Raw genomic sequence first — 62,636 nt, 5'->3', positions numbered from 1 at the left:
CATATGTGTTTGCTTGATCAACATATGCATGTGGTATGAAGTAGTTAATTAAATTAATTTGGATGACCAAGTCCTGGGTTTAATAAGAGTAACAAAAAAAATCCACACTGAGTTCTTGGGTTAATCAACATAGGGAACCAGGAGTATACACCCATGCCCTAGGCCTCATGCGTTTGTCGATTTCCACAGATTTATGCTTTCTTAAAGAACAACTTAGTATACACCCATGCTAAATCCTTTGAGAAAGAAAAGAATTAGAGTATACACCCAGGGGTGGAATAGAAGAAAATATGGTAATGTGGAGAAGATGATCAAGGAGAAGACAAAGATACTAACCAAACTTCAGAGAATGGAAGGGAGTGATAACTATGCAGCTATCAAACAATTGCAGTTAGACATCGACATCCTAATGGAGCATGAAGACATCAAATGGAAGCAAAGAGCGAAACAGAACTGGTATCAATATGGAGATAGAAATACACCATTCTTTCATGCTTGGGCGAACCACCGAAGGAAAATTAATCACATAAAACAGGTCAAAGATGAAGCATGGGTTAAATGGTCAACGATTGAAGATAGTAGTCAGGCCTTTATCCAGTTTTATCAGAAGCTGTTCACTACTGAAGGAACGATGGGGGTGGATGAGTGTCTGGACAGATTGGAAACCAAAGTCACAACTAAAATGAATGATCAGCTTTTAAGACCTTTTGTGGTAGAAGATGTTGAGATAGCATTATCCCAAATGCATCCCTTAAAGTGTCCCAGGCCAGATGGTTTTGCAGCTGGGTTCTACCAAAAAGCATGGGACACGGTTCGTAAGGAGGTAAGTAATGCACTCATTGATTTTCTTAATGGAGGTATTTTTTATGTTGATATAAATAATACCAATATTGTTCTCATTCTTAAGCTGAAAAATCCCTCTCGTATTACTGAATTCCAGCCTATTAGCTTATGCAATGTTACTTATAAGCTTATTGTAAAGGTGCTAGCCAATAGAATGAAGAAGGTGTTGGCGGATGTCATATCCCCCAACCAAAGTGCATTCATTCTGGGGAGACTGATCATGGACAATGTTCTTATTGCTTTTGAGGCTCTACATACAATGGATACCCGGATGAAAGGAAGGGAAGGGTATATGGCGTTAAAACTGGATATGAGCAAAGCTTATGACATGCTAGAATGGAATTTATTGGAGAGTGTCATGAAGAAGATTGGCTTTGCAAATCGATGGACTCAAATGTTGATGACTTGTGTGTGCATTGTAACCTACTCGGTTCTTATAAATGGAGCTCCTTATGGAAAGATTACTCCAACCCAAGGATTACAGCAAGGGCATCCATTATTGCCAGATTTTTTCATTCTATGTGCGGAAGGCCTAAGTACAGCTCTCAATAGGGCCGAAAGGGAAAGGGGGATAATCGGGTTGCCAATTACCCGGGGAGGCACGAAGCTTAACCACCTATTGTTTGCCGATGACAGCTTGCTGTTTTGTAAAGCCAACATTCTTGAATGGCTTTGTATCCAATGGATGTTAGAGGTGTATGAATAAGCTTCAGGACAAAAATTGAATAGAGACAAGACCAATATATTTTTTAGTCGTAACACAAAGAATGAGACAATGGAGTATCTTTTATCGGTGGCTAGGGTCAATCCCACACAAACCTATGAGAAATACATAGGTCTACCATCACTATTCACTAGTTGGCTGATCCAGAGCTACTTCTTTTGTAGGGATTAAGGGGAGGATTTGGGATAAAATGAATGGGTGGAAAGAAAAATTTCTCTCACAAGCCAGTAAAGAGGTGTTGCTAAAAGCAGTTGTCCAAGCAATACCAACCTATACTATGAGTGTGTTCCAACTCCCTAAAACCCTTTGCAAAGACATTAATTCCATGATGACACGATTTTGGTGGGGGCATATGGGGAATGATAATAAAGTGACATGGATGAGTTAAGATAAAATGGAGAGATCAAAGGAAGGTGGAGGATTGGGTTTCCGAGATTTGGAAAGCTTTAATATAGCTCTACTTGCGAAGCAAGGATAGCGCTTACTCAAGTATCCAAATTCTTTAGTAGCTCAAATTTTCAAGGAGAAATACTATCCTAATGGAACGTTTCTTGAGACCCCTATGGGAAAGAGGCCGTCGTATGCTTGGCAAAGTATTTGGAATGCAAAGTATATTATGCAAGAAGGCATTGTATGGAGAGTGGGAAATGGGTAAAATATAAAGATATGGGGAGATAAATGGCTGCCTTCACCCATAACTTATGCTATTCAATCCCCGGTTCAGGTGCTTGACCAAGAGGCAAAGGTGTGTGATCTTATTGATAGTGACTCCCAATGGTGGAATATTCTCTTAATTCAGGAAATTTTTCACAGGGAGGAGGCGGAGATGATTTGTGGTATGGCTATATGTCCTCGCACCAAATAATACCACATAGTTTGGATAGGCAACACAAATGGATTATTTTCTGTGCGATCATTTGGCGAAGGAAATTAGTCAAAGGGTTGGTGGGACCTCAACTTCACATTCTATGGCTCATATGTGGAAGAGGATTTGGCGAATTCAAGGTCCGAGGGTGGTGAAGCTGTTTCTTTGGTAGGCATGTAGCAATATTTTGCCCACTAAGGAGAACCTTCACAAGAGGAAAATTACGCAAGACCCCTTATGCCTGATATGTTGTGTGGAGGCGGAGACTGTTGAACATGTCCTATAGAGTTGCCCTGCAGCCAAGGCTATATGGTTGGTATGTAACTCAAAAATTCAGAAAGCTACTAGTGATGAGGATGCTTTTTGCAACATTTTGGAAAAACTAATGGGACGTATGGATGATTCGGAGATTGACTTGGTGGCATGTGTGGCTAGACACCTATGGTTAAGGAGAAATAAGGTTGTCTTTGGCGAGGAACTAATACTCCCTATGACAGTCTACCAGCTTGTGGTAGATCAACTAGAAGCTTACACGAAGGCTACACAGGACTCCTCTAGTGAGTCAAGGCAGGTGCGATCCAATGTATTGGAAGTTTGGCAAGCGCTAGCTTTAAGAATGGTACAGATTAATTGGGATGCGGCCATTAACAAGCAAGAAAAGAAAATGGGAGTGGGGGTTGTTATAAGAGATCATGTTGGGGATGTTATAGTTGTCAAAGGAATGATGCACCCATTCATTTCCGATCCAACGGTGGCATAAGCGACGGCGGTGTGGGCTGTAGCGGACCTTGCTCGTCAACTGGGGCTTAGCAATGTGAAGCTTGAGGGTGACTCTCTTCACAACTGCCATTCTTGGGAGATTTCACATGTTAGATGCTCAGCCAATGAAGTTGCTCATCGTGTGGCAAAAATGGCAGTTTCTTTAGATGATAGTCACTGTTGGTTCGATACCATTACCCTCTGTATTAGAGAGCTTGTAATTGCTGAGAAGTTTTCTCATGATTAATGAAATTCAATCAGTTACCCTTCAAAAAAAAAAAAAAAAAAAATTGATGAATCCAATGTTAATTACTTAATTTGATAGTATGATCTCATTAAATTATATCATATGATTAATTATATAAATTATTATCATTTTAACTTTTTTTTTTTTTTTTAATTGAACTTATTATCTAATTGTAATGCTCAAACTCCTAAGTCCTAAATTTTTAATGATCTAATGGTCATACACTCATGCTTAAATTATATGATCATATTATCTCACAAATCACAATTCATATTAATATAATAATATTATTTTAGATTTAAGATCATGTGATATGCATTTTCTAAGTATAAATTTTCTAATAATGCTTTGATTAAATGACTGATGGCACAATAAATTATACAGTTATATCATATGATTATATCATATGATATAACGATTAATGATTATATCAAACATTTATTATTAGTTACTATATATATTTTATATTTCTTATATGTGTTTATATAATATGTACATACATATACACATATATAAATAACAAAATAAAAATAAGTTATATAGTATATTAGTATATTTGTTATTATTGAGTAATATTGACTATATATTGTTATTTGTTACTTAATAAAAAATATATGAGTTGAGTCTAATAAGCGAGTCGAACCTTATTTGAGCTTCCTCACAAGCCTAGCCAAGCAGAGCCGAGCCGTGCTTACTTCATTTAATATTCGAGCTAAGATTTGTGTTCACGAAGTGCCTTATTTAATAATCGAGTTAAGCACGAACCGAGCTTATACGAGCCAATCCTGAGCTCGTGAGCGAGCGGCTTGCTCACTTAACACCCCTATTTGGAGGTGTTGATATTTAATCACCCTAAATCAAAGGAATTTGATTAGGATTATAGTCCATCTATAAGCTCAATAAATAAAGCCTTTTGTATTACAAGTTCAACAATAAATAAGATCAAAATTTTAACCAGTGGACATAGATCATATGCCGAATAATGTAAAATTTCGTGTGTTTATTTTTTTATACGGTTTTTGTATTTTATTTTTATTTTATTATTAATTTCTTCATAGTATGAGAGCTGTCGGCTAACACTACTGTGTGTGATGGTCATCGATTATGTTTCTTTTTTTTTTTTTTTTGGCTCTCATTTGATCATAGAAAAGTTTTATTAAAAAAAATATATATATTTTGACTCAATTTGTTAATGTGTTTTTGAGTGTTTTTTTTGTTAGTTTGAAAAAGTGTTATGATGTGACAATAGGTTTTCTTTTTTAGGAGTGTTTTGTGTTTAGATTGTTTTTTAATTTTTAGTTTTGAGAATAAAAACAAAAGGCATAAAATAAAAATTTTAACAAATGAAGCCAAGATAAATAAAAACCAGAACAATTTGATTGCAGATGGAAGATCCTTATATTAAGTAGAGACACTAAAAAAAAAAAAAAAAAAAAAAAAAAAAGTAGAGACACTAAAATAAACGATTAGTGTAATTTTGATGAACTCAATTTCACTAGTTAGAGCTTTTTGGATTAGATGTATTATACAATTTTAAACCAAATCATATAAAATATGTATAGTTTGAGAGTGCGTTTTTAAAAAAATTGCGATATAAAAACATATAAAAATATGCGCTTCAAATAGTATGCAAGATGATGCGTTTTTAAAAACGCACAATTTTAAAGGCCAAATTGCAATTTTATCAAATGCTTAATTACGTTTTCAAATAACTTATTTTAAAATCACTATTTTTAAATTACACATTTTAAAATCTTAAACCAAAAATCATAAGAAGAAGATCCCATCCACATCTCGATTGTTTTAAGTCAAAATTAGGTTGGGGAATGCTAGGTGCTCTTTTAGTATTCTTCTGATGTCCTCCTAGTTCTAGGTCGATATTATTTTAAAAATAAAATAAAAAAGAAAGTTGTCCTTATTTCTTACTTAGAAAATAATATCGACCTAAAATTAGGAAAACATTAGGAGAGAACACTAGGAAAGCACCTATTATTTTTCGAATTGGGTCTCCTCCCCCTTCAAAACACCAAGAGAACACTAGAAAAACACTTATCATTTTTCAAATTGGGTCTCCTCCCCCCTCCTCATGTTGTTGCTAAAAAAAGAAAAACAGAAAGAAAGAAAAAAAAAAAAAAAAAAAGAGAATCAAAATTGTGTCTAGCAAAATAACAAAGGCCTACGAGTCACCTAGCTGGAATTGGGGCCATGAAGGCCCAAATTATTAGGCCTCGTAATTTGACGCTAGCCCTACCCCATGGGCTACTCAGAAGGCCGATAGAATATTCCACAAAAGAAAAACCCTAACCCTAACCCTAGATACCCCGACCACTTACCCTCACGTGACAAGCAGCTGACTAAGAAAGCAGAATAGAGCGCCGCAATGACCCTATCAACATAAAAGTACAAATTCTCTAACGAGGACCGTCCGATCCGCCACCACGTCACCGATCCGCGTGAATTCACATTTCAACGGCTCCGATCGCGGTTGCAGAGCTACTGGTAGAACGAGAACGAAGAACCTAGCTCCTCTCTCTCTGTTCTCTTTCCCTTCCCTGTTTTTCAAATTTCTAATTTTGATTATTCTTTTCCTAGAAAATAAAAGATTTTTTTTCGAGAAAGTGTTTTCTGAGTCGACGAGGATGAAGGTGATGGAGGACCAGGTAGAATTCGAAGAGGAAGAGGAGGTTTTGGTTTTGCACGAAGAAGGCGGTGACGACGAGGCCGTCGATGGCGCGGAAGAAGGTGAAGAGGAGGAGGACGGTGATGATGACGATGAGGACGAAGATGATGATGATGATGATGAGGATGAAGATGATGACGGTGATGTACAGGAGGTTGTACCTTCCTCCGGTGGTCCTCCGGTGCAGTCTGTAGATGATGACGAGGATGACGATGAGGACGACGACGACGATGATGAGGATGGCGATGACGATGATGATGATGGTGAAGGCGATGATGACGATGACGACGACGACGAAGATGAAGATGAGGAAGCTCAAGGGGAGGTAATACAGGTTTTTTTTTTTAGAAAAAAAAAAATTATTTTCAAAATTTTCTGTTTAATATTTTAGATTTTTTGTGGGTAAGATTTTTTCAGATCTGGTATTTTATATTTATTTCTATGTTATTTGTAGTAAAAAAGAATGTTTATATCTGCCACTTAGTTTGATTTCTCGATTAATTTTTTTTTTTCCTGAGCGATTTCTCAATTGTTTATTTGAAGAGCAAGCTTGTTTTTGGCGTATTTCTGTTCTACTCTTTTTCTTGTTATTTTTTTGGTGCATATTTGTGGATTTCCAATATTTTCTCTTTAGATCTGTTTATCTCTCAGTTTTGGTAGATAGTCCTTTATCTTTCGTAATGAATATATTCGTATATTTAATTTAATGATAAAAGAAACTGTATATAGATATATTAGAGGTTATTGTATTCTCTATTTGTATGCTCTAATTTTACAGTGATTAAGTATTATTGTCATCTCTGTTCTTGTCTGGTCAGATCTGTAAGATCTGAAGCGTTTACTATCTATATTTCTCTGTTTATATTAGGTTTTCAGATTTCTTATGTTATGAGGGAACATATATAGAATTCATTAACTGCTTACTTGTTTGATTTGATTTTTATTCTCTCCAAAGTTGTATTGAGAAGCTGGGAATCTTAATTTCCTTTTCGTTTGTTGATTGGCAATTTTTTCTCTTCAGATTTTCTCTTCATGTTATAGTAGATCATGCTAAATTTAAAATATTTTGTGCTATGGAGCTTGATTTTGTTGATCTTTGTTACCACCATCTAGTTAAGAAGTTTTGTTTTCTCATATATCTCTTAGGCCTTATCACAGGCAGAGATACACAGGCTGCTTATGGTGGGGCAGATCCACATCTAGCATACTGATACTTTCATGTTCATGAAATTTTCCCCTAACCGAACCCAAAAAACCTAAATCTCATAGAAAGACTCTTTACCCCATAAATCTCTTATCCATGAAGGAACCCAAAAAACCTAATCTTTAAAAAGAGAAGTGCTGCTTGGCTGCAAGGGCACTGGTTAGCTTGCTAAAGAGATTCAGAGCCTTTTAGTTTTTGTTTTCCTCTATTGTTTGCTTGTTGGTTGTATGAATTCTCTCTTCTGGGCATCCCATTTCTTTAGTTAGTTAATGTTTCTTCTGTTCTGACTTGTTCCTGTCTAAACTTTCTATGGCATCTATGAAATAATCTATAGGAGGATCTGGGAACTGACTACCTTGTCAGGCCAGTAGGCCGTGCCGAGGATGAGGAAGATGCCAGTGATTTTGAACCGGAGGAGAACGGTGAGGAGGAAGATGTTGAGGAAGAGGATGAAGATGACGATGATGGTGATGCCGGTGGGAAGGTTGATGCTCCAGCAAAGAGGAAGAGGTCGGGTAAAGATGATTCGGACGATGATGACGGTGGAGAGGATGACGAGAGACCATCCAAGCGATAGGGTTCGGCCTACCTTGGTTTGAGGTCTGACCATTGAAACATAGGTCAATCTCTCTCTTTCTCTCTTTCTTAAATCCATCTCCTCTTTGTAGAAAGAAGGATACAATGGTTCATGGTTTCCGTTCTTAGTTGGTGTATTATCAAGGTAGCAGTTTTAGGGTCATGAGTCTCATCTGGTAATGCCTAGTTGTTATGTGGGGGTTGAACAACTCTGGTTTAGGATTTTTCTGTAAGTTATGGATTTAGATGAGGTTGTAGACTTTGGAAGACTTTATCATCATCTATTAGGTTGACTGCAGATTTTCTAGGTTGGGTCCTTGTGCTTTATTTTTCTGGATTGTTGAACGGTTGGTGGATCTTATATGGTTTTTATGTGATGTTGTTTTTAAAATTTTGATTTCATCGTCTTTTTTGTTGTTATTATTATTATTTACTCTTCTACATACTCATGAAAATTGATGAGTTCTCGAGTAGTGTGGCGAATGAGTGGGGAAGAAAGCAATTCACGGCTACCCAACCCCTCCTTTAATCTTATGTTAGTTGGAATAGTGCAATGCTTTTTGATGGTGTTGCCTAGAAAATAGATTTAGTGTGCTCCTATGGTGGGTGGGGACGTGGTTGGAAGAAGAGGATAAGATAAGCATGGAGATGGTGCTGATGTGATTCTGATTTTCGTGTTTTTTATTTTATTTTTTTTCATGTTAACTTATTCTTATCTAGGAGGATGTGGGTAATTCAAAAAGCCTTTTTTTTTTTTTTTTGACCTTTCACATGCCAAAGCTGAAACCACTTTCTAATCAATTATTCCACGGCGTTATCTATTTATCGTAAAAGACACAAATAGACAACTGAAAATGATTTTTACCCATTGGAGGAGAGAGGGGGAAAGAGAGAACAATTTTTGGTACCATTGGAAAGTTTCAGGCATTATTTATTACTATTTGCTGGCTCAATACGAAAAAGGTTGGTAAAAAAAAAAAAAGGGGGTGGAAAATACTTTATATGGGTAGTGGGTCCTCCGAATGCACATGCAATTGGACATTTAAGACTTGGTTTTACTGTCTTGTCCTTGCCATACTGGTGCCAAGTTGCTAAAATAGCCATCAAACCACCAAATTAGGGGGTGATTCCGTCATTCTGCACACTCTTCAATTAAAGCATCTTTTTCCATGATTTACTGACCTGAATTTGAAATTGTGAACAGATGGATGGCGATGGCATTGATTGCTGGAACCCAGAGGGAGAGCAATGAAAGCGACGGAGAAAGAAGAGCCGTTGATGTGGGAACGTAGCCCCCACCTTGCCAGCTTGCCAGCTTGCCTGATTGCTTTCCAATCTGGGAATCTACCAAACGAACATGATGATGACATGACAAACATCTGCTGGGCGAAGCTGGGCCCAACATTCCAAGAGTTTATATTCAGCCCACTTTTGAGTTAAGCCCTAAAGTTGAGATTAGAGGAACTTGGACTGGCATGGGCATTGTTTTATGGACTTGGGCCCTATGACCAAACCAAGCAACCCTGCGGAAAAAAAAAAAATAATAATGGGCTCAATTGGAAATGCTTTTTTGGGTAAAAAAAAGCATTAAGAAACAATTCAAATACACTACAACTATAAAGTATAAAACATCTAAAAAGTTTTGTCAAAGGAACCTAATATCCATTACGACTCTACAGTCCATTCAGAACTTTAGATTAAATGATAAAAGACCAAAAGAGTTTTCACTTTTCATATTGCCCATAATTTATTTATTTTTATTTTTTATAAAAAAATTTTAAAAAAAATTCGGGGTGGCTTTGGCCATTTGACCATTTTTGTAACTCCCAATTTTATTTTTTTTTATATAAAAAATAAAAAAGTAAAAAAATTAGGGGCAATATGGAAATTTTTGTATGAAATTGGTCGAATTGAAAAAAATTTGCAAGTTTGAGGGGGTGCATTGCAAAAATTGAAACATTGGTGGTCGAATTGAAAATCTCTCCAAACTTTGGGGGGGGGGGGGAAAGTGTAATTTTTCCTAAAAAAAAATAATAAATTTTTATTTTATTTTATTATTTTAATATATGTTCGACAATTTTGGCAGCCGCATAGCAAGACTCTTCACTAACCGCCTATGCAGTTAACGGTTCATAACCTTAATAACTCTTAACTGCTTTTTTTTTAAAAAAATTTAAAAAAATTCAATTTTTTTTTTTTTTTTTTTAATTTTTTTTTTTTAAATAAAAACCAAAATAAAGTCGTTTATATGGTAATATGATAATACCTTACTATATACGACATCATTTCTAAATTTTTATATATATTTAAACACAACACGACATTGTTTCATGTATATATATATATATATATATATATATATATATATAAATGCAAAATTGGTCTATGTGGTTAACCTAAATTACAAATAATTTCCTGTGGTATAAAAAATAATTTATAGATCCCTGTAGTTGGCTTAAATTACAAATCACTCAATGTGGTATAAAAAATAATTGATAAGTCTTTAGGGTAGGCCAAAATAACAGTTTACTTCTTAAAATCAATTTCCGCTATGTAACTTAACAAAATCTATTACTTTGTCACGTCATACTACTACAGTAAATTAACCTAATTTCTTTTATCCTTGAAATTTTACTCAATGTGTAACCCTCACTTATTTTCATCTTCCTTGTCAAGATTTAGGAGCATGTTGCAAGAATTTGACCGTTGCATTTTGTGAAGTGGCTGAGGAAGATGAAGATGAGGGAGGATTATGCATGGTGTAAAATTTTGGGGACATAAGAGATTATGTTAATTTACTATACTAATATTAGGTTAATTTACTGTAGTAGTATGACGTGCAGTAAGAGCTGATTTATTATCTTAGTTGTCGTAAAATGATGTGAAAAATCATAATTGTTATTTTTGAAAGTCTGAAATTAATAATAACACGTGTTGCGTTTTTATTGGGTATGACATGGCAAAGTGATAGATTTTGTTAATTACTTAATGGAAATTGATTTCACGAAGTAAACTATTATTTTGGCATACCTTGAGTACCTATAAATTCTTTTTTTATACCATAGGGAATGATTTGTAATTTAGGCCAACTACAAGGACTAATTTTATATTTATCCCATGTAAATATAATATATATTATATAATATACATAAAGGCGGTTAACGGTTAGCGGTTTTTCCTAACTGCCTTCAAAAGCGGTTAGTAGTTAGTGGGCGGTTAATAACCACTCGCCTTTTTACCTCTAGTTTTAGGTAGCTTAAAGTTTGGGGTCTTGCAACTTATCTATTTTATGCTGGTTGAATTTTAGGCTCCGTTTGTTTCAACGGAAAATAATAGTCAATGAAAAATATTTTCGGTTTAATCGAAAAAACCTCTTTAATTTCCATAAAATGGTGTTCATTTTTGAAAACCGTAAACTATTTTTCGACTTTGAGCATCTCATTCTCAAATCAATATATCCAGTAGGACGTTGTAGAGACCTCGAACGATTTCATTGGGACCCAGCCGAGAATCCACTGGAACCTGGTTAGGACTTTATCAGGACCCGGTTGGGACCCCACCGAGAACCTAGTTGGGACTCACCACGACTCGATCAAGACCACATCGGGACTCAACCGAGAACTTGGTCGGGACTTGCTAGACCACTATCTAGACTTTGTTGGGACCTGGGTGGGACATCACCAAGACCAGCCTGGGACTCATCAAGCATCGTTGGGACTTTGCATGGACTCAGTCTAGACACTGTCAAGACCTCGGCGAGACACCGCTCGGACATCACTGGGACTTGGTCATGATACTACCAAGACCTATACGGGACTCGCCGAGACTTGGTCGAGACACTGTTGGAACATGGCCAGGACTCACCGGGCCACTACCCGGACATCTCCAGAACCTGGTCAAGATACCGCCAGGACTTGGCTGAGACACCGAGACAACTTGGTTGAGACTGGGCCTTGGCCAAGTCATCGTCGGAACTCGGTTAAGACATTATCGTAATTTAAAGTTCATTATGACATCACAAACTTTATCCGTAATACAATGAGTCACATGCGTCATAAATACAACTAAACTAACCATACTAACTTATGGCAAGATAGCTCTTCAAAGTAGTAGAAGCCTCCTGCAAACCTCAAGGGTAAAAGTCTCATGAAGATCTCTATTATCAATCACCTCAAGTAAGCCTGCAATAATTGTGTTTGGTGGATTACCCCAATTGAATCCACGATTACACTAGCGAACAAGTGAGTCTACAGTCTTAGTAAGTTCAAGCAAATTGACCATTTGTAATTAGAACCCTTCTTTATTTGAAAATCTATTTTAAAACCATTGTTTACTAAACAATCATGTATGCAGGGTTTTCACAAATGAGTTTTAATAAACGAATGTCTAAATGGTAAATTAGGTGATAGACTATTTGATACATAGTAATAAATCGTAATAATATTTCCTTGCATTTTCTTACTAGATAATTAATTTCACATTTCGTAATATGAAGCGGTAAAACAGTTCATAACATAATGAGTAAAACATCAGTTAAAAATCATCATAATTTAAGAACATAGCTTTGCGTAACATAACATATTATAACATGAAATGCATCTTATAACATACATAACATCATAAGTGGAATTATACTCCCACTTATCCCCTGGAGTTTGCTAAGTGTTACCCCACTTAGCGGCAAGTTTGCTAATAATTTCTCCCTCTCATAGCTTTGAGGTGTTAAGCATATTTCCCCACTTAACTGCTGGGCTTTAACCCATTCCTAACATTTGGGTGTTAGGCATATAATCCCCACCTAACTGCTGGGCTCTGACATGCATCATACATAACATCATATCTTTCATATTAGCATCCTTTTCGCAAATATTTTTTCTTTCTAAAACTCAACTTCTTTTCATAAATCATTTCGTTTGGAAATACATTTTCATTTAACACATATGTAAAACATTTCATAATATATTCATACGTGTAATGAAAATAACTGGGCTCAACAAAATATACGTAACATACTTTTGTAAAATAATGCAAGGTCAGTAAGTTTGAACTTACCATTTGAGCTTAGTCTCCTTTGTCGGTACAATTTCTGCAGGAAATAGATCCTCCCCATTTCATTTGAAATGGAGAGGAGCCATTTAAGCAAAATGGTGTAAATATAGAGAAAAAAATATCCTCATCTTTTAAGAGAATGACAATTATGTCCCAACATTTTGTCTAAATGGCTCATCTCCATTTCAAATGAAATGGAGAGGATCCATTTCCCTTTCTACATTAATATTGTAGTTTTCACATTAGTATGTATTCTTTCATTTCCTATTCATAATCCTTATTTCAAATCCTAGGATCCTTATTTCAAATACTACTGATGTACGTCCTATAATAACTTGCCAATTAAAGCTATGCTAATCACGAAACAACTATTGGATCTAAGGCCCATATATCACATCCACTCACACATTTGACCATAGAGTTAACATGTATAGTAAGCCCATGACTGTTATCCTACACGTACAAGTGTACCATGTCATACGATACAATTAATCTTATCCGTCTTTTACATGCATGTTCTTAAAATCTCATCATGTTCATTATATTGTTTAAGCAGCACATTTTCACAAAATGTAGAGTTCATAGCGTAGCAAAAATGTGTTTCATGAGAGTTGTAAAAATGCAAGTTTGGTACACAAAATAATTGTGCAATGTAGGAAAAATAATGGCTAGTATCATGTGAGTTTGTACTCACCCGGGTCGTAAAGCTCTTCCAAAGGTCCATCTGGTAGTTCCAAACTCTCCAAATCTGTGAAAAGCCTTGTATCAGTTTTATGTCTAAGCTAAAACAAGTCTTAATCCTAAAACTTTGTAAACAGGGGTTGCTGTTTAAACGTTTGTCTAAACTAGGCGAACGTTCGGGCTCGAGGCCGAATGTTTGGCCAAAACATTTTAGGCAAAAATCACATTTTGGTCCAACAGGCTTCTAAGCAGTTCTAAACTGGTTCTAAGGTTACAAAAAGGATCTCTAACACATCTTGGCCCAAAACAATATCACCATGCAACAAGAAATATGCTAAACGATGATGAAACACTAAATCATGCTAAACTCAAGGTTAAAACCTATAAAGACATTATAACCCTAAAAACTCCAACCAAACCATGGAATAAAATCTAAGCAGAGTAACAACTAAATAAAACACGAAGTTGGTCAAGAAGATTACCTCTCTTTGAGCAAAACTTCCAAGAAAAGCCCTCATCCTCTCTCAAATCTCACCAAATACTCAAGTTGAGTTTGTTTATGGCTCCAAAGGCATAATTGGGTTATAACGGGGGCGAGAGGGGGCAGGGGGGTGGGGGGTGTAGGCCAAGAAAAGCTGAGGCTTCTGCTGTGACAGTCTGTAGTGCAGCGAACATTCGGTCGTCCATGGCCGAGCGTTCGGTGTAGTGTGTGTACAGTGGTTCAAAGTTGCAGGCATACGTTCGGTCATTACCCACTGGGTCAAAATTGGTTCAACAAACGTTTTGTGTGGCCCCCTCGTGAACATTCGATGTACTGTTTATCCAGCAGTTTCTTGGTTTTGGTTGAGAACGTTCAACGGTCCTTCTGGCTAACGTTCTGCCAGTGAAGAAAAACCCTCAAAACTATCCTAAACAAGTCCTAATGATTCGAGAACCCTTGCTAACCCTTTAACTAAGCTAATTATAGCTTAGTAATTACCCAGGGCACTACAATGACTTAACACAGTTAGAGCCTTTTGTCTCTATCAAACCCTAGTAGAGCTTAAGGAAGTGCCACATAGCTGGGGAGGGGGAGTTCCCCCCCCCCCCCCCCCTTTTTTCATTGTTCTTTTCCCCTTCCTTCCCCGATCTGTTTTCCCCCTCTCTTTCCCTGATCTTTTCCTCCCTCCCTTCCCCCCTCTCTTCCCCAACCTGTGTTTCTTTTCTTTTCTTTTTGTGTTTGTTTTTGGATTTCGCTTTCTTTTCCCTATTGTTGTTCTTTGTCTGATTGTCTGTTTTTTCTTGCTAGGTGTTTGTTTGGGCACACTTAGTGGGTGCCACTCATAGAGGATTCACTTAAACTTTCCCCAAGTTCTTTGAGTGCGCCGCCGATCTCCTCCGTGCCAACTTTGCCGTCTACTGTCTTTTGCCGAGTCTTTTCACGCATCCCCACCACGATGTGCTTCCAACACCACCTACGCATCAGCTTCCGGCAAGCACGCGAACGACTTTTCTTCTGGCTGTTGTCATCCGCTTAGTGTGCTCCTGTTTTTTAATTTTGAATTGTATTGCTTTGATTTTCCCTGTATTTTGGTTGGGTTGTGTTGCTATCCTTATATTTTCCTTGTTTTTCTTGCTGCTTGTAATAAGGCCATGCCCTCTCTCTTGATCTGATCGCTTGTTATTTTGGTCCAGACCCCTAAGGTTGTGGATGTGGACGATATCCTGGCTTCGGGTCGAGGAGGATGGGTGTCGGCATGGGGTCCTTTTGATCACAGAGTCGAGGAATAAGAGCTACCTATGCATTAATTTGTGTCTACCTAGCACATGTTTGTTATTCCAATTGAAGATTAGTTATAGGTTAGCGGATGTTTGGCGTCTTTGAATTGTAATCTTTTAGCTACGGCTTTGATCTTTTATCTTCGATTAGGATCTTTCAGAACGTTATGTTCTGTGATTGTAAGAGTTTTAATGCTTTTGGCTTCTGTATTAATAAGATAAGAATGATTTTCCTTCCAAAAAAAAAAAAAGACAACATAATATTCCAAGAATATTCTAGAGCTTCTAATTTATTAACATAAAACAATATAACTAAAATGCTATTGATTATACAAAATACCCAAAACAATGCCGAACAATGCATTAATACAAATCTACCCGACTGTCTGAACTCGAGACAAAACTGTACCAGCTGGAGATCTTGTACATCTCAAGAATGAACTTCTAAGCATGACATAGAATTAATTACCTTGATTGTCCATTCCTGCAAGCACTACAAAAACTGTGAAGTAGTGAGTCAATTGATTTTCGATAATATAAATCATTGTTCAATCATTTAAAGTAAGTTTAAAGACAAGAGATTTTATCAAAGTGTTGTACAATTAGTTTGTGTTTTATGATCATCTTTCTTCAGACCTCTCGTCATGAGCTCCCAACCTGGTTATGTACTATTATATCCTCCCACTTTAGATATTTACCTTTTTGGTGCTGGCAACTACACTGCCCCAGCTTAGTTATATATTAGGCTTGTTGGACGCTTATACCCCCATCCACTGAGTTGCCGACACTTCCTTGCGACAAATGCCCCATCTTGTCCTTAAGATGGCTATCTTAGTAGCCCATTTTTATTGACAATGTGTACGCAATTGAAATCAAACTATAAATAAAACTACAAGAATATGTATTATTGAATATCAACATCATCCTCAATAAGTAAGAATACTTACCATAGACTGTAGGTATGATCATCACCGGTAATTACTGCAATATGGTCTTTCATCAGTCAATGGTCACTCTATTGAACCCATACTAAATATTTAATCATTTTTATACCCCAATAGACCAAACCCTATTTATTACCCTTAAATCGTTATTGACACATTTTATTACATTATTCTTAATCTGAGACAATTATTAAAACACTTGAAAGCTTGGATTCATATTTGGTTACGAGGCTAAGCTAATGGTCTGTACCACCAAATACAAACCAGAATTATTATATAAGACATAAATAGCTAAATAACAATATTGTAAATTAAATACAATAGAATATATATATAATGAGTCTTTAATACAAGTCCATATATTTAGTTCTTTTATTAAATATAAATAGCATATTTGTGTCTCTTTAAAAATAGCCAGTTGATATAATAAGTCATTTCTTTTATTCAATTAATCACCTTACTTAAAATATATCACACTCAAATAATAATAACTTAAAATTAAACCCAATTAAAACAAGAATAAAGGGAATAAATTTACCTTCAATGAACCTGTAGTTTTATCCGTAAAAACTAGATTTCTCTCTCTCTCTCTCTCTCTCTCTCTCTCTCTCTCTTTCTCTCAGATTTTGCTCATTTCTCTCTATCTTACGCTCTCTTTTATTCTTTCCCTCACTCTCACGTTCCCTTTATGTTCTGTATCTCTTGCTCTCTGTCTACCTCGTCTCAGTCTCCCTCTGAGTCCCTCCGTGATCTCTCTCGGCCATGGGTCTCTCTCTCTCTCATTCTACTCTATCTCTCTCTGCTTTATGTAACACTCTCAAAACTGGCCTTGACCAATCTGGCAGGGTTACTGAAAATTACCCCAATTTAACTAACTGGTGATTAAATGGGAAACTGCCCCTCTAAGCATTATCAGAGTTAATACATAGGAATATGAAATAAATCTGAGAAGTCTATTAATCATTTCAATTACAAGTATAATCCACAATACAAAGACACGGAGCAACTTGCAATAATATAGAGCAAACATGTTAATAACATGAAGATCTTTCTTAAGCAAGGTCTATAATGGTAACCGTACCACTCTTGAGTTCTAGAAACAGGCTCCCTATATGAGTAATAACCGCGTAAGTCTAATGAATTAGTAAACCTCATGATAGAGTATGACATGAGCCCATTATTATTAAGTAGAAATAAACATGCAGTTTTAGTAAACATTTGCAAGAGGTATTGTCTCTGTTAATACACCTTAAAAATATTGTTTGGTTAATAAAATGCGGTATACTTCTGGCAGCAACCGCCTAAGTATTTTAATGTAGAAAACTAATGCTTTATACGTCATAACTATCATATATGGTCTACCCAAGATATTACCCATTCTTAGCAGGGTTGGCGTTGTCCATAGGGACCTATAATACAATGTCGATGCCCCGACCATTGTACGCTACCGTCCATAACATTAGCAGCCCGACCGAGTTTGATCTCGGGTGGCCCACGCTACTAATAATGTACGTTTTGTAGTGACCCACCTGTTAGGCTGCGTCGGTCACGAAATTAGCATTGGATCCAAGACCCATATAACAGATCCATACCGTTTGACCATAGAATTAAGTCTATATAGTAAGCCCATGGCCATTATATCGTACATACCGGTATACCATTTCATACAATGCATTTTATTAACCAGTTATTAAAGCAGTTACTAAATTGTATAAAAATATAGGCATGCTCATATCATTCACGTGCTCAGTCAGCTGACATATCGCATGTTTTTAAGGAATGTGTTCGTAAGTGTTTACTTACCTCGTGTGCTCGCTCGAGTCCTCCGACATCACGAATCCCTGTTGTAATGAAACATGACTCATCGTTATAAGCAGTAATAGAGAACTCTACGAGGTTCCATCTAACAAAAAGGGCTACTAAAAACCTTCGTACCACATATTTGCTCTAAGGGGCGTGTGTCTTGCTATCTAGGCGAGCGCTCATTCCCTAAGGCAAGCATTCGGCCAGAGGGTTAAGACTCGGCTAGAAACTCCCAAAATGTGTTTTAGGCTTCTATCTAAAGCTATGGGTTGGTACATCTGTTTCTTGGCTCTAAATAGACTCATCCAAGTACAAAACATACTATCATGCAACTTTAAAGGAAACAAGGGTGGGTTGAAAGCTTTTCGAAATCATTCTTAGTTTTGTAAGAAAATGGGTGGAAGAATGTATCAAGGCATTTTTTAAAACTTGTAATACCAAGAAAGCAGTAAAAACAATAAAAAGGCATAAAGGAAGGGTCAAGAAATCACCTTAGAAGATAGCAAGGGCACCAAACTCTCTTCTTTCTTTCTCCAAGTCTCTCCTTACAAGGGTTAGGTTTTCTGAGGTTGAAGGTGGCTAAGTGCCGAATAGCACGGTTTATATGGTGGAGGTGTGCTTTGGGTCTAAAAAGTGGAGAATGGATTAAAATTGCTTTTCAAAAATGGTAGCGAGCGCTCGGGTTTTATTGTGTGAGTGCTCGGGTACTATTTACACAATGGGTAAAAAGGTTCAGGCGTAAGATTGGTCAGCGAGCGATCGTGTGGTCCCCGAGTGAGTGCTTGCACCTAGGCCAAAAGTGAGCGCTCGTGTGGTCTCCTAGTGAGTGCTCGACCAGTGAAGGTGGTTTTGGGGTTTTTGCTTTTAAAAGTCTCAAGGGGTTTGGGTTATTTGGAAAAAGGTTTTAGGTCTCTTGGTTTAAGGTTTTGTTTGAAGGAAACATTAAGCGGTTAAGTAAGAAATCTTTAACCTTTTAAAACGGGTGTTTTGTCAGGATATTGCACTCTATCTGTCTTAGTTTCTCCCTTATTTCTCTCTGTTCTATGAAAACAAATAGAAGGAAGAAAGAAAAGAAGAAGGAAAAGAAGGAGAGAAGAAGAAGAAGTGAAGAGGGGCGTTGATGAAGGGTGAAAGGGTGGGTTTTATAACAAAATGATAATGCTTTGGGTGCAAGTTTTTCCAGAAAACAGACCCCTTCCTTGCTTAAAATAACCCATCAAATAGCTCACTAAGTTTTCTCAGCTGACACACACGTTCAACAAAGCATTATTTTTCATACCCTTATTCACACTTTTCACAATCACTCTTTCTCTCTCCATCGACAAATGATTGGAGTGGGGAGAACAAGAAAAATATCTAGTGACTAACAGGCGGCTAGAAGGTTTTTATCCTGGAAGTGTGCTGTTGTGCCAAATATTACCTAAATTAATAGATAATATTTAGTATGTTTTACTCGCAAGTGCACAAGATCAAACGATAGTATAGTGCAACAAGTAGGAGATCGATCCCACGAGGATTATTGATTTTGTTTTAGAATTGATAAAAATATCAAATTGTCACTAAATTGATATTGTAAAAAAGAAATAAAAATATATAAAGATAAATGAAATGGTAAAGGTAGGGCTTTGATATCCACCACTAATCGTACTTAGATAATATAACAATATGTCAATGATCCAATCATATTATGAATACTTAATGTTTGCCAACCTAAGGGTATGAGTGTTTACTCCTTAAGCTATTGATTTTCCTAAACAAAGAATTAGGCATGGGTGTCTATTCTAATTCTTTTCTTTCTTAAAGGACTTAGCATGGGTGTCTACTAAGTTGTTCTTTAAGAAAGTATAAATTTATGGAAATCGACAAACATATGAGGCCTAGGGCATGGGTGTCTACTCCCGGTTCCCTATGTTGATTAACCCAAGAACCCGGTGTGAATTTCTATTGTTACTTTTATTAAACACAGGACTCAATCATTCAAATTGATTTAATTAACTAATCTATACCACATGCATTTAATGGCCAATCACATACATATGAGGAATTCAAGAAAACATGAATTAATCAAGTTAAGCAACACAATATGATTATCACAAAGGCGCCAATATTGAAATATTAAATAAACATAATTAGAGCTTCAATCTAGCCCTCCTTAAGAGTTAGTTACATATAATTAAAATAAAACTAAAAAGAAAAGGTAAAGAAATAACCGAAAACCGCTCCTAGAAGTAGCTTCCAATTCCTCTCCCCAAAGTTGTCTCCTTCCAATTGTGTATTGAATTGTGAGGCTTAGAGTTCTATTTATAAGGCTTAGGAGAGTCGTAGAAGTCCTAGCAATATTTTAGAGATTTAAGTCATAGTCCAATTAGGATAAAAAAAACCTAAGTACAAATCGGAATTGGATTCGTGTAGAATTGCGTTCCTATTTGCGGGGTAATTTTGGCATAGCGGCACTCCGAATTAGGAAAATGATATTTCACAATGATTTGTATAATTTTGAGTTATCTTTCCAATGTCGCTTGAATCACCTCAATTGGATATTTGAACTGAAAGTTATGGTCAAAATATCGAGACATATACATAATCCAATTTTGAATACAATCCGATTTTGACTCCAATTTGAGAAATTCTGATTTAATCATTTCATTTATTTGATTAAACTTAACCGTGATTGGTTAAGCTTGACTATATCTTCTAGGTCTTCCCAATTTTCCCTTTAAGCTTGGAACTTTTCTGGAAACGCTTTCTTTTCTTCCAGAAACCTATAAAACAAAGAAAATACAAAAAGAAAATAAAATAGCATAAACTAACAAAACTAAGGAATTAACAAATATAAGTTACGAGCTAAAATATAAATATTTTGGCACTTATCATGTGCACATCAATTAATACAATAAAAGTAATATCAATATCACCATTATCATCATCTTTTACTTATAATAATAATATCATGACTACCTTTGACTATAATGTGAAATTTCAACTAATCTTCCACCGAATGTCGATTAGCATCTTCTTGCTTATAACATGTATATACATATAGGGCGGTTATCTAATTGAGTAAATTTTGCTATTAGAAATGAATAAATTATTTTGCAAGTGAAAACCTACTATTTAATGTTTTATCACTTAAATTACCTAATAATATTATTAGGATATAATTTCATGTAAAATCAGGAACCAATATTTATTCCATCAATACTAGTAAATTCCGCAAGATTTAATATCACATCTAATATGAATATTAAAATAATCTTGTCATCAAATTCATATCTCATAAAATAAGGGTTTTAAAATCTGGGGCGCTACAGTTAGGGCTGGCAATTTAACCCGTGACTTATGAACCGGACATGAACACGACATGTAATATTAGGGTTAGGGTTGAGGTTAAACGGGTTCGGGTCGTAAACGGGTCACCCGTTTATGACACGTTTAATAAATGTGTCGGGTTGTGTCCAACCCACGAGTTCGTGGGTTGACCCGTATATAATTATTTATTTATTTATATATTTTTACACCTAAGCAGCTCACTAACCCTAAAGTCTTAAACCATCACTTTGCGCCGCTCACCAGCCTCAGTGTGTCTCATGGCATCACCCAGTCAGTCACCCTCATGCTGAGTTCACTCACCCTCACCCTCACCTCATGGCTCACACCCTCAGCCCCTCACTACTCTGATCTGTCGCTCTTTCTCTTGGTCTCTCAACTCTCTCCGTCAGTCTCTCCCTCTCTCTTGGTTCGAGGCGCTACCACTACGACAGTAACTCCTTCAGCTGTTGCTCCGTCGATCTCTCCATCTCTCTTGGTTCGCGGCACAACGACGCTACGGCTACCACTACCACCAGCCTCCAAGTATCGTCTTTCCTTTGATTTGTTTTAGTGATGAGGTTTCTTCATTTAAAGCAACACCAATCTACAGTTGGTCTTCCCACTATTGAAATTTCTGCAACAGAACATAATTTCAGCCTTGATTATGAGTTTACGTGATCTTATTTTTTGATTCATTATTAATGTTTATTTGTGGAATTCGGGAATTGTAGGTCCACATTGATAGCCTTAAAATCAGTAGATTTACTTCTAATTGCAAGAGTTTATATATTTTCCCCATTTTGAAAAATTTATAACACTTCTTACAGCTTTTCTGTGAACTTACTACTTGGACATAGCAAAAGTTGGACTTATCATACCTTTAGGTTTTCTTTTGTAACTCTGAAATACAGTGTCCATGGATTTGCGAAGTTTAACATCAATAGTTTTGGTGCTCTATTTTGGGTATTTCGGTTCTTGACCGAATGGGTTGGTGTTTTGTTTTTGGGTACTCTATTCCTTAGAGAGTACCCAAAAAGAAAGTTGATTTCTTGATCTTATGAGTATAATTGCAAGTTGATTTATTGTTTTAGGGTACTCTGTTCCAAAGGCTGTTTCCTTTGGATTTCTAAAACGTAGGGTTTCAAATCAAGAAAAGCTTCTGATGTTGAGCAGTGTTGTCCGTATTTAATTATTGGTTTGGCCCAAAAGTCAGTCACATTAGCATTAGGGTTTAGTGTTTTAGTCTTTTAGCACTAGGAGTTCTATTTCCCTTTAGTTTGTTTTCCTTTACAATTAGCACTAGGAGTTTTATTTCCTTTACAATCAGCACTAGTAGTTCTATTTCCATCGAATAAGTAGGTATTATATAAAGGGCCTTGTACTCTACAATTCAGGCAGATTCTGAGATTGTTTCTTTGAGTGAGATTCTCTAAATATTTGGTGTGATGCCAAATCCCTAGTGAGACACTAGGTTCTTTTCGTTCTTCTTTGCAATCATTCACAAATTGTTGTTTACCTTCTGCTGCCTACATCAATTTTGGTATCAGAGCCAAGTTTCGATTGTTTTCTCAAACAATTGACGATCCACCTGCACCAGTAGACAGTACACATCATACCCCAACAACGGCAAAATTAACGACAGCCCAACACCCAGTCAAGCAGCCTCCATCGACACCCAAACTCACATTGCAATCAACGGATTTGCTCCACCCACTCACCATAGTACAGCAGCCAACAGAAAAACAATGGCTTCAACTGACCAGCAAGAAGACCAACCATGCATTCAAGACAAAAGAAGAAGTAAAAAAAAAAAAAAAACCCACGTCTTCCCTGCCGCACCATATGAAGAGGTTTTTTTGTTTTTTGTTTTTTTGTTTTTTTTCTAGGCATGTGATTAAGTTTTCAAGGGTAGTTTTAGATAAAAGCCCTTTTGTCGTATCGTTAAAGGGGAAAAAAAATAGAATAGAAAAGAAAAGAGAGAAAAAAAAAAAAAAAAGTCTGTGTTTTGCTAATTTTTAATTTTGTGTCTTCAAATTGGCCCGATGAATAAGCATAATGGTCAAGTATAAGGAGCAAGCCACCGAACAACCCACAAGCAATGGTGAGAATCTGTTGTGGTCACAGTGGAAAATTGGAAGATTCAATTTGTCTATTGTGTTCGTGAGTTTTCTTTGGTTTGAAAGTCTGTCACCATCTCAGTTCAGCAGCTACTCATCATCAACCCAGAGCATAAAGAGAAGTAGATCCAAAACATGACAGCCTGCAATGGAGAAATTTTGTCGTAGTCACAATAGGAAAATCGAGAGATTCAATTTGACTATTGTGTTCGTGAGTTTTCTTTGGTTTGAAAGTCTGTCGGCATCTTAGTTCAACAACTTCTCATCATCAACCTGAGAGCATAAAGATAAGTAGATCCAAAGCATGATAACCTGCAATGGAGAGATTTTGTTGTGGTCACAGTAGAAAGAATGTGGGATTCAATTTATTTACTGTGTTCGTGAGTCTTCTTTGGTTTGAAAATCTTCCACTTGTGTTTTACTTTTTAAACTCGAGGACGAGTTTTTCCCAAGAAGCGGAGAATGATGCAGAATGAAGAAATAATATTAGTTTAGAGTTAGTATTATTTTGTAATAGTTTTTAATATTTAATTTATGTTTTTAGAGTCCGTATTTAATAATGGGTTTGGCCCAAAAGTCAGTCACATTAGAATTAGGGTTTTGTGTTTTAGTCTTTTAGCACTAAGAGTTCTATTTCCTTTTAGTTTGTTTTCCTTTACAATTAGCACTAGTAGTTTTATTTCCATCGAATAAGTAGGTATTATATAAAGGGCCTTGTACTCTATAATTCAGGCAGATTTTGAATAAAGATATATTTTTTTAGATTGTTTCTTTGAATGAGATTCTCTAAATTTCTGGTGTGACGCCAAATCCCTAGTGAGACGCTAGGTTCTTTTCATTCTTTCTTTGCAATCATTCACAAATTGTTGTTTACCTTCCGCCTGCTACATCACTATCTCTACAACCATTTGGTTGTCGAGGAAATTCATAGGAGCATGGCTTACAAAGGGCTTTATGTGTAGGAGTAGGCAGAGCAGTGGACTTTGGCTGATTTTAGTGGCATCATTTGGCAGAGGCAAGTGTTGGTGGATCCTGTAGTTTCCGAAATTGGTAACAATGTATCTACAAATGATGGGGATAGATGATCCGGTGTTCTCGTGTTTATTCTATTTGGTGCATGAAGTTGATTCGTCAAACTCTGATTGAATGCTATAAATAATCGATGGGTTTTGTTGGAGAGAAAATCGGCCTGCCAGAGGCGAGGAGAGGAGTCTCTAGTGGCAGGTCGCTCATCAAGCCCTCCTCGCCTAGTAGATTAGTCTTGAGGGCCGCGCTAAGAACGTCCCATTTATTGCACGATCCCGCCATTCAAGGTAACCACCGCACGTGGACCTGACTCAAGCACACTCCTCCCATGACAGAGATGGGCCCACAGCAAGGCAAGGCCATGCCAATCCAATCACAAGGACACTCGTACAAAAAAGGATGTCCAACCTGACAGATGCTTGTCCCTGCACCACCTGATAAAAGATATTGACCATCATTTGTAAGATATTGCACTGTGTACACGTATGCAAAACGTGCTGCAATCAGACATATGTGTGTATATATATATATATATATATGGTATGCACCATTAATGAAAGAAGGGGAATTATTCATGAAACCTAGCTCTCATATTGACTAAGGTCCCACTCCTCCTTCACCACCCTAGTTCATGCATTCACCTTAGTGTAAATTACACCTCAACGCACTACACCATCTCAATCCGACCTAAGTTTTCCAAGGTGACCGGAAACTGTGTTAACAGTTTGGCACCGTCTGTGGGAAGAGATATTCAAAGCGCTATAGCTCTTCTCCACTAAAACAAGTATGTCGGCTACCGAAGAACATGCGCACGGCAGTGGACTTTCTGTGCCGTCGTCACTTACGCAAAATTGGATTCTGAATACGTCTCGGTATTTTGGCCATAACTTTCAGCTCAGATATCCGATTGAGGTGATTCAAGCGGCATTGGAAAGATAACTCAAACTTATACAATTCATTGTGAAATAGAATTTTCCCAATTCGGAGCGACGCAAGGCCAAACTCACGCCACAAGATAGGACCGCAATTCTGGGCGAATCCTATTCCGATTTGGGCTTAGGTTTTCTTTAACCTAATTGGGCTTGGACTTAAATCTCCGAAATTCCTAGGATTACTAGGGCTTTTAGGACTCTCCTAAGCCCTATAAATAGACCTCTAAGCCTCACAATTGAGGGGGATCAGACGAAGACGCGCCGGGGGCGCTGTTCTTGGTCGCTTTCCGTGTTTTCTGGGTTTTTGTAGCTTGGAACTCGAATTCTTTTGTAAGTTTTTAATTTTAATGAAGTAATTTAGTTTCTTTATGATTTCTTTTGTCATGAGAGGCTAATTCTTCAACTAAGGTTGGAGATGAAGCCTCACCATTGATTAGTTTTATATTTTTATGTTTCATTCGTACAAATCCGTCGTTTAATGTAATGTATGTTCGTTTCAGTTCAATTGTGTGACAAAATTGTGATTGATTGTTGTTTATAAATCGTGAAAATGTTGGATATTCGTTGTGTTTCATCCAACGGATACATCGAATGATTTGATTGAGACTTATATCCATTGTGATTTACGGATACAATGGATGATTTGATCTCAATTGGATATTCGTTGTGATTTGTAATAGAGATGGATTCATCGAATGATTCAATTGGTTTATAAAAAAACAATAGAACATATATATAGGGTTTAATTGTTTGTCGGATGCATGAATGAAAACATAAGAATGTATGCTTTGATTTGGTGAGGTGAATTCTAAAACCTTAGTCGTTTATCTTTTGATTATTTTTATTTTATTTAGTTTATGTTAGTTTATTTTCAAAATCAAAATCATTCGGAACTAGGTTAAGATATAATTGATTTAGATAGAAATTAAATTTCACAAACACAATTCCCTGTGGATCGACCTCGCACTTGCATACACACTATATTGCACACGACTCGTGCGCTTGCGAGTACAATTAAATTTGCACATCAAATTTTGGCGCCGTTGCCGGGGATTTGTTTGTTTGTGAAAATTGATTTTTGTTTAAATTGATTTTATTTTTCTACTAGTTATTTTCTTTTTACAGTTTGTTGCCTTTTATTTTTATTTTTTTTATTTGTTTCTGTTTATAGTTACTAATAAAAATAAAAAATAAAAAATAAATAAAAAAGAGAAAAAGTTGTTTGTTTTTGTTGTTTCTGTTGCAGCTCTGCCGAAGGAACTAGTCCCTGCCAAAGCGCTCGATCGCACATCACTTGCGCTCGAGTGCACCTTCACAGACTACACCAAAACGGGCCAGCACCTTGAATTTTGCCAAACTTATGTTTGGTCCGTTTTGTGAGTTTTTGTTTTGATTTTTTGTTTTTAATTTTTGGTATTTTTGTTTATTTTATTTTTTTTTTTTAAAAAAAAAAAATCCAAAAAAAAAAAAAATCCAAAATTTTTTTTGGTTAATGTTTCATGTGGAAGTGTGCTTTGTTTAAAGAGTGAGGATAAACATGAATTTTCCTTTAGGTAATTTTAATGCTACCCTTAGTTATAGGACACCCGCTTTTTCCAACCATCCTCATCATTTTCACCCACATGGACCATGTTCATACTGCTCTAACCCTTATCATAGTTCAGGTAATTGTCCATCTTGGGGACCATTTTCCAATTTTTCACATGAGCAGATGAACACCAATTTCTCCAGTTTGGGGTCTGAATCAAATTTCAATTGCTACACCCTCGATTGGAGCAACCATTCTAATTTCTCGTGGCAAGCTAATGCTACGGGAAATTATACTCCCCAATTTGATGAACTGCACCATCCTGAATATCCGCAGTTCGACAACCAATCCTCTACCCCTTCACCCTGCAATTATCCTCCACAAAATTTATCATTGGAAAACACCCTCAAAGAGTTCATACAGTCTAATGGCCAAACCTTGCAAGAGCTTAAAAATGCCACCATGGTTAACTCCCAAGCCATAAATGAAGTGAAGAATGCAGCCATGGCCAACACTCAAGCAATTGAAAAGTTGGAAGGACAGCTTGGTTATTTAGTTGCTGAACTCACTAGAATAGAGGAAGAAGAGCTTCAAAGTCAGTTGATGGCTGAAAGGCACTACATGATTGATGAGGATGATTCTAGCAATCCTTATCATGAGCATGTCAAAGCCACCACCCCAATTAGGAGAGAGAAAATTGTTGAGGAGACTGTTGATGAGACAAGTCTAGAGGACCCATTGGGAAAGTGCTTTGCTCAATTTGGATGTGACCTAGACCTTGACAAGTTACTTGAGCAAGCTGATGCCTTATTGGACTCCACTCCTAAGATGCGAATTGAAAATGGGGAAACCACTGAGATATCATTCCCTAACTCACCCTCATTAGCAGCTGAGCCTTTCATTGTGGGTAACCATGAGGAGAAAGAAAAAGAGGAGCAGGTTGATCACATTGAGCCCCCATCAACTCCAAATCTGTCCAGTGACAAGGGAGTGAGTACTGAAGCTCACTCCTTCATCAAAATCCCTCTTGAGACAATTCATGAACCCCAACCTTCAGTTTTTCAATGTCTCAAAGAGCCGTCTCATGCTAAAATTCTCAAGGATCTATGCACACAAGGTCACAAATCTAGGAACCATGTTCCTAAGAAGATCTTTCGAAGCAAGCAACTAGGCTACCTGAGACGGCAAAACATCCTTCTAGAGGGATATCAAATTCTTAAGAAGAAAGGATGGAAGGGATTGGTTGGACACCCAAACGATCGAGGAAAGTGTGGTATTCTTTCTTTCTTTTTATTTTCAGCACTTTATTTTGATTTCTTTTCCTTTTTGTCATTTCATTTTGTGTCATTTTCTTTTTATTTCTATCAGCAATTAATCTTTTGATATTTGTTTCTATGAGAAAATATTGCTGCTAGATTTTGACAGGTGTTTTGGTGTTCAAGTTTGGGGACGCCCTGGCCTTTGCACACTCGAGTTTCTGCATCCTACGGTATGGTGTCTCTTGCTACATTGGGGACAATGTGTCATTTAAGTTTGGGGGTGTGGACAAACACATTGTCTTTTTGTTTGTTTGTGTCTTTTTGTTTGTTTTTATCTATTTGTTTTTTTTTAAAAAAAAAAAATAAAATAAAATTGTGCTATGTTGTTGATTGGTCATGAGTTACATCATAACTGTGGTTTGCATGTCATTAGTGTGTTTAACTTTTTGAACACTACATGTCATTAGAAATCCGAGTCCTTTGACTCATTCAGTGGATTAGAGAGACTTCACATGTCTGAGTTGATTATCACAAGCACACTAGCATAAAGTTTGTGAGGTATGAGATTTGGATTGATTAGGGTGTGCCTTGTGATTTGTAGGATGAAGTGTTGATGAAACCATGGCTTGAAGATAAAAAATTAAAAAAAAAAAAAAAATTGTCATCATCAATTTGAGCTTTTCATTGAGTAACCGGATCTCATGCCTCACTAAGCATTGAGTGTTCGCGTAAAAAGATGAGAAATTCAACTTGGTTGACTGTATGGCTAGTTTGGCTTCGTAGCCTTTTTGACTTGAGTAATTAAGCCTTAGGGGTATTTTACATCTAGTGCCCTAAAACCATCTGGTTTGGGAGTCACTGGCCCAATACTCGTTACATAGGTCAATTAGAAAGCTTAAGGGAGCCGAACATTGCACAGCCTACACAAAAAAAAAAAAAATGAAAATAAAATATATATATATATAAAAAAAAAAAAAAAAATGCATGTCTTGATCTAAGCCTTTGGTGTTTTCATTTGTGTAAATTCCTATGAATTTTGAGGTACACCAAACTTTGAGAAAAATTGAAGCCTCTTAACTTTGTGTTAGTCTCACTTTGCACATTTGGAGCTTGTGTTGTCTCAAATTTCCACCTTTGAGTTGAATGATTTGTGGTTGGCTTGATTTGATTGTGATGTTTACTTTGTTAAACCTGCTCATGATATGAGAACCATATGTTTGTATGAAAATTGTGTCTGTCAATGACATAGTGCTAAAAATGTTTGTGGGTATCATTTCTATTAAACCCTCACGAGACTTCACTCGTCCTCTAGGGATGCCTAGGGGTTTAAAAGGCTTGTTGCATACGCTAAATGCAATCGTACATCCCACGAAAGATGGATTTATCTTTTGTTTTCTGTTTTTCCATTCTTGTTTTTAGTTTTGTATTGCTAAGGGACTAGCAATATGTAAGTTTGGGGGTGTGATAAGTGCTAGAATATTCATATTTTCAGCCCTTAACTTGCATGTTTTAATCCTTTAGTTTTGGTTAATTAGGCCATTTTACTTCCTTTTTGTATTTTCTTTGTTTTATAGGCTTTTGGAAGAAAATAAAGCGTTTCTGGAAAAATTCCAAGCTTAAAGGGCAAATTGGGAAGATCTAGAAGATATGATTAAGCTTAACCAATCATGGTTAAAGTTTAATCAAATAAAGGAAATGATTAATTCGGAATTTCTCAATTTGAAGTCAAATCGGATTGGATGCAAAATTGGATTCTGAATACGTCTCGGTATTTTGGCCATAACTTTCAGCTCAGATATCCGATTGAGGTGATTCAAGCGGCATTGGAAAGATAACTCAAACTTATACAATTCATTGTGAAATAGCATTTTCCCAATTCGGAGCGGCGCAAGGCCAAACTCACGCCACAAGATAGGACCGCAATTCTGGGCGAATCCTATTCCGATTTAGGCTTAGGTTTTCTTTAACCTAATTGGGCTTGGACTTAAATCTCCGAAATTCCTAGGATTACTAGGGCTTTTAGGACTCTCCTAAGCCCTATAAATAGACCTCTAAGCCTCACAATTGAGGGGGATCAGACGAAGACGCGCCGGGGGCGCTGTTCTTGGTCGCTTTCCGTGTTTTCTGGGTTTTTGTAGCTTGGAACTCGAATTCTTTTGTAAGTTTTTAATTTTAATGAAGTAATTTAGTTTCTTTATGATTTCTTTTGTCATGAGAGGCTAATTCTTCAACTAAGGTTGGAGATGAAGCCTCACCATTGATTAGTTTTATATTTTTATGTTTCGTTCGTACAAATCCGTCGTTTAATGTAATGTATGTTCGTTTCAGTTCAATTGTGTGACAAAATTGTGATTGATTGTTGTTTATAAATCGTGAAAATGTTGGATATTCATTGTGTTTCATCCAACGGATACATCGAATGATTTGATTGAGACTTATATCCATTGTGATTTACGGATACAATGGATGATTTGATCTCAATTGGATATTCGTTGTGATTTGTAATAGAGATGGATTCATCGAATGATTCAATTGGTTTATAAAAAAACAATAGAACATATATATAGGGTTTAATTGGTTGTCGGATGCATGAATGAAAACATAAGAATGTATGCTTTGATTTGGTGAGGTGAATTCTAAAACCTTAGTCGTTTATCTTTTGATTATTTTTATTTTATTTAGTTTATGTTAGTTTATTTTCAAAATCAAAATCATTCGGAACTAGGTTAAGATATAATTGATTTAGATAGAAATTAAATTTCACAAACACAATTCCCTGTGGATCGACCTCGCACTTGCACACACACTATATTGCACACGACTCGTGCGCTTGCGAGTACAATTAAATTTGCACATCACAAAGAAGGCCCGCTTGAAATTACGCAAGGAAAGCTCGCGCATCGCATAAGGGTGAAGCGCAGGAGAAGTCACAAAGGAGAAACATGGAGAACATTGGCATGCACAAAGACAAAACTCACAATAATTTCCAAATGAAACTCTAGGTATGCCATTTCTTTCTCATGAAAATTCTTCCTTACAAAATATGTGCATACAGAATATCAATATGCAGGAAAAATATAGATACTCCCAGAGAAGCCCCTAGAGTTTGTCCTCGCTGGCTTTTGGCTCAGGCAACGGGGACCTCATCACAAGTTCCTCGCAGTCCAAGTTGGAGGCATCGGGAGCTCCTCTTTCCCAATCTTCACAAGCTCCTCGATGGCTGCGGCGTCGACGAGGAAGTCTCTCATCTTCAAATCCTCGAAGTTGGCCCGTTGAGCATCGGCTCGCATTAGGGATCGAAAAGTTTTGAAGCCCTAGACGTACCTGAGATACCAACCGCGATTGCGCACCGCGGACACTTTCCATAGCTGGGACGATACTTCCTCAACATCCTAGACTACTTCTGTAGCTTCATCCAAAGCACAGCAATGAGGTCATCCCGCTCTTTTATATCAACCTTATAAACTTCACTGGGACATCGTGTACTCTGGGCCACGATAGTAGCCTCTAACCTAGAAGAAGCATTCTTCCAAGAAGCCTTAGACCTCGCCAAAGCCGACTGCAAGTTAATCAAGGACTTGTTCTTCTCGGCAATCTTGGTGACCATCGTGGCATGAGAAGCCTCTGCTTTGGCCAGGGCTTCGCTCTTCTCGGCTACTCTGGCGACCTCCATAGCGCATGAAGCCCCTGCTTTAGATAGGGCTTACTCCTTCTCAGTGACCTTGGCCACCCCCGCGGCGTAGGAAGCCTCCATCTGGGCCAGCGCCTGGTCTTTCTGGGCGATTTCGGCCATATAGCGAGACCCGATCGTCACAAGCTCCTTCCCTTGCTCCGCCCCACTAGCTACTTTGGCATCGAGGAGCGCTTAGAGTCTCACAAGCTCCGTCTCTCATTCCACCCCGCAGGTTGCCTCAATGTCAAACAGAGCCTGGAGACTTGTAAGCTCCTTTTCCCGCTCTTCCTCACGAGCCACTTCGGCATCAAAAAGCGACCGGAGCCCGACGAGTTCCTTATCCCTCTCTGCTCCGCGGGCGACCCTGGCGTTGTATAGCAACCGAAGGCTCGTCAACGCGTCATTTTTTTTTTGCTGCATCAGCCATAGCAATCCCTCGAGCCTTTTCTGCCTCCACCAAGAGAGACCGAGTTTTCCTGAGCTAGTCCTCAGTTGAAGCCAGCAAGGCAAGTACTTTATTCAGCTCACCTCTGGCACCCACCACCGCCAAGATAGCGCCATTTGTCCTGCTAGTCAACCTCAGATTTTCTGCGGCCATACGAGCCTCAGATCCATTGTCCTCCTTTACCTCCTGCTCAAGCATCTTCATCTTCTTTCGAGAGTCCCACGCCTCGCAAGCCTTGAGCTCTCCTTGCAATTCAATAATGGTGGCTCCAAACTCGACGAGCTTGGCTTTTAGCTCCTCGACCTTTGGAACAGCAGAGGTGAGGCAGTGGTCGTGAACTGAGAGAATGTAGGCCAACTCCACGGATTGCTGCAACAAGAATTCGCTAGTTGATCCTTAATGAGAAAGGAGAAAGGAGAAGTGAGAGAATAGCGGGAATGCTCACCAGGAAGTATTGTTGTCGCTAGGCTCCAAAAGATTCATGCCTCTAGTTGAGGCAATGGGGGGCCCAGAGGGAAATGTTGTCGACAGAGCAGTGCACAAGTCTGCCAGAAAGCCTTTCAAGGCCCACCAACTGGTCGGGCCAGCTTGCCCACTTGTGGCCCTCTCCTCTCCCTGTGGAGGAGCCTGTACGCCCTCCATGCTCGCCCCGCGGGTAGACGGTTGTTTGCGAGAGGCCCCCCGAGTGGAGTTTGCACCAGACGCAATCTCCTCCACCAGAGGAGAAAGCGAGTCCATTGTCGGTTCGAAATCATCCTCAGGCAAAGATGGGGGATGACTTTCCGTGTTCTAGGCACTCGCAGCCAAGGAAGCACTCTCCATGATAGGCCATGGACTTCTTTCTCGCAACGTCAAAGCCAACAGGCCGCTCGCAGGGATGGCGACAGACAAGAGGGTGGCATCAATCATGGCTTCATCCTGCAAAAAGGGAGGCTTTGAATCAGTTCTGATCCCCTCATCGTCGGAAGAAGCCTCGAGGTTCACCACAGCGGGGCCGACCTTTGGCGGGGTAGCGTCACTTCAAGGGTCACTTTTAGTTGAACACGAGGCCGGGGGGTGTCTAGCTCCAATTCCTTCCCCTGAGCTAGTATCTCGCTGAACATGCGAGCATTGAGCTCATGGCGAGACCTTTTCGACGGGGCCTCATCCTTAGCAGTCTCTGCTCCCCTTTTTCTATCTAAAGGAGCCAGCCTTGCAGGGGATCATTTACCTTTAGCAGCTCTCGCACGGGAGGCCCACAGAGGGTAGAGACCCATTTGCCCTGGGGATAACCTAGGTAGAGTTCCAAGTTCTCCTTGGTGATGAGCTTCTCTGAGTGAACCTCCTTTGGGTGCTCCGCGGCCCACTTGCAGACCTTCTCTATATTGGCCTTTTCCGCTGCGGTGAGAGCCTTGGGAGCGTTAAGACGACTAGTGCGAGGGGCTCTCCACCTAACCGGAACCGAGGGCGGAGTGTTACAGTACCTTTCCTTTGCAGACAACTCCTAGTGAGTGCCCCAGACAAAGAAGAAATGGTCGTTGGGGTGCCACTTTTCTTGTAAAATGATGAGCTTTGCCGGGCGCCCTTGGAAACCCCAACCGTGTCCAAACTTCGATGGCCTGTAGAAGCTCAGGAACTCCTTCGTAGATGGCCGTTGGCCTAGCCTAAAAATCATCGGCCACAATACACAGAAAGATACCAGTAGTACCCATCCGTTGGGTTTTATCTGGCTAGGGCCCAGGTTTAGTTCCTCAAGAAGCTCGCGGATCATCGGGGAAAGCGGAAGGCATAGTCCCGCTCTGAACATTGCCTCGTAAATGGCAACCTCGCGGTTGTACGCAGAAGGAGTAGCCCCCTCGTTGCTGTTGGGAATTCGAATTACCACATCATCAGAAATGGCATATGTGTCGTGCAAGCGCTTCACATCCTTGGTAGTGAGAGTCGACCACCAGTCAAGATACACATCAAAAACTCCGTCGTCGGGAGGATTGGCGACGCCCTTTCCTTTACCCTTACTCGAAGCAGCGAGTAGCTCTGGCTTCCTTTTACCCATGAGAAAGGTAATCTCTGGTGCTAGCTTTGCAGGTAAACAAGTGGTGCCAGACTGAATCAAACAGTGGGCAACGCACAGACGCAAGCGGGGACCGCTGGCGAGAGAAAGGGAAGAAGCAAATCTAAAAAAAGGACCAAGGGATTGGAAGATTCGAGGAATAGACGATATTCTGGGGTTTCATGGACAGTAGCAACAAGATACACTGCTCTGTTGAAAAAGAAAAGCAGGAAATCGTGCAAGTGCTAACGCGAAGAAGGCGAAATCTGATGGTTCTCTAGGGTAGCCAAAGTGAAAGACATACACTCAATGCCCACACTTATATAGGCGCATCAGAGAACGCGCAAAACCCTAAGGGATGTCAAATGCATCCACCACGTGGAGAATAGACAGAGGATAACGGGAATCGAAAGAGATGCGGCCGCTAGAATCATACGTAATGGCAGAAGGATGGTTGGTGTTCTAAAAAATGGGCGCGGTCTGAAAAACGCCAAAGTTGTCAGGTTTTCGAAATTTAAAATTCGAAATTCATGTGTTTTCCCTCTTGATACCCAAAAAGGTTCAACATGTAAATTTGGGGTGTAACTGTTGGAGAGAAAATCGGCCCGCCAGAGGCGAGGCGAGGAGTCTCCAGTGGCAGGTCGCTCGTCAAGCCCTCCTAGCCTGGTAGACGTGTCTCAAGGGCCCCACTAAACACGTCTCATTTATTGCACGATCCCGCCATTCGTGGTAACCTTCGCACGCGGACCTGACTCAAGCACACTCCTCCCATGACGGAGATGGGCTCATAGCAAGGCAAGGCCATGCCAATCCAATCACAAGGACATTCGTACAAAAAAGATGTCCAACCTGACAGACGCATGTCCCTGCACCACCTGATAAAAGATATTGACCATCCTTTATAAGATATTGCACTGTGTACACATATGCAAAATGTGCTGCAATCAGACGCATGCGTGTATATATATATTGTATGCACCATTAATGAAAGAAGGGGAATTATTCATGAAACCTAGCTCTCATATTAACTAAGCTCCCACTCCTCCTTCACCACCCTAGTTCATGCATTCACCTAAGTGTAAATTACACCTCAACGCACCACACCATCTCAACCCGACCAAAGTTTTCCAAAGTGACCGGAAACTGTGTTAACAAGTTTACACCACACCCAACTAGAATTTATTTCCTGCGGTGGTCAAAAGTTTAATAATTAACTTAATGACAGTAATAAAATATAAATTGACCTGCTGATCTCCCGGGATTCAAACACAAGTTTACCTATTGGTAAGCGTTTGAAGAAAGTAGTTGAAATTTGTCAAATCAAAACGCAAAACAAATTTAAAAGACAAGTCTATGCTGACATGGGATGAGAGAGAATACTTCATCAATTTCATAGAGAAAGAAAATGCGTGCGATGTTATTTCACATCATACAGCAGGATGGATGGAGGTCGCCGAGTTGTATGTGATTTGTGGTTCTCATTCAAATTTTTTAAAACAAAATTAAAAAAAAAAAATCATTTAATATTTGCCGACACTAAATTTATCGCAGCAGTCCACCGTCACATTATTTGCTAGTAAATAATGTTAAAAATTATATTATTATTATTATTATTATTATATTGTACTGATGTGTTATTACTAATTAATTTTTAAATTAATTATTGTTAAAAAAATTTATTGACACAATAAAATAAAAATATAATTTAGAATATAAAAACTCTATTCACATTCCAATCTCATCTTATATTCAAAATTAAGCAAGAATTATGTAGAGTTTTTACAATAAGTTTCTTAGAAAGTTAAACAATAATTTATAATTAATTATATTAAAAGTTTTTTTTTAAAAAAAACCACTAAACTTATAAAAAAAATAATAATAATAAAACAAAAATTAAAGAAATGTAAAGAATTAAAGTCGAATAGAATTAGAAGAAACGGCGCTTTCCCAACGAACTGCTCTCAAATATTATCGTAAGTAGTTCCGACTCTTATTAACTCTCCATCTCTCTCTGTTTCCCAACTCTCCATCTCTCTCTGTTTCCCAACTCGTTTTTCACCTTCTCCCACACTTTCCTTATCTAGTCCATTATATACCGACCCCGCTCCACCTCCACCGCTAGATTCTCAGCCGTATTGACGGTCCGATTTCTCGTCTCTCTCTCTCTCTCGTTGCTATATTCAGATTTCGACCAGATCTGGTCCCGGGGCTCCAGAATCCACGCTTTCGGTGAAATGCTGGTCCATTTTCTGGTCCAATCACTGTGAATTTTGCTTGAACTGAGGCTTCGTTTGGTTTTCCTTGCGAAAATGGTGATCGTTGGTCCGATCACTCCTGGACAGGTACGACGCCGTTTGAGCTTCTTGTGAATGTGTTTCAGATCTTGCTCTTGGTGTTTGAGTGCTCGAGCGGTGGCTACTGAACAATGCTTCGTGTTGTTGATAATCGCGCTGAATTTTGTGATTTTTGTTCGTAATTATCAATGTTTTGAAGCTGTTTGTAGTAGGAGAGTTGCTTTTTATGCTAATGCTGGCCGTTTGTTAATTTCAGGTTTCCTTTTTGCTTGGAATAGTACCTGTAATTGCAGCTTGGATTTACTCTGAGTTTTTGGAGTACACTAAAAATCCAGTCCCTGCCAAAGTGTGAGTTGGAGAATTTTATTGTTTGGTATATTGATCCTGAAATCATATATTCTGCAAATTTTAATTCTGTTTACGGTGGGGTGCATTCAACGTTATGTATGTATGTGTGTATTTGCATTGGTAGTATTCTCAATAGCAAATCATGTTTGAGTTTATAATAGTTCCATTAAGAATGAAAATTAAATGGTTTAGAGAGAAGGTAAAGAGATTAGATAATGATTCTTTGTAGTCTATGATATTTTCTTTTGTTAAAGAGAAAAAGAACAAAAAGGAGTTAAGGGTATTAGTGAAAATGAAGTTGCTCTTTCTACTAGTAGGCACTCAGATGTGAACTTGGCCGAAGTGGGGAATGGCACGGTTAAGGAAGATGACAGAGCTGTTTTATTAGAGGGGGGAGGTCTGCAGTCAGCCTCTCCAAAATCTCGAAGTTCGCCTACTACATCTCCTATTTTCAGGTTTCTAATAATAGTCTTGACCTCTTTATGTTGTCAAATTATTATCAATTTATGCTTGCTTAAGCTATGAGCTTACATGCCTCGTTCTATGACATCTTTTTAGGTTCCTCTTGATGGATGAGTCTTTCTTGATTGAAAATCGATTGACGCTTAGAGCTATGTAAGTGATTTACTTCCTTGAGTGAAATTCAGAAATCATTTGTCCAAGTTGATTGAATCTTGACTTTCTTTTTTGTTTTCTCTCATTCCCTCTTACAGATCTGAATTCGGTCTTCTTATGACATATTTTTACTTATGTGACCGTACGGGTTTCTTTGGTTCAGCAACAAAGGTGCTGTTTATAGCTTTATTACTTTTATATCTGTAGGGGTTTCATTAGCATTGAGTGAAGCAAGTGGCTTAAGAAACATTTAATCATGGTAAGTGCCACTGCGATCACATTTCATTATGTGTCTACACGTTCTGGGAGCCAGTGTGATCACTTATGCTACAATCATATAATAAAGATTTTTTTTTGGTCTGCATTACATTTTAAAGTCAATCATCTGTGCAATTACTGTTTAATAAACCATTTGGGTTTTTTGGTGTTCTTTTAAGTATAATAAACTCTAACAGAGTAGATTTGCAACGAAAAGAAAAAAAATGCATATTTTACTTTTGAAAGGTTTATTTAATTGTTGATTGGGTGTTTGATAAATGCACTCTATCTAAATTTAGTATTTATCTTTCGTTTTAACTTTCTTTTTGCTGCTGATGGAGTTTTTCTTCTTGACTATAATCTATTTGTGCAGAGTTACAATCGGGATCTCTTCTTATTTCTCTACTCCCTTCTCATAATAGTTTCAGCAATAACTTCTTTCAAGATACATAATGATAAGTCACCATTCTCAGGGAAATCCATACTTTATTTAAATAGGCATCAAACTGAAGAGTGGAAAGGTTGGATGCAGGTTAGTCAGCTCTTTCAAATCATGTACCTATATTTTGAAATGTTCTTGAAATATGTTAATTTATAAAGGGTAAAAGCTTTGACCTGAAACTACTTGAAGGAATTGGATTGTGGACTTGGGCATGCTTATCCTACATAAAAACATTTAGCAATGGTGCAAAATGTAGTGAAGCACACTTCCACCATCACAATCTGTCTTGGTGTTCCATAACATAAACAATCCATATGGACTAGAGTGCATAAAATTCTTTATATGAGCTGGTTAGGCTTTATGTGATTTATTTTCTTATTGCCAAACCATTATTGGTGGTCTTACTTTTCTCTTCTATCTTGCAGGTACTTTTCCTGATGTACCATTACTTTGCTGCGTCAGAAATCTATAATGCTATCCGAGTTTTCATTGCTGCATATGTGTGGATGACTGGATTTGGGAACTTTTCATATTATTATGTCCGCAAAGATTTCAGCCTCGCAAGATTTGCACAGGTTTGCAGCCCCTAAAAGCCAAAGGTTGCTTCTCTGTGCTCTCTCACAAATAATTTGCTTTTAATTTTAATGTCTATCTTTTTTTTTTTTTTGGAGCAGATGATGTGGAGGCTTAATTTCTTGGTATTATTTGCCTGCATTGTGCTTAACAATAGTTACACGCTATACTACATTTGCCCCATGCACACCCTTTTCACTCTCATGGTTTATGGGGCGCTTGGTATTCTGCACAAGTATAATGAGATTGGGTCAGTCATTGCTGGAAAATTCGTTGCTTGCTTCTTGGTAGTTATCCTAGTATGGGAAGTGCCTGGAGTGTTTGAATTGGTTTGGAGCCCACTTACATTCCTTCTTGGTTAGTAACTTGTCAGAGCTTCATATTCCTTACTAGAACATTGCAGGTCATACTGACCCAAAGTCTTAAATTATTGCAGGTTATACTGACCCAAATCCTTCAAAATCACATCTGCCCCTCTTGTATGAGTGGCATTTCCGTTCAGGCCTTGATCGCTACATATGGATAATTGGGATGATATATGCTTATTATCATCCAACTGTAAGTTCTAATGCAATCTTCTGCCACTTTCTTATTTCTTCCCCCACCCCCCAACGAAAAAAAAAATTATTATTATGTTACATTTTTGGCATGAATTATTATAGGTTGAAAGGTGGATGGAGAAGCTGGAAGAAACAGAAGCAAAGCGCAGAATATCAATAAAAATGGCTGTTGCACTGATAGCTTCAACGGTATTATAAAATTTTAGTTAACAAGATCCTGTTTTCTAAGTGTTCACCTCTCATGCAAGCAGTTCCTATGGATTTCTAGGTGGGATATTTGTGGTTCGAGTATATATACAAGCTAGACAAGATTACTTACAACAAATACCATCCATATACCTCTTGGATTCCAATAACGTATGCATATCTTAACTCAAATATGATGCCATTTTGTAGTTTTCAAGGCATTTTGCAAGTTACTGATGTATAATTTCATTCTTGTTTATCAGGGTCTACATATGTTTGCGGAATGTCACTCAGCATTTTCGTAGCTACAGTTTGACGCTTTTTGCGTAAGTAGCCTTAATTTTAATCCATTTCTTGTGATTTACTCGAATATATCATTTGCTGCAACCTCCATTTTGGTACATTTTTAAAGATATCTTGGAAGCTTTTCCTCTCATTATCAATTCATTTATCTTTGACTAATATTTGTTATATTTTGTGTTTGGTTTTCCAGATGGCTTGGAAAGATAACTCTAGAAACCTACATCTCACAGATCCATATCTGGTTAAGGTATAATGAAGCTCATAAGTGTGAATGCCTGCTAGTATTTTAAGGTTTCATCTATATTTAAGGATAGCAGCTGCTGTTTGTTTGTTTGTTTTTTTTTTTTTTTTTTTGAAGATAATATTTACATTGATTATCAAAATATTATTGGGAAATTAAGCATAATACAAATGGAAATTCAAAAGAAACAAAAAAGGGGTCTCCTAATTACCCCAAGCTAGTCCATATAGTGCTTTGGGGGTTTGGAAATGGCCAAAGGTCGTTCCAATAAAATTTTGGCCCTTTGGTTATCGAGGGGCAGTAGAGGAGACTTCTGTTTTTTTTTTGTTTTTTTGTTTTTTTGGTGATCATAGATGGATGGAGCAAAGGGTGGGATGGTGGAGGCCATGGCCCACATCGGACAAAGTTTTCCTCTAAACTGGGTTAGAGAAATTTTCTTCAACCTAGTCTATAAAAATGATGTGTCCCTTGAACATGTGAGACGCACATGTTTTTTTAATAGCAGTAACAACTCATGTGCATCTCACATGTTATTAAAAAAAGTGACACATGTCACTTTTATAGATTAGGATGAAGGAAATTCCTCCAACCCATTTTGGAGGAAAACTTTGTCCACAATTATATGCCTATTATATTTCAAGAAAAAAAAAAAAAATCAACACAAATAAAACTCATATAATTATAAACATTTGAAAAAAATGTACAAAAACAAATAAACTAAATCTTCTTTTTATGAATACAAAATAAAACAAAATCTTTCAATCAATATTTAATGCAATAAAATAAATCTTCTCACATCAAGTTCTATGCTTAATTATCTTTTTGATGTTTTGAAACCGTTTCTATTCTTTTATTGCACAACAATCAAATAAATTTTTGTCACTTTTGCTTTCAAAAGAAGCAAAACACTTACAAAAACTGCCTAAAAATCCGAGTAAATCACCAAAAAAAAAAAAAAAAACTCATAAAATATTCAAACGAATTTAAACATGAGACCCTTAATTTTAGTTTAATCCATATAAATTAAAATGTTAAAATCTTTGTTCCCTTATTAATAGTTTAAAATAATAATAATAAAATATATATATATATATATATATATATATATATATATATATATATAAAGAAGTTAAGGAAAAAAAAATAGCAAGAAGAAAACCTGGATTCTGATTATCAAAGCATAAATAGAAAATTAGTAAGAGTCTCCGATATTGTTGGTGTTATATCTATTATATCTCAATATAACTAAAAGGTAAAACCCATATATTTATAAACATTTGATAAAAAAAAAAATACAAAGAAAAATTAACCAAATCTTTCACTCAGCATTTAATTCAATTAAAGAAATCCTCAATTTTTTGAGTTCTTTTGCTTTCAAAAGTAGAAAAGGCACTTCCACAAAATGCAAAATCCAGTAAATTTCAAAATATGCCAAAAAATTCAAGTAAATCACACAAACGAAGAATCCCATAAAACATTCAAATGAAGAACAAATCAACCAATAATTTCACAGACAAATAGAGAGGAAACATTTATGTGGTATGAAATTATCTTTGACAAAAGTTGCTTTGTATCTTCTTCTTCAATGTGGTGACATGGTTTTTCAGGAGAAAGTGAGTCTTTGTGATATAAGGGCTTGCATAATTTTGCCATGGGATCTAGGGTTTGTGCGTGTTTTGTTAGAAATAAGAAAAGAGAGGGGGCTAGTGGTGGACGGCTAGGTGGGAAAATAGGCTAGGGTTTTGTCTTGTCTCCTTTTATGTCTTAGGGTTTTGAAATATTGAGGAAGAATTATATATATATATATATATATTGGAGGCCATTCTAGCTTTATATGGTATGACATTCTAGAGAGTTTTTGAAGTTTGTATCATCTTTGTCATAATAATGTGCTTAGGTGGAAAATCTAAGGGTTGTGATATGATATGAACCTTTAATGATGTGACTATGCATAAGAATAGAATTGTTTTGGAATCCCATCTGCGCTCTTTTAATGCATCATTACTTATCAAAAAAAAAAAAAAAAATTGTTTTGGAATTAATGCATGCAATACCTATATTGCCGATGGGAAAGGCTTAGGTGCGGTAGTCTAAAACTACCGCACCCTGCGGTAGCCCAAAACGTGGTCGTTTTGGGCATTAAACGACCACGTTTTAGGCTACCAAGGTGAAATAAAAAGAAAAATAATAAAATGTTAAAAAGTAATAATATAAAATTTATTAAATATTAAAATATTCAATAATTAAAAAACAAAAGCTATTAAAAAATTAAAGAAAAATTGAAAAATTGAAAAATTAAAGGGGTGGCTCGAGCCACCCCTTTGCCGAAATGGGGTGGCCGGACCGCCCCATTTTGGTCAAGGGGGTGGCTGGAGTCACCCCATGAATGGACTGGGGGTGGACGAACCACTCCCATGGCCAAGGGGGGTGGTCCGGCCACCCCCAGAAGGCCAAAAGAAAAAAGAAAAGAAAAAAAAAAACGGTTTGGGTTTTGGGGGTGGCCGGACCACCCCCAAACCACCCCCCACACATACACACACAAAATGGTTGGTTTGGCTTGCCGGAAAACACAGAACCAGTCCTCCAAAATCTCCTTCAGGTAAGTCTCTTCAAATTTCCTTCACAAAGCCACACACTCCAAAAACCTAAAATCTTCAAAGCTCAAAAAACCCCAATCTAAATCGCTAAAACCTTCCCATCCCATTGGTTTTGCAGTGACCCAAATCACACTCACTAAATCAAACTCTTTACTAATATAACCCATCAAAAATTGTTACTTTCTTTGATATAACTATGTGGGTCTCTGCAAAACCTTCAATTTCTAACATTTCTTTGCTTTCTATTCATTCACACCAAAACCCATTTCTCAGTTTGCCCCATATCTCACTCCCACATAGTTATTCTCAATCTTCGCAAAAGACCCAAGTTTATTGTGGTACCCGTGAGCGGATTGATACTATAAAAAATACCCAAAAAAACTCTTCTCTTCACTTCACTTCCACCTCTGTTGCTATGTTGAATGATTAGAGACTCACAAGCACTAGCCATGAAGAAGACAATCATGATCAAGAAGAACAAATACGGGACATCCACGCCCTGACCCCATCACCACCGGCGAATCGTGGCCGTCGAAGAGAAGTTTGGGAAACAAGCAGCCACAGATCATCTTCCATGTCCATGGCTTTTTAATTTTTCTTTTTCTTTATCTTTTATTTTTTTAATAGTTTTTATTTTTTAATTATTGAATATTTTAAGATTTAATGAATTTTATATTATTACTTTTAATATTTTAATATTTTTCTTTTTATTTCATTTTGGTAGCCCAAAAGGTAGTCGTTTAATGCCCAAAACGACTATGTTTTGGGCTACCGCAGGGTGCGGTAGTTTTAGACTACCGCACCTAAGCCTTGCCCATTGCCGATTACGGGTAGTTAACGTACCATATTTTTAAATTTTAAGTTTTAAATTTTGTCTCCCTATAGCTTTGGAGAGAAGTAAATTGTGAGGCCATAATTATCCTACATTAAATTTCTTCACTTAATGAAATCCATATAAGAAAAAAAATTGAAATAAAATTTTAGAATAATTAAAAACTGATTCACTCACTAAAAACTATGGGGTTCATGCCACATGTCACCATTCTAGGCAACTCTAAGAAGGATTTACACAGATCTTCATCTATTCACATATATATGGAATTCCATCTTATAATGATTCTCAATGAACTTGCAGGTCTGGTATTCCAGATGGCCAGCCAAAATTGTTGCTTTCTCTGATCCCAGACTACCCATTGTTGAATTTTATGCTCACTACTTCCATATACGTTGCAGTAAGTAAACGATGTCATACTTGGAAATTTCGAAAACATATGGTGTAACTAAGCCTCCAATTTTTGCTTTCTTGCAGATTTCTTATAGACTCTTTGAACTGACAAATACATTGAAAATAGCATTTGTGCCCGGTAAAGACAGCAAGCGCCTTATCTCCAACACACTGACTGCAGTAGCAGTCTCAAGCATTTTATACTCCTTGTCTTTTGCATTCCTAAAAGTCCCACGAATGTTGGTAAGAATCGCCCCTCTTTTGATTAAATAGTTGTGACGTGTTTATCAGTTATCATGATTTTCTTTTTCTTTTTTACTCTTCCTAGAGAGGTAGCTTCTCTTGGAGTATTTTACGCTTTGAATGATTTTTGATTACTTATCAAAACTCTTATAATGCACAGGTTTGAGCATTGAAATGGGTAAATATAGTATACAAGGCCACCGGCTTCTGGAACTGAGTACTTTTTCCACTGCCTGAGTTTTCATCTCCATGGCAAAATCCTATTGAGAAATGAAATCTAAATTATAGGAGTGTTTGATCAGTGTTAACTTGTAATTATATTTCTCATTTTCTTTTTCTTTTTTTTTATAATGGAGCATTGTATCGGAATGACCGCACCTAATGCCATTCTCATCAAATTATATTAGACCATCACTTTTTTTTTTTTTTTAATGAGTAGATAAAATTACAACTAAATTCGAAGGAAGCAAAGTAAACAAAGAGATGGAAGATCCTAATAAACTCAATTTATAACATTTACCAAAACTGTTTCCATTAGCCCAGTTTATAGCATTTTAAAAAATCAAATTAGAAAAATTAAGGCACCAATGGGGCTAGTTTTTTTTATTATTATTTTTTTAAAAAAAAAAATAATAATAATATCACCAGAAGAATACGTGGCTTTTGTGAATGGATTATTGTTTCCTTGTTTCCACCACATAATGTAGGCCACAATTTATCACCTATAACTTGTAGGGCAATTAAAAGCATTTAAGATTTTGAGTAACATGTGAGCATGACTATTAAAACGGAATAGGATACTCTCCGGTTCTTTATAATTAAGGGGCATGTTTGTTATTTACATTTTGTTGGACAAAAATGTCCTTTCACTATAAAGAACCAATTTCTTTCAGGGGTTCATTTGAACTAGAGATGATTCAAATTCATTAAAACCACTTAAAGGCTATAAAAAACAGTTTATAAATATCAAGATTATAAATTTTTATTTAGTTGCCAGTTTTTCACAGTTGAAAACAGTTGTTGATGACATGCTTTGTTAATCTTCCAGTACTGCGTCTAGATAGTTTCAGAAAGTTGTACTTGTACACTTTGTTCAGCTATAGATACTACTTTTGAAATATAAACATGTGTTGTAAAATAATTTTAATGGTGCAAAATATTTTGTTGATACAAAATAAAATTAACTCATAAAATTAACGGTAAGATAAATAAGATGAAATAAATTAAAATTGGAGAAAGGAAATATCTTACAACATTACACAATTGTCTTTGAAAGTTGATTTCATGCTCCCACGGAATATTCAACTTGGTGTGAGTGGATCTCTTAACACGCAACCTCTCAATCTTAGATTATAGCGTTAAGGACGCACTTCCTAATACGAAGATCAAATGAATAACTTGTTGATTTAATTGATGGAAACAGCGTAAAGAAAATACTTGATTATTTGATTGAAGTGCAAAAAGAGGCCCAGATGAATTGGAGAGGACAATAGGTAACACGCTCTTCCATAAGGCAAATTAGCCAATTGCCCAAGGCTCCAAATAATAATTATATAATGATTTACATAAAAAAAATAAAATAAAATAAAATAAAAAATCTTATGACTTTAAATATGGTAAAAAGTTAGTAAATATTTTCTAATTAAGGCTCCAAACTATGGTAAAAAAGTTTATAAATATTCTCTAATTAAGGCAATCAATTATGATTTAAAAAAAAAAGAAGAAGAAAGAATTACCAATTGAAAGGAGGAAAAACAAATTAATACCAGAAATATAGATTTTGGAAAAGAAAGAAATATGGAAAGCCAATTCAGCTATTGTCTAATTCAATAGCATTATTTAGGAGGTCTTTTGCAATGATTAGCAATGATATGGGAATCATCATGGCGGCGGCTACTCATAAACTATCTTTCACTGATGTTTTGCAGGGTGAAGCTTTTACAGCTCTTTTGACTATTCGTTTAATTGCCTCTTTGAGTCTTGGATATTTATCTTTGAAAGGTGATGCGCTTCTAGTCGTATTGGCTGTGAATGACCCGCCTCTATTTCATTCTTGGTCTTTTGCTAATTGTATTTCAAATATTAGTTTGGCTTTTATCTTCTTTTTAAAGTTTGAGTGCTTTGAAAATCTCCCGATATGCCAATTTTAGGGCACATGCTTTACCTAAATGGGTCACTTTCAATTATGTTTTTGGAAGCATTCTCACAGGGTCCCCTATTCTCTCTTCCATTCGGATCAGAAATGAAAATGATCATCCCTTATAACCCTTTTTCCCCATTCAATTAAAAAATAATAATTCAATAGCATTATTTGCCTTTTTTCGGAAATCTCAATGGCTGTATTTATGGAAAGTCTCCAATATTCATAAATTCTTCTCTAACATTAATTTAAAAGTTGCGTTGTTCAAAATTAAGAGATATAAATAAATAATTAAATGTCCCACATCTTATTCAATTACAACCCATTCTCTTTATAAATTTTCATTTGCTCTTTATTTCTCGCTTCAAGTCTTTTTTTTTTTTTTTTTTGAAGAAAACATGTAGATATTTTATTGCTTAACCCGAGACTTGCTCGGCAAGAACACAATCATGAATACAAGGAGGATAATCCTCTACCCAAATGTGTTTTTCTCCAATAACTAGAGCTAATTCTCACTTCAAGTCTTATTTGAAGAACTTGAATATAAAGTTTAATTAGTAATATTGCATTCTAGAAAGCAAGAAAAATATATATATTTTTTTAAAAATATATATAATATAGAAATTAAAATAAAATATTATATATGTTTAATATTTAAATATTAAAAATAAATAAATAAATAGCCTCCACTTAAACTTAGGCTCCAATAGTATATGCAGGTGGTTTTCTCTAATCTCTAATAGAAAAGTGTATATAAACTATAAAGAAGTCTTTTTTTTTCTTTTTTTTATTCTATCATTTTTGTTTAGTGCACTTTGGTGGACTTCTTTTATAGTTACTTGAAAGTGAGAGTATTTCTATATCCTGAGAGAATCCAAAACCCATAAAATAAAATATAGAAAAATCAAAAATCAAATTCCACACAATCGGAGCAAAATTTACCATCCCAACAATTAATACTTGCAGTTTCCAAAAAAACAAAAACATCAAATTTAAAGCAAAAACATTAAACCATCGATTTGGTTTGGAAAGTGCGTTTATTGTCTTAAATTTTTTTTTTTTTTTTTTTTTTTTGCTTAAATTGCTATAATCTGATTATTTATTTATTTTTATTTCTTGAATTTTGTGAAGGTAAAAATCTGGTGTATTTATAACACTCATTTTTTATGTTTCATCTAGCTGATGTTTTTTTTTAAGATGTCCGCATAAGAAGGGGGAGGGGAATTCGAACTAATGAACTTCACTTTATTAGGCGTGGTCTCCAGCTGATTGAACTACCTCTTGAGGGCAGCTGATGTGTTATTTTCTCAATGAAAGGCACAAAAAATGTGGTTTTTGTGCCAAATCCCTCTAGAAATCATTTTGGAAAGGAAAAAATATATATTTAAAAGGAATAATATATGTTTGTAAAAATACATAGAAGACAAAAAAAGATTAATGGCTGTGAAATGCATTGAGGCCAGTTTCTGGGGGTTGAATATACGTTGCCATATAAAGAAACAGACAAATCTTATTACAAAAAACGTCACTCATTTATTCTAAATCAGCTACTAATTCCTTAAGAGAATTTGCAATAAAGGTAGGCATATGAATGCTCAAACAAATCATGGAAAACCCATATAAATATACTTCCCAAACAGAACATACATGCTGTAGCAGAAATTAAGGAAGGAGAAAGGTACAAATTTGAACCAAAAACACACAAACTTGAAGTTTCGATTCTTTTTGTTTTTCCACGGCAAAAACCACTTTCTTTTGTGAATTATGTGCATGTTCTGGTATAAACATGTTTGCATTTATGTTTTGCAGTTCTTGGGTTCAATCCCTTTGAATTTTGCTCCAACTGAGGCTTTCCATTGACAATGGTGATCTCAGGTCCGATCACTCCTGGACAGGTATTGCTTTGAGATAATTATGGTTTTCTGTTCATGTGGTTTGCCTGTTTTGGCTGTTTTTCTCTTATGTTGCTTTTCAATTGATGGTTGTTTATTAATTTCAGGTGTCGTTTTTGCTTGGAATCATACCCATAATTGCAGCTTGGATCTATTCTGAGTTCTTGAACTACAAACATCCAATCTCTGCTAAAGTGTGAGTTGGAGAATTTTATTTTATTTTTTTCAATTGTGATAACTTACAGCCCACGTTACAGGCAAACATGCAATATATATGTATGATGTTTTCTTTGGTTGAAGAGAAAAAAGGATTTTAAGGCTTTAAAATGAAACTCAATAGGCACTCAGATGAGAAAATTATTGAAGTGGAAAAGGGCATAGCTAAGGAAGATGATACAGCTGCTTTCTTAGTTGGTGGAGGTCCCCAAACTGCTAAATCTCGAACTTTGTCTGCTACAAATCCTATTATCAGGTTTTTTAAAGCTGTCAACTTGTTTATCAATATATATATATATATATATATATATAAGCTTAATTACATGGCTCATGCATTTTGACGATATCTTGTTAGGTTCCTCTTGATCGACGAGTCTTTCTTGATCGAAAACCGCTTGATTCTTAGAGCTATGTAAGTGAACCACTTCCCTTGATTCAAATTGTGTAATAGTTTCTTCAAATGGATTGAAATGTTTACTTCTCTCTCTCTCTCTCTCTCTCTCTCTCTCTTTTCTCTTAACAGATCTGAATTTGGTTTCCTCATGGGATATTTTTTCTTGTGTGACCGTACGGATTTATTTGCATCAGAAACAAAGGTGCTAAATATCTCATTCCTTGCAGCTTTACTTAGATTTTATATGTAGAAAGTAATTTTCTTCTTGACTATCTGTTTGTGCAGGTTTACAATCGGGATCTCTTCTTGTTCCTTTACTTCCTTCTCATCATAGTTTGGGGAATCCCTTCTTTGAAGATGCATCATGATAAGTCACCAATGTCAGGAAAAACCACACTTTATTTAAATAGGCATCAAACTGAAGAGTGGAAAGGTTGGATGCAGGTTAGTGATCTCCCCCGTACATCTGTTTTTCAAATTAACCATTGGATCTGTAGAGTCCACGTCTTTTTCAAACTAATATTTCTCGTGTCATGCAGATACTTTTCCTGATGTACCATTACTTTGCTGCGACAGAAATCTATAATTATGTACGAGTATGCCTTGCAGCATATGTGTTCATGACTGGATTTGGGAACTTCACATATTTTTATGTCTTCAAAGATTTCAGCCTTACAAGATTTGCAAAGGTTTGCATGCATTCCCCTAAAAAGTCAAAGATTGCTTCAATTCTATGAGTTCTCCCACAACTGAATTCCCTTTTAATCGATCTTTTTTTTGAATTTTTTTTTTGGAGCAGATGATGTGGAGGCTTAATTTCTTGGTGTTTTTCTCCTGCGTTGTCCTTAACAACAGTTATATGGTGTACTACATTTGCCCCATGCACACTTTTTTCACTCTCATCATTTATGGGGTGCTTGGTTTCATGAACAAGTATAATGAGAAAAGGTCTGTCATACCTGTTAAAATCATTGCCTGCTTCCTGCTGGTCATCATAGGATGGGAAGTCCCTGGAGTTTTTGATTTGGTTTGGAGCCCATTCATATTCTTCCTTGGTTAGTACTTGTTGGAGCTTCATATTTCTTGCAGAGTAATATTATTTAGTAGGTACAACTGAAATATAACTAGATGATCTGGCAGTAAAAATCAGCTATTGATTATGTTTTATAGCAGTTGTATAGAAGTCTATTAAATAACGTTACTCATTCCTTGCAATAACATTGGAGACCAAAATGACCCAAAATCCTTAATCAATTGCAGGTTACACTGACCCAAATCCCGCCAGATCAAATCGGCCACGCATGCATGAGTGGCATTTCCGATCAGGCCTTGATCGCTACGTATGGATAATCGGGATGATATATGCGTACTATCATCCGACCGTAAGTTTTAAGTTGATAGAAAACAGTTAATTTAATCATTACTTTATATTCTAAAAATTCCTAATGCAATATTGGTTGCTTCGTTTTGTCTTTCTTTTTAGCGATTCTTACAACTAATTCGGCATGTTGTAGGTTGAAAGGTGGATGGAGAAGCTTGAAGAAACAGAAACAAAACGCAGAAGATCAATAAAAGTGGCTGTTGTGCTGACATCTTCAATGGTATTACAATTTTCATGACTAACAAAACCCTGTTTTCCAAGTGTTCATTTCTCATGCAAACAAGTTCCTCTGTTTTTCTAGGTGGGATATGTCTGGTTCAATGCTATATACAAGCTAGACAAGATTACTTACAACAAATACCATCCATACACATCATGGATTCCAATAACGTATGCATATCTTAACTCAAATATATGTTGTCGTTTTGTACTATTCAAAATGTTTTACCAAGTTAGTGATTTATTGTTGCATTTTTGTTGATCAGTGCCTACATATGCATGCGGAATGTCACCCCGAGTTTACGTAAATACAGTTTGACCTTTTTCGCGTAAGTGGAATTTATTTTAACCCATTTGTTGTTGATTTAGAGTTTGTTTGGGATTGTTTAAAGAGCTTAAAAAGTAATTTCAGTACATAAAAAGCTGTGTCAAGCAAAAATGGATTTGTTTGACTAATACATGTGATACCTTTGTCTTTGTTTTCCCAGATGGCTTGGGAAGATAACTCTAGAGACCTACATCTCACAGATCCATATCTGGTTGAGGTATTGTGAAGCTCATAACTATGGAAAGCCTTCCTAGTTTTTTTAAGGTTTCATCAAACATTAAAAGATAGCTGCTGCTGTTCTTGGCAAATAATGATGGAATCTCTTATGATGATTAATTCCCAATGAACTTGCAGATCAGCTATTCCAGATGCTCAGCCAAGAATGTTGCTTGCTCTGATCCCAGGCTATCCCTTGTTGAATTTTATGCTCACTACTGCCATATACATTGCAGTAAGTAAAAAACAGACAATTATACTATGAAATTTTGATAACATCTGTCAATGTTTTATGTCTGAAGCTCCAATTTTTTTTTGTTGTTGTTGCAGATTTCTTTCAGACTCTTTGAACTGACAAACTCATTGAAAATGGTGTTTGTGCCTAAAGACAATAAGCGGCTTTTCTACAACATTGTTACAGCAGTAGCAGTGTCAAGTGTTTTATATTCCATGTCTTCTGTACTGCTAAAAATGCCTCCAATGATGCTGGTAAATAAATAGTTGCTGTCCTGTAAGTCGGTTTGTTCATCTCTCTCCTGAGAGTTTTCTGCTGTATGGACTGTGGACAGCAGGCACTTGTGTTTTGAAAAAAGTAACACGTAATTTGAGGTTGCACAAATGGTAAAAATTTTACAGATTATGATTTATTGAATGGTCTTGTCATCTCAGATCTTCAATTTGGTTGAGCAATCTCTAAAAATTCTGTGATCCCATAGGAAGAGTTCTGTTCTACTGCAAGAGTTTTCTGTCTCCATAAGATTTTGTGTGCAGATAAAAGTTGGGTAATGGATGTAATTGGGGTGTAAACGAGCCGAGCTACTCGTGAACAAACTTGGACTCGGCTCGACTAAACTCGACTCGATTACTAAATGGATCCTTTGTGAATGTGAAACTAAATTCAATTATTAAACGATACATACTCACAGAGACAAATTTAGGGGGGACTGGCAATGGTCCTGGTCCCCCCAAATCACAAGAAAAAAAAAATGAAGGTAAAAAAATAATAATTTAAGGTATTTTTTGCCAATTGGTCCCTCCTAAAAAAATTTTAGCCCTGGGAACCCCTCAAAATTCAAAGCTGGCTCCGTCCCTGATACTTATATAAATTCGGTTCAACTCGGTTATTAACAATTATTTTCATTAGATATTTAGGATAGTCTCGTAATATGATAATATGATCCAGTGTATTATCATTATAATTTAGATCATATATTCTAAGTATTATTATTAGATGTTTAGGAATCATTAGATCACATGATCACTTGGGAAGTTCAGCCAATTGGATCACTTTTGAAGGAAAGAAATATGAACATAAATTTATTTTAGAATTAGAAGTCCAAATTCATAAGAAGATCAAATACAACTTTAATGTATTATTGATTGTAAATATTATTTGATATTAAATTGAAATGTTAGAATTATAAGGGATCTTGACAAATGTAAATATGGGTTGGGAAAGGGATTGACAAATCCACCTAATAAATTAAGCTTTCCTTCTTTCAAATAAAATTTCCAAGTTTCAATTAAAGATTCTATAATCAAATTTTCCTTAATTATATCCTAAAGAGATTTTTGCTTTTTGAAAATTCCATTTCCATTTCTTCTAGTTGCATTATCTCTCTGTCGTCACTCTTGACTTTTTTTAAATCTCAAGACAAAACCAAAAGGGAAAGAAAATTTCCTTTAATGAAACAATTTAAGTTTAATTTTAAAATTCAATTGCATTAAATTTCACTCGAATCTCCCTCAAAATTGCCCTATAATCGGCTAGCCCTTAGATTTGCAAAAATCTTCCCTCTAAAACCCTAATCTTTAATTGCATTAAGCACATCCCCTTAAAGAATACTTTTTCTTAAAAATTTTATGAATTCTCGCAATAAACACATCCCCTTTTCAAAAATCTAGCATTAAACAAATTTTATGGCGCCTTAGAGCTGTTAAGCATAAACTAGGGTATAAATGATTTTGTGTTCCGACCCAGATCCAACAAGTTTCAATAAAGCATAACAACCTCATTAATGGAGTATTGATGTTTCACATATAGGTTATATGGTGTTATACATGATTCGAGAGAGTATCCAATTAGTTATATTTGAAGGATATTTTTTTCTTTTTACTTTTTGATGGGACAAAAATACGCCTCCAATAACACTAACTGGATGTTTTCCAGTTCAAATGAACTAGAAATGATCATAATTCGATTCCATGAGCATGCACTATTAATTTGATCTCACATACATAGACAGGTAGGGGAAAAAATTAAATTAAAAACTTATTTCACGTACATTGGCTGAGCTCGAGCTTGAGTACTCAGCTCAAGCTCAACTCGAGTAAGTTGAAAAGGCTGGCACGCCCCTAGTGTATGAAAGCTAACTCTCTCCAACACGTAACACCCTACGCCAAAACATCCCAAGGCCTAACCAAAGAACGACTGAGAATGACACATTTGCATGATGTGAAGAATAAGATGACTAAGAAACGATACCTTTGAACTGGTGCAGGCAATTCGGGTTGACAGGTCATGTTCAAGTCAACTCGATTGACTTGCTAACCTATTAAGGCTCAACCCCGACACGACCCATTTAGTTAAACAGGTCAAACCGTCAATCCGAACATAGCTCGCTTGACCCGTAATAAACGGGTCACAAATGGGTTAACCCATTTAAATCTAAATGTGACATGTTTAACCTAACCCAACACAACATATGTGACTCGTTTCGACCTGAACGCGATCCGTTTAACTCATTTCAATATGTATTCATAAATGGGTCAAGCGAGTTAACCCATTTATGACCCGAACCGTTTATACCAAACCATAATCCTCTAATTTCGTGTCGGGTTTGTAAGTCGTGTCGAAAATTGTCAATCCTACTTTGAATGATTAAGAAAAGAAAATGAAAAGTGAAGAAAGATTGTGCTTGAGAAAAGAAAAATTAAGTGAAGAAGAAGAAAAAAGCTCAATGATTAATCTCGATTGAGGAAATGAAAAGAAATCATGTAAACACCAACAAAAAGCACCCGACATGATGGTGTCCCCATCACATTATGGCTTCGTTTGTTTCGTTGAAAAATATTTTCAAATAAATAATTTCTTAGATTTTTTGATGTTTTGCTCATTCGGAAAATGAGCGAAGGCAAAAAACGGATGGCGACTTCCAACAAGCTTCGATAGAGATCCAGCTATTTAAGAAAGATAAATTCATACTTGAAAAATGGTTTACGATATTTAAGAATGAAAACTATTTTCAGAAATTAAAGAAGATTTTATATATATATATATATATATATATATATATATATATATATATAAACTATTATTTTTTGTCACATCAAACACTAAAAAATACGAAAAATATTTTTCAAATAAATAACTCGGCCCATCAAACTAACCGAAACCACCAAAAGAGGCCGCATTAAAGATTTTTTTTTCAAGCCATGTCAAACCTTAAATTGCACTTGTCTCAAGTTATATATTAAGCTATGAAAAAAAAAAATGTTGCTCCAACCTGCAAAAGCAGCTTTCATACAAAAATTCCCTGCTACAGTCAAACACCACCAATACAAGTCCCTCCAGCCAAATGGTATTTATGGAAAACTATAAAAGGAGAAACGAAAAAGATGGTAGACTAGAGTAAACCACATAAAAGTTTAGCCGATACAAACTTATTGAAGCTATTTCCAAATCCCAGAGGAATGAAGATTGAAGATACATCATGGCAAGCAGCAGTTATAGCATCATCACAGCTTTCCCTCCATTCAAGATGCATCAGAATATGTGCACCATGTCATAGGCAAATCTTCTTATGTCAAGGAAAGTAGGCAAATATAAAACCAATATTCTACCAAGAAATAATTCAGTAACAAGAAAAAATTACTTGACCCAATATTTTTTGGATCTTCGAAAATTTCTAGATGAACATGTTTCAGTAAGATATCAATGCTTTTCAACCATGGTCCAGCCATCATGATCAACATGTGACCCAAAAAAAAGGTTTCAAGAATAATCATGTGAAATCTTAAACGGCACGAGCTGGGTGCTCACAGAAGAAACTTTACACATAACCCTTTGAGACCAGCAACTCGAGCTGTACATAATCATTATTTGGGTTGTTAAAATGAGGTAGTCTGAGAGAAAAAGAAAGCACATGAAAATTTTCACCTAGAGAAGATCAAGTATTTGTTAAAGATTTTGCCATTACTAATTTACTAAGTGTCTCTCAACATATAGAAAAGGATACGTCCAGAATAGCACAAATGACTGCAAAAGAAAAGAAGAGGTAGAAAATGTTAAGAACATGATAAAAATTTGGAATTACATCGTAATGTTGGTAATTAATAAGTCACATAAGTTAAATAAATAAACATAAATTAAATGGCGACAACACAAAAAAGTCATTCTCTCTTCAGTTTAGCATTCATTATATATTTTTTCAGTAAATTTTTTAGCTCCAAGCACAAATAATATTAGGCTATTTCAATGACATAATAAGCATTTTTCCTCGATCAGAAAAAATCAACTTTTCTATAATTCGATTGGAAGAAAATGGATCAGCCAGTTATCAACAAGACCATGCCAAGGGAATAAAAGAGCTCTTTTTAATGAACAGAAATTTTACCCTTACAGATAAATTTACAACCAACTTAAGTAACTTCCATGAGGCTTCCATTTTATCAATTACAGTTTAAAAGGCAATAATTGAAAAGTAAGATTCATCTCCATTGAGTCTCCCCTACTGCTTTGCTACATGCCTTGGCCGATGGGAACTATGTTAAGAATGACAGCAAATCAACAAAGCAAAGCAGAGAACAACGACTTCTTGAAGTAAAATACTCACAAGACGCAAATGCTATGGAAGAGGTGAGCTCTATGCAAACAGGTCAAATTTATACTAAACAAAAGAGAGAACAAAGAACCAATATATAAAGAGGCATACCATAAGCCCACTGAAAAATCCATCAAGTATAACTTGGTTCCAGCTATTGAAGTACGAATCAATGGAAAACCCTGCCTTTGCTACTAGCCCAACTGAAGTGATTGCCATGACAAGGAAATAAAAGATGAACCCAGTCCAGCCGGTGAATCCCAAAATTCCAGCAATGACCCCACCAATGATAGACAGAAAAGTCCGGCTGCACAAAAAGTCAAAATATTAGGTCTTCCTTCAAGCAACCCAAAAGTCTTTTATCAAAATCATTGGATATTGCAAAATCACCTCAACATTTATTAAGACAAGTCTTAATGTGATTGAAGCCTTCAGAATTTTGTCAATTTAAATAATTATAGGTACCAAATAATGCATTAGCCTCTCTCTCTCTCTCTCTCTCTCTCTCTCTCACACACACACACACACACACACATTCTGCACTAAAGCCAGCAACCAGAGTCTCTTTTCACACAAACAAACCCACCCCTTTAATATCTAGTTGAAGGAATGAAGCATGGGGTCACTCATTACAGTTATCTAAAATATCAAGCATGTGTCAATTAGAATGGCTCTATATGATAATGGGTTGTCAAAACAAACCTGTAATATATAATTTTCATGTTACTTTGCAGATTCTCAGCATTGAAGGTTGGTATGTCACTTGTAAGCTCACTTGATTTTTTCTCTGCTGCACTTGAATCATTATGTCCCGCCATGCCTTCTACTTGAGGTGATATGATAATAAATTTCTGATAAAGACAAAAATAAATGAGCTACTTGTGATTGTAAACAAACCTTTATGAAGCTTCTAATACTACACTGAAGTGACAAATAAATGGTCCACAAAGCACTCAGCCAACTAACGAAAAACCTCCCAGTCAAGAAGAACTCTTAATTTTTCCTAAATCAAATAGTTGATACATTTGATACTTCTACCAAGAAAAGGATAAAAAGAAGAGAACAGATATTAACGCATCCTACTATCTTTTCTAATGATAATCTCTTCCACCCAATATGAACATACAAAAGTAACCTTGCCCTGTTATTTTCAACTTAAGTATTATAGCCCAATTGTTTGCTACCCAAGTACTTTGGCATTCCCTTTCAACCTTTTTTTTTTTTTTTTTGATAAAATATTTAACACCCCAACCCCTTCCCATCTCACACAAATGCTACAATCCTATAAACGCTCCAACCATAAATCCTCTAAATCTGTCAAAACCAATCCCAAGTTCCCAACAAACAGAAATTGAACCAAAAAGCAACATCTAATAATTCAAAAAACCATATTTCTCAGGCTTATGAAGTACTTCTTTCACATAGATAATCCAAGTACAACAAAAATGAAAAGCAATACCTTTCCACCGACTCTAACAAGAAAACAAAATTAAAAACTACACAATAAACATGTGAGATATACAAGAGGGTACAGTATCAGATATGTGAATTTTATAGCAACTATTCCAAAAACAAGATTCTGTTTGTTAAAAATTCCTTCTTCTGTCTTTTGTTTTCTGCTCTCAAAATAAAGTGATGTCGATAACCTAAGCAAAGTTAATCTATCTTTCCCTTGCAAGTTAAATGCTGAACACAGGTTTCAGAAATTTAATATATGCGTGAGAGAACACATTTCAACTTTCAAGGCTTGTTGTGACACCTTAAAAAAATTTCGATTACTTCCAATCACAAAGGCTGATACTGATCTTTGGTAGCCTCTAAACTTAGATTACCTTGAAGCTGAATGCTTCTTGTATGGCGCTTTGGGTAATGGCCTTGATAAAGTTGCACCAAATTAACCATGGGAGATCCAATACCCGTCATACGGAAAAATATAGAAGCACCAAGGAACAAAGGTATAGAATGTACTTTTAACATGTACAAAATCATAACCAGTGAATCATACTACATGGTATGTTAACATTGACCATTGCAGGCGACTAGCGTATCAGTACACTTGATGCAAAAATAATACATAGTTTGCAATAATCTTTGGCCCATGAAATTGATAAATCGTCGGTAAAACACCCTGGCACTTTGACTTCTAAATTTAATCCAACATCTGGGAGTTTAAAGCAACACAAACTATGCTGCTGCAAACATCTGTACAACAAGATTCTTCTTCTTCAGTTTAATTGAAGTCGGCTTTATGAATCCTCATCAAAAATCTGGGTTGGATGTATCTAACATATGCCCAACAAAGAGATCAGCAATAATCTGAATATTCAGTCATTTTGAGCATCTGTTGCATTTGACTTATGTTTTAGCCACCAAATTTCTTTTGCTATTCGGTGTCTGAAAAACAACACACCATAATTTGTGTATTATCCATTAGCCAGGATATCATCCAGACTGTGGATTGGCCCCATATGACCTACGTTGCTAAAGAAACAACGGACTAACACATTCCAGGTGGCAAGGTTGGGGAAGATCCCTTCATTTACCATCCTGTGAAGATAAAAAATGGCTTCTTCAACGCCTATCCAATTAGAGATTCCCCATAAAAGAGTAGTGTATGCTATTATATCTGGATGCCACGCTTCTGCTGCACTATTTCTGTCAAAAACTTGGATAGCATATTTGACTTTTCCCTGCTTACAGTAGGCATAAATTATAATGTTGTATGTGAAGGCATCAGGCTTCATCCCTCTGACCAGCATTTTCCCAAGAAGCTGCAAAGTCTCCTGAGGCATACCAGCATGACAAAATCCACGTAAAATGATATTATAAGTCACCAAATTCAGCCTAATCTCCCTTTCTTCCATCTCCCTAACAAGTTCAAAAGCTTCTTTGAATCTATTTACCTTAAAGAGACCATCCAATAGCTCATTATATGTTGTTATGTTAGGAGAACACCCGTAGCTCCCCATCTGATCAAGTACTTTTACAGCACAGTCCATTCTTCCAGTGCCACATAACCCTTTTAATAAAGTGTTAAATGTAACCGTATTTGGAGGACAAGCTTCAGCAGTCATATTCTCTATAAGAAAATGAGCTTGATTGATCATAGAATTCCTACAAAGAACATCCACCATGCACGTATATGCCACAACATTTGGGTGACAACCATGGGTTATCATCTTGTTCCATGTCTCAGATGCACCAGCCAAGTTTCCAGCTTTTGCAAAGCCATCAATGAGAGTGCTAAATGTAATCACATTTGGAGAACAGCCATTTCTCTCCATCTCATCACAAACAGATACAGCTTTACCCATATTCCCACAAGAGCAGAGACCATGTATTAGAATGTTGTATGCAACAACATTGGGCACAAACTCCTCTCCAATCATTCGGTTCCACATTTCAAGAGCTTCATACTGTCTCCCTCCCAAGAAATACCCCTTTATCAAGGACGTGCATGTGTAAATATTGGGGCTACATCCTCTCCTAAACATTTGGGCCATCACTGCAAGAGACAACCCAACATTTCCCACATCACAAAGAGAGCTAATGACAGTTGAGAACGTGATGACATTAGGATCAACCCCTCTATCCACCATCTCAGCTAACAGCTTAAACACCTCCTCAAACTTGTATTCTCTGCAAACCCCATTCATCAAAGCATTATAAACTGACACAACGGGTTTGAACCTCGTCACAAGCTCCCTCGCTTCCTCCACCTTACCAAGCCTACACAAAGTGGACACTATAGTCGTATAGCTCACCGCATCCGGAGAGCACCCCTTCTTCGACATTTCCTCAAGCAACTTGCATGCACCATCAACCCTATCATTCTTACACAGTGCCTTCAAGAGAATGTTATACGTAAACACATTCGGCTCCATCCCATCTCTCTTCATATTACTATATATCGGATTAATCATCTGAAACCTATTCTCACTAAGCAATGCATCCAATACATGATTGTAAATCTTCACTGTTGGCTCGCACCCAAATTCCCTTATTCTATAAAACATCTTCAATGCTTGCTCGGCCAACCCGGCTCGCTGAAAAGCCTTTATCACACTCACAAACAAGTCCTCGGAGCATCTAATCCCCTCCAACTTCATTTGGTGCAATAGGTATTGCACACCATCTGTTTGATTCTTTTCCCGACCGAGTTTCTCAATCATGGTTTGGTACGTTAATGGGGTGTGCTTGAAGGTCCCTGAATTGGCTATGGATTTGAAGTACTCCAAGGCCAAAATGATGTCGGCCTCGCGTTTTAATCTGTTTTCAACGTCGCTTTCTATGAGAAAAAGGGATTGGTTTTGTTCAATCTGGGGTTTACTGGGATTGGGAATTGGGTTTGTGTTTAGCACAAACGGGATTGAAGGTTTGTGCACTTTCAACAATAAGGAACGCCCTTCTTTCAAGTACATCTTAAAAGAACTAAAACCCTAACCCTAGCTTGGTTTTCTGAAATTCCAAGCCTTGAATTGGAAGATCGCGTAATAGATAAAAAGGAATGCAAATTAGAGTTCGATCAGCCAAATCGTGCTAAAACATCAACATTTATAAGTAAACATTTTTAACACAATTTAACATAAAAATTAGAACTAACAATTAGAATCTGGATTCATCGAGAGAAAGAACAATACCAGAGAGATGGTGCTAGACCTGCCTGAGAAAGAGATCAAAAGCTCTCAAAACCCCAGACGAGATTTCACCTTATCTGATTCTTCTCTCTCGGAGCCAAATCACAGTAGAGAGAGAATGACTGATCGTATTGATTTTGAGGAGGAGAGATAAATTAAATCATTTTCATGATTTTATTGACGCCCACATCAGACTCAATTTATTTTTTATTTTAGTTCAAAAATCACAATTTTTTTTTTATTATTTTAACTATCAATTCTTGTAAAAATCACATACAGAGTACAGACTCAGCATTTTAACTATTTATTTCAATTATAGTTAAAATAAATAAACTATTTATTTAAATTTGTTTTCAATTATTTTTCCAGCAATCAAATATATTTGAAAACATATATATATATATTAAAAAAAATGTAATACATGCATGCGGTTGTAGCATAATTTCCTACAAAGATAACGACGAATTTTTCTCGGCTTCATAAAATGCCCAGCATGTTCTTTCTCTTGGTGTTACAATTTATTTTTTAGGGTAAAGACCACTTAACCTTTTTAATTATTATCACAATAATAATTTACCCCATAAATTATTAATTACGATAATTTACCTCCAAACTACTAAAATAATGACAATGTACCCACAAATGCTAGCAAAATGACAAAATTACTCTTATAAAATTTTTAATAAGACAAAAATACCCTTAAAATTTTGAAAAAAAAATTAAATTTTAGTATTTTTGTTTTTATTTTAATAAGGCTAATATCCTTATTTCTTTAAAAATTGTGGGTACATTGTCATTGTTTTGGTAGTTTGGGGGTAAATTGTCGCAATTGATAGTTTGGGGGATAGATTGTCATTGGAGTGGTAGTTTGAGAGGGTTAAGTGGATTTTACCCTATTTTTTATTTTATTTTTTTTTTAAAGGAAAATCATTCTAGTCTCATTAATTGATGAAGGATCACAAGTATAAAGCTTTTACATCACAATGCAAAAGCTTTGAGAAAATCATAGCCTAAGCTACAAGGTTACAAGTCATAGATACATACATAACAATCTGACATTCAAGACCTATCTATGACATCAAAATCTGCTAACCCATAACTAATCTTGTAACATCAGATCTATTCCAGACAGACTCAAAACTCATCCTCCTTAACCCAAAAGCCAGAAAACTGTTCACATTCACAACCCAAGGGTCTAAACAATCCTTATTCAAACAAGTTACAAAGAAACTGCAAAAAAGAACAAATTAAAATACAGGGAAAAACAAAAAAAAAACACACACACACACACACACAAAACCAGCACAGCAGCATTGGTGAAGCTCCTACGTCAACGCGTGTAGGCCACGCGCTGGTGCGTGGTGGCAGTGTTGTGACGAGAAGGGCGGCAACAGGTGGTGGAGAGGCTGGAGAAGGCGGGGGAGAGGCGCATCGTTAGCTTGGCAAGCCTGAAAGGAACAGATGTAGCTTAGATCAGACCAAATCTAAAACCACCAAGTCGACCAGAACAAAGGATAAAGCGACAACCGAATGGGGCGGCGAGTCGACAGGGTGGAGGGGGTGGCGTGGTTGTTGCTGAAACCATTGATGAGGACCAAAAACATGAGACAAAAAAAAAAGAAAAAAAAAACAAAACAAAACAAAACAAAAAACAAAAAAAAAAAGTGAGGGGGGAGGGGGGTGGGGTGGGGGAGGAGGAAAAACTAGAGATAGGTCAGAGGTTCTCTCTCTAGTGCTGGCTCTTCGCCTTTGTTTATTTACTGTCATGGTGTTGCATTTCTTGAAATCCTATTAAGTGATTGCTCTTCACTATTTATGTGTGTTATTTATGGGTGTAAACGAGCCGAGCTTGGGTGAGCTTTGGTTGTCCGAGATCGGCTCGTTTATTTTGGGCTCAAGCTCGAGCCTAGAAGTGTTGTTCGAGCTCGGCTCGATAGGGTTGGGACCCTGTTCGAACTCGAGCGCGAGCTTGTCAATTTTGTTTGGGCCCTCAAGCTCAAGCTCGACTTTTTTATTTTTCAAAGTAATCACTATTCATTACCAATCGTACAAAT

General features: G+C 36.6%; 5 protein-coding genes across 9 annotated transcripts; 3 read left to right on the top strand and 2 right to left on the bottom strand.

Annotated features, from left to right (window-relative positions):
* The first annotated feature begins 5,785 nt into the window (after nucleotides 1-5,785).
* Nucleotides 5,786-9,212, top strand: LOC132167392 (uncharacterized). 4 transcript variants are annotated; one of them, XM_059578354.2, is made up of 3 exons: nucleotides 5,786-5,937; nucleotides 6,041-6,443; nucleotides 7,657-8,300. In XM_059578354.2, the coding sequence occupies exons 2-3, from the start codon at nucleotides 6,078-6,080 to the stop codon at nucleotides 7,897-7,899; spliced, it is 609 nt and encodes a 202-aa protein (XP_059434337.2). In that variant the 5' UTR covers nucleotides 5,786-5,937; nucleotides 6,041-6,077; the 3' UTR covers nucleotides 7,900-8,300. The 4 variants fall into 4 exon arrangements, with proteins under 4 accessions (XP_059434337.2, XP_059434336.2, XP_059434338.2 ...); XM_059578353.2 differs by having other exon boundaries at nucleotides 6,031-6,443; XM_059578355.2 differs by lacking the exon at nucleotides 5,786-5,937 and adding an exon at nucleotides 9,103-9,212 and having other exon boundaries at nucleotides 5,959-6,443; nucleotides 7,657-7,942.
* Nucleotides 9,213-36,454: 27,242 nt separating this feature from the next.
* Nucleotides 36,455-44,747, top strand: LOC132166104 (protein REDUCED WALL ACETYLATION 2). Of its 2 annotated transcripts, none has more exons than XM_059576875.2 (16): nucleotides 36,455-36,793; nucleotides 37,002-37,093; nucleotides 37,411-37,548; nucleotides 37,652-37,708; nucleotides 37,807-37,879; nucleotides 38,340-38,498; nucleotides 38,834-38,983; nucleotides 39,083-39,338; nucleotides 39,418-39,539; nucleotides 39,644-39,730; nucleotides 39,810-39,898; nucleotides 39,991-40,053; nucleotides 40,221-40,277; nucleotides 44,004-44,100; nucleotides 44,178-44,336; nucleotides 44,497-44,747. In XM_059576875.2, the coding sequence occupies exons 1-16, from the start codon at nucleotides 36,761-36,763 to the stop codon at nucleotides 44,500-44,502; spliced, it is 1,638 nt and encodes a 545-aa protein (XP_059432858.2). In that variant the 5' UTR covers nucleotides 36,455-36,760; the 3' UTR covers nucleotides 44,503-44,747. The 2 variants fall into 2 exon arrangements, with proteins under 2 accessions (XP_059432858.2, XP_059432849.2); XM_059576866.2 differs by having other exon boundaries at nucleotides 37,408-37,548.
* Nucleotides 44,748-48,077: 3,330 nt separating this feature from the next.
* Nucleotides 48,078-51,623, top strand: LOC132166861 (protein REDUCED WALL ACETYLATION 2-like). The gene is made up of 16 exons (XM_059577696.2): nucleotides 48,078-48,154; nucleotides 48,286-48,371; nucleotides 48,476-48,564; nucleotides 48,709-48,840; nucleotides 48,940-48,996; nucleotides 49,108-49,180; nucleotides 49,264-49,422; nucleotides 49,518-49,667; nucleotides 49,778-50,033; nucleotides 50,239-50,360; nucleotides 50,493-50,579; nucleotides 50,661-50,749; nucleotides 50,845-50,907; nucleotides 51,067-51,123; nucleotides 51,261-51,357; nucleotides 51,453-51,623. Exons 2-16 carry the CDS (start codon nucleotides 48,339-48,341, stop codon nucleotides 51,621-51,623), a joined length of 1,635 nt encoding a protein of 544 aa, XP_059433679.2. The 5' UTR covers nucleotides 48,078-48,154; nucleotides 48,286-48,338.
* Nucleotides 51,624-54,616: 2,993 nt separating this feature from the next.
* On the bottom strand, nucleotides 54,617-60,754 carry LOC132191230 (Rab5-interacting family protein). The gene is made up of 5 exons (XM_059606181.2): nucleotides 60,586-60,754; nucleotides 56,648-56,796; nucleotides 56,057-56,252; nucleotides 55,361-55,380; nucleotides 54,617-54,919 (listed from the first exon to the last, which is right to left on the bottom strand). The coding sequence occupies exons 2-5, from the start codon at nucleotides 56,761-56,763 to the stop codon at nucleotides 54,889-54,891; spliced, it is 363 nt and encodes a 120-aa protein (XP_059462164.1). The 5' UTR covers nucleotides 56,764-56,796; nucleotides 60,586-60,754; the 3' UTR covers nucleotides 54,617-54,888.
* On the bottom strand, nucleotides 57,904-60,571 carry LOC132191212 (Pentatricopeptide repeat (PPR) superfamily protein). Its single transcript, XM_059606180.2, has one exon. It carries the CDS (start codon nucleotides 60,364-60,366, stop codon nucleotides 58,369-58,371), a length of 1,998 nt encoding a protein of 665 aa, XP_059462163.2. The 5' UTR covers nucleotides 60,367-60,571; the 3' UTR covers nucleotides 57,904-58,368.
* Nucleotides 60,755-62,636: the final 1,882 nt, after the last annotated feature.

This window comes from Corylus avellana, chromosome 2, assembly GCF_965113065.1.
Source record: "Corylus avellana chromosome 2, dhCorAvel1.hap1.2, whole genome shotgun sequence".
NCBI lineage: Eukaryota > Viridiplantae > Streptophyta > Magnoliopsida > Fagales > Betulaceae > Corylus > Corylus avellana.
The sequence above is the reverse complement of the archived record's forward strand: the minus strand, read 5'-3'. Positions and strand labels throughout refer to the sequence as shown.

What these genes read in the sequence shown, in the direction of transcription:
- LOC132167392 (XM_059578355.2), top strand. Translation starts at nt 6,078, where the DNA reads ATGAAGGTGATGGAGGACCAGGTAGAATTCGAAGAGGAAGAGGAGGTT. An exon ending in ATGAGGAAGCTCAAGGGGAG is followed by an intron (nt 6,444 to 7,656) that starts GTAATACAGGTT and finishes AATAATCTATAG; the next exon opens with GAGGATCTGGGAACTGACTA.
- LOC132166104 (XM_059576866.2), top strand. Translation starts at nt 36,761, where the DNA reads ATGGTGATCGTTGGTCCGATCACTCCTGGACAG. An exon ending in CGATTGACGCTTAGAGCTAT is followed by an intron (nt 37,709 to 37,806) that starts GTAAGTGATTTA and finishes TCCCTCTTACAG; the next exon opens with ATCTGAATTCGGTCTTCTTA. An exon ending in TCTTTGGTTCAGCAACAAAG is followed by an intron (nt 37,880 to 38,339) that starts GTGCTGTTTATA and finishes CTATTTGTGCAG; the next exon opens with AGTTACAATCGGGATCTCTT.
- LOC132166861 (XM_059577696.2), top strand. Translation starts at nt 48,339, where the DNA reads ATGGTGATCTCAGGTCCGATCACTCCTGGACAG. An exon ending in GCTACAAATCCTATTATCAG is followed by an intron (nt 48,841 to 48,939) that starts GTTTTTTAAAGC and finishes ATATCTTGTTAG; the next exon opens with GTTCCTCTTGATCGACGAGT. An exon ending in CAGATCCATATCTGGTTGAG is followed by an intron (nt 51,124 to 51,260) that starts GTATTGTGAAGC and finishes ATGAACTTGCAG; the next exon opens with ATCAGCTATTCCAGATGCTC.
- LOC132191230 (XM_059606181.2), bottom strand. Translation starts at nt 56,763, where the DNA reads ATGGCGGGACATAATGATTCAAGTGCAGCAGAGAAAAAATCAAGTGAG. An exon ending in ATGAAAATTATATATTACAG is followed by an intron (nt 56,253 to 56,647) that starts GTTTGTTTTGAC and finishes CTTTTTGTGCAG; the next exon opens with CCGGACTTTTCTGTCTATCA. An exon ending in TCATTTGTGCTATTCTGGAC is followed by an intron (nt 54,920 to 55,360) that starts GTATCCTTTTCT and finishes TGACATAAGAAG; the next exon opens with ATTTGCCTATGACATGGTGC.
- LOC132191212 (XM_059606180.2), bottom strand. Translation starts at nt 60,366, where the DNA reads ATGTACTTGAAAGAAGGGCGTTCCTTATTGTTGAAAGTGCACAAACCT.